The sequence below is a fragment of the Sander vitreus genome, chromosome 2 (assembly GCF_031162955.1).
Source record: "Sander vitreus isolate 19-12246 chromosome 2, sanVit1, whole genome shotgun sequence".
Classification (NCBI taxonomy): domain Eukaryota; kingdom Metazoa; phylum Chordata; class Actinopteri; order Perciformes; family Percidae; genus Sander; species Sander vitreus.
In genome coordinates this window covers 33,058,183-33,130,271 of record NC_135856.1, presented here as the reverse complement: position 1 = coordinate 33,130,271, position 72,089 = coordinate 33,058,183, and the positions used below count along the sequence as shown (strand labels likewise).

General features: G+C 42.1%; 1 protein-coding gene across 3 annotated transcripts; it reads left to right on the top strand.

Moving 5' to 3' along the window:
• The first annotated feature begins 23,383 nt into the window (after positions 1-23,383).
• On the top strand, positions 23,384-49,678 carry pcdh10a (protocadherin 10a). Of its 3 annotated transcripts, none has more exons than XM_078266615.1 (5): positions 23,384-26,530; positions 27,833-27,891; positions 28,854-28,960; positions 46,704-46,864; positions 49,088-49,678. In XM_078266615.1, the coding sequence occupies exons 1-5, from the start codon at positions 23,984-23,986 to the stop codon at positions 49,139-49,141; spliced, it is 2,928 nt and encodes a 975-aa protein (XP_078122741.1). In that variant the 5' UTR covers positions 23,384-23,983; the 3' UTR covers positions 49,142-49,678. The 3 variants fall into 3 exon arrangements, with proteins under 3 accessions (XP_078122741.1, XP_078122734.1, XP_078122726.1); XM_078266608.1 differs by having other exon boundaries at positions 46,704-47,090; XM_078266600.1 differs by lacking the exon at positions 49,088-49,678 and having other exon boundaries at positions 46,704-47,447.
• The last annotated feature ends 22,411 nt before the right edge of the window (positions 49,679-72,089 follow it).

Genomic DNA, 72,089 nt, shown 5'->3' with positions numbered 1-72,089 from the left:
GTAATGTGTAGACAGTATTGCAAATGCATTAAAATAAATGTAAGCGGAATGTAAAAGGAATGCAGTCATGTATATATGCATATTGAAAAATAATATAGGCCATATTGAGAGACAAATGATGTCGCCGTGCCAGTGATTACTGAGTACTCGAGTCCTGGACTCGGACTTGAGTCCGACTCAAGTTTCTATTCTCTGGACTCGAATCTGACTTGAGAATCTATTCTCTGGACTCGTGACTTGACTTGGACTCGCAGACTGATGACTTGTACTTGGACTCGGACTCGAGGATATATAAAATCGGACTTGAGCATTCAGACGTTGGATGAAGTTTCTGACTAAATAGGTTATAAAAACATTGATATTAGATGTTACACTTTTCCTGTTTCGGGCTCCAAGACCGGCCGGGAAGCAACTGGGGAGACGTTCCATCCAGGGCTGATGTTCTTTTGGGGGTAACACTCTTTACTTCAACGACAGTATTAACAAAAGATAAAGCCACCATGTCTTGAGAAGCTTCTTGTTTATTGTTAACTGTTAACTCGCTTTACATCGTCTTTGGGATCTCTTTTTTTCCTCTCGCTTTTTCCTCACAGCCACCAGTTGGACACCGCTACCGCTCACTCTCCTTGCTTGACAACACACTCACTGACGTCACTCACTTAACGCTGCATTCTCGCTCTTACTTTCACTACTCTCGTAACAAAGGAATTGATATTGATATATGCAACTGTAGTGCATGATTCGCGGGCTCCCTACTACATTTTCCCGTTCACATTTGGAAAATGCAGAGAGATGAAGTTCGCCTACACAGATTTTACTGCTGTTAGCAGTGCTAAATGTTGTGTAGAAGAAAAAAGTCAGTAAATAAACAATCGTTTATCGTGACAGTGGTTTCATTTTTGTTTAATGTAGACCCTCTTTTATTAGTATATCAGCTCTTTAAAGGTGCCAGAGTGGAGAAATGTAGGCAGTCTTGGAATTCAACACTTGATGACTCGACTCGGACTCGAACTCAGGTAATGGTGACTCGACTCGGACTCTTCTTTGGTGACTCGGACTTGGACTCGGACTCAAACACTGGGGACTCGAGTCTCGACTCGGACTTGACAGTTGGTGACTCGACTACAACACTGCGCCCTGCCAAGAGGGGCGTCAGATTAGAAGTTCTAAAAGTTTACAACCAACGAATGTGGTAACATAATTCTAAGGACTTATTGGAAAGAGTCATAATTTACACAGCCACTATCATTCCTTGTCATGGGAAATAAACATAGGTCATATTAGAAATTACAAACAACAACATATTGATGTTTTTCTTGCAACGACGGTCTCAACTCTTGCACACGCCTCTTTCAAACTCTTTGAACTGGACTGACATTTTGTCTCGGGCAGAGCCTCGGTGAACTACTCCTGAGAGCAGGAGAAAGTGAAAAAATCTGTTAATCTCACAGTTGGTGAGAAAAAAAAGATCAGGAGTTATCAAAACCATTGAAGTGTGTCTTTAACCAGGGAGATTACCAGGCTGAAATGACCTTTGTATAACACCTGATAACAGCAGGTTCTGTCATGTACCGCTGACCCGCGCACATACTCATCTAACCTTTCATGGCAGCAGATGATTGCACCAAACCTCTCATTTTGCCAATTTCAGTCTTTCACTGAGATTGTATCCAACTGTTACATTCTGCCGAGACTGTTTCATTTTTAAACAGCCGAGAAGGAGCTGGCGTTTTTAATCGTGTTCTTAGGGGTTGATTGCTTATCTGATGGTGCCTGTGTCCATGTTACAGTACGGTTTTCAAAGTCTCCATATCTGCAGTCCGAGCTGTGTCTGAAGAACACTGTGGCTTTGCACTCCCCAAATCTGTAACCTTCATCTTTTCCATTCCGCTTCACTCAAAATCTTTTGATTTTCACCTCCGTCTATTCAGACTACAAATCAGCAGTCCTGTGCCTCGGAATGTAACCACCAACTTGACATACCCTGAGCTCACCGTTTTTCATTTACGCTCCACCTACAGCTTCGCCTTTTACGCCACTTTCAGAAGTCAGTGCCACCCAGAGAATTACACCCACCCGAGGATGAACCCACGGAACAATCAAAAGAAGCCCATTGCTTTTGCAGCGACCGCCTTGGGCCATGTTGGGTAACCAGAGAAAAAAAAAAAAGTGATATTGGAATCAGAGTTAAGTGTGTTTCGTTGTGGAGGGGTTAAGCTTTGTTTTCGTGAAAGCCTTGGGGCTATGTGAAGGGAAGAAGGCAAGAAGGTATTTCACCACTGCAGGCCTAAAAGGGGTTAAGAAATTCACTCCACTGAGATATACAGTAGGTTTGATTTGCCTCAGTGAGCTGGTGTGAGTGTATGACTGGTGATGAGTGTGAGTGCCCGCTTTATGTGTATGCTTTTGGAGGAAAGAGAGATGAGGTGCGTGTGTGTGTGTGTGCGTGTGTGTGTCTGCAATAAATAGACAGGCACTTGGGCATCCCCCCCTGGCTCTTCTCGCTTTAGTGCATTTCAGACTAGCTAAGCCCCCTGGAGCCAAACATCTCACTGGATCAGTCAATATTGAAACAGATGAAACACACTTTCCCCCATACCCGTCGTTACAGAATATAATCCCTCATGTTAAAAAACTTCATGCTGAAATAAACCGCTTAAACCGACATGCATTCTTATTTCCCAATACGGACATATCAGGGACCTGGCCTAAACTGTCCAAGGTGTTCTCTCATGCAATACTTTCATTTGACACAGCACAGTGACATGTTGGCTTTCTTTCCATTTAAAACGGGGTTTTTTTAAACTGTGAGGTACGCTTCCCCCAGGGGGCTCAGAGAGAGAGACGTGAATAAAAGATACTGCATGAGGTGAGAGCGACAGGTGCATGTCGGTTTTGTAAAAACAACAGGGGTTTAGTTATTGTAGCATGGACTATTGACAGTTGTGACGGCCCTGAGTCTGTTGTCGTGCATGTGTACTGTTGTCTTGTCTTGTGAACTAGCAGGTTTGTGGCTGAGGCGATGCCGAGACTACTGGGAGCACTTGGCCAGTCCTCCCAGGCTATTTTACTCCGCCTGCCCCGAGACCAGGTTGCAGCATTCCCTTGCCCAAGCACCATGAGGATTTCATTCTGTTTAGTTTTCCTTTGTTAGCTACTGACAACATGCACCAGGTATTGTTCACTGCATCCATACACTCACATACATCACTGATCCTGACAACCACACCTCAATCGCCTTTCTGTTTGCACTGTTATTTAATAAATGCCACTTCATTATTATTATTATTAAGTTGGGGGCGGCTGTGGCTCAGGTGGTAAGAGCGGTCGTCTACCAATCGGAAGGTAGGTGGTTCAATCCCTGGCCCTGCAGTCCCCTGTTGAAGTGTCCTTGGAAAAGACACTGAAACCCGAATTGCTCCCGATGCTGCGCCATCGGAGTGTAAATCTGTGTAAATGTTGGCACCTTGTACGGCAGCCTTGGCTGTGTGTGAGTGGTGAATGGTTCCTGTACTATGTTAAAGCGCTTTGAGTAGTTGTTATAGTCTTTAGAAATGCGCTACATAAATACAGTCAATTTGACTGTGTATCTCTGTCTTTTGTTGTGGCCTGTGAGCCGGTCATAACACAGTCAGCAGTTGGAGAAGTGGCTGTGACACGGCTCATTGAGGCAATTAAGGTACAAAACCCTTATCACCCTGGATTGTTAGCCTGGAAATCCAGACCCAAATCCGAAAGATTAAGGGTCGGGCATTGAGTAATGAAAATGCCCTGGAGGGGCAGCATCAAGCATGCATTTGAAAATCTCACTGCACGCAATTGGATAACACTACGACCAATGACAACAATACACAGGGTGACTTATCCAGAGCCCCATACGCTTAGCTACCAGCTAAGTGGTAGATTAAACTGTCAAACTGAAAAATCAGTTTAGCTCGCTTCTGGCCCGCCTATATCAGATACACCGATGTGATTGGTGCAGCTCAGCTACAAGGGCATAGATAATGAGCATCATTATTCAATGCCAGAGTGACTCGCTGAGCAAATTAAAATTGTGCTCTCGTGAGAACTCTGGATTTCCAGGGTACTGGATTGTCACAATTAGCATCAAAGATCCAACTCCTTCTTGGAGTCATATAACTCTGGACACAGATACATGAAACACATATGTTTATATTTAGTGTGACTTGCACTTTCTGAAGATATCATTATCTCCAATGAGTGAACGTTCATGAATCTGCTTAGAAGTCATAGAAAAAAAGACACTCCTTATAACTACAGAACTTGCTTGAGACTTATCATGTTTTTTATGTTTTCTTCAGTATCAAAAGTAATCCAGTGATAACTGTCTGTACATCCATGGGTATATTGCAAACAGGAACTGCTAATAGCTAATTTGGCATGCTTTTATATGTTCCACATTGCCAAAATGTAAACAAATATAGGCTAAAAACAGGCCTCAAATTGATTGACTCCATGGTAACTTCATACTACTTGTTTCAATCCCGAAACCATTATTATTACCTCCACCAAGGAGGTTATGTTTTCGGTTTGGTTTGTTTGTGTATTTGTCAGCAGGATTACGGAAAAACAACGCACTCGATTTTCATAAAACTTGGTGGAAGGGTGTAGCATGGGACAAGGAAATACCCATTACATTTTGGAGCGGATCCGAATCACGAGGCAGGCACACTACATATTTTATAAACTTTAAATTACATTGCGAGATAGGGCATTTGGCCTTGGCGGAATATCAGACTTTGAAAAGCCCTGTTCTAAAACAAGCTTCATACTTACTCTAACGCTAGCTTACTCTACTCTAAGAAATTTTGGATTGAAAACCCTTCAAAACAGCCCAGGTGGCTTCTTTCACAACTGCACTCATGGAAAACAGACAGATCTGGTATTGGTTTAAATTATACCAATTTGAGCTGTCAGTACAGTACAACGCCTACACTTACAAAGGACTGACTGGCTGAATATTTTCATGTGTTTTTACTGGCTGAAATTTCAACAAATCATTGACAATTGTATGCAGTGGTGGAAGAAGTATTCAGATCGTTTACTTAAAGTGCTCATATTATGCTCAGTTTCAGGTTCATAATTGTATTTAGAGGTTGTACCAGAATAGGTAGGAACAGAGTGAGGCATCTCACTTCTGTACCATCTTTGTTGGGAGTCGCACATGCTCAGTAGCTAGGTAAGGACTACTAGCCAGTCAGAAGCAGAGTATGAGCGCCCATTCTAGCAGCTAGGCGAGCATTATAACGTGTGTTACAAAGTGACGCACGTTTGTCTCTGAAGTAAAAGCTGGACTACAATAGAGCTGTTTGGAGCAGTTTGTGAACAGTGTTTTCTGTTGGAGATGGTAAGTCCCTTTGGGGTGGACTTTGGGCTTTTTCACTTTGTAAACCTATAACATGCACAAAAAAGATATATAACACAATAAAGGAAAGGGGAAAAGCCAAAAAGCATAATATGAGCACAGTAAAAGTACTAATACCACACTGTAAGAATACCTTTTTACAAGTAAAAGTCCTGCATTGAAAATGTTACTTAAGTCAAAGTATGTAAGTATCATCAGAAACATGTACTAAAAGTATTAAAAATATAAGTACTCAGTGCAGAAAAATCCTCACATTTTGAAAACAGGAAAATATCAAACCCTTAGTTACATTTCACCACTGACTGTATGAACGTTTTTTTTAAACACAATTAATCCTGGAAAAAAAAATAATAATAAAACAAAATAAATAAAATTTAAAATTAACAATTAAAAAAAAATATATATATATATATATATATATATATATATATATATATATATATATATATATAATGCAGACGAACAAATGGTATCAGTATGTGCTGTGAATAATGAACTTTAACTTATTTTGCAAGAGGAGATAAAGTTACACAAAAACCCTCTAAAGTGGTCATGAAGTACACTTTACAACCAGAAGGTAGCTATCCCATTACAGCACTGTATACAGCGGGATGACATTTACTGTCTCTGTCTGTCCGTCAGAGCATTATCCAATCAGACAGTGACATATGGTGAGAAATAAGGCCTTTGTCTTGAGAGATCTAAAGATAAGAATCGTATTTCCATTAAATCAATGAGCTGGGCACTTTACCGTGATGAATAATGCATCACCCCTTCAAACCTGCTTCCCTCACTCCCAATTCTTCTCGCTCTCCACTCTTGCTCGGCCCCTGCGATGCTTGCTGTTGTACAGTGCCTCCAGTGTTTTCACACCTTTGCACTTCATAATAAAGTGAAGGTCTTAATCCCTCTTTGGCGCGCTTCATTTTCGCTTAACGATCTGCCCGGGTTGACTGATGAGGACGGCAGGGGCACGCACCGGGGAAGTGTCGACCAGACCTTTTGCCGAGCAGTGTTGTGCTCTTTTGTAATGACACACAGCCTGGGAACAAATGCTAAACAATAGGGGTGTGATGAGACACTCAGCTCATGAGAGGAGACACGACACTGGGTCCACGAGAACGAGACGAGACAAAATTTTAACACTATATTTAAGAAAACTGTAGTTAAGAAATATGACTAGAAAAATTGTCTTTCTCGGCGAACCAAGTTACAACGTAACCAAGCGTTTCATTGCAGCAGTAAACGAGGAAGTAGGCTGCTCTTGTACAAGGCATTGACTGCCATTCATTTTGGCGTCACTTTGACTTTACATCTGAAGCGTTTAAAGACTCTATTTGTCCATTGTTTATTTCTAAAGAAACACGACAATGTATGAAAGGCTCCATTACCTTGTACCTCACGTTATGGCTCCGTAGCAGGCGTTTTTGTAAAAATAGGCTAACGATTGTGTCATAACCACGGGACTTACTGTTGCATAGTAGAGGAATTACCGTATAGTACAGGAGAAGCTCTCAGGCAGTTTGGACTTACATTAGCTGTTTAAGTTTAATTACTAATGGTAACTTAGCAATAATTAGCCTGTGTCCATGTTATCTCCTTACATATACCTACGCTCTCTGTCTCTGGAAGATTGGGAATGATTGAGATTTCTCTTTGCACAGCTACCAGAATACTTCCAACTTCAGACAGGTTGCTCACGTCACATCTACGTCGGCAAGCTCAGTTGGAGGCTGCGCAGTAACGCTGGGCCCTCACCGGAAAAGTGCTTCTAATGGCCTTCACTGGTCTCCGTGAATGGCGTCGCTTTGTCCATTGATTTTACTATCTATGCTCTTGTATAGATTTATGACCATTGTAAGACAAGGGGAGAACATTTCTCTTAGTTGAATAGCATTAAAAGTAAAGTTAGGTTTTGCTTTCTGCTTCCGACTCATTTAAAAAAAGACAAAGAAGACGAGTGATCTGCGCGAGTCAGCGCCACGCTGAACAGCATGCTGCAGTCTGTGTGTGTGTGTGTGTGTGTGTGTGTGTGTGTCGGGCAAGAGTGAGTGTGAGAGAGAGAGAGAGAGAGAGAGAGAGAGAGAGAGCGGCAGTACCCTCTAACGTTCTAACGCTGGGTTTTACAGGCAGCTTTTTACAACTGCAACTCCACTACCGCTCTGCAAAAGTGAACTCAGAGTCAACTTTGGGGCAGGAGATCGTCTATGCTAATGTAAAGGTCCAACCCAGACTCATCTTTAAAGCCAGATGTATTATAAGACCAACCAGGTCAGACTCCCTTCTACTGGCTGCTCATCTGCACCTATGACCGATGTCGCGAGACAATTTTTACCTCGACGAGATCTCGTGGGATGAGATTGTGTCACACCACTACTAAACAACTATTTTATTTTTATTTTATTTTTTTTTACACTTTCTACACTAAATGTTGTGTAGGATTAAAAAAAAAACTAAAAAAGAAGAAGCAAGCATACTGTATGCTGGCAATGAAGTGAAATCCTAGCCACTCAGCCCAAAACAAACTGCCTGACTGCGTGTGTCACACTACATTAGCTAACCTCTTGTACCTCTCCTTCTCCTGTCTGTTTCCTCTTCAACACTCCCACCTTCCCAGATCCATTAGCTCTATTAAGACCCATTCACTATCTCCCCTACTGTGAACTTAAACCACGCCGACATTCTTTACGCCCGTTCACTCTGACAAGGCTGCTGGACACACAATAGGCCTGGTCCCACTTCCTTAATAACTCTCCGTATAGGAGTGTACAGGCGCGTGTAAAGCCCTATTGATCCCCTGTTGAGAGGAAAGGCTAGCAGTCCACTGTGGTGTGCAGCGTTGACCTTGTCTCCCTCCATGTAATTAATTAAAACTTCACAGCAGGACTGACATCTGATGGATTGCCCTCTTGTTGATTGTTACTGTTGTGGTAATCACACACACACACACACACACACACACACACACACACACACACACACATACACGCTCAGGCATGCGGAGGTGTGTCCACTCACACTGTGTTGAGAAGGAGCAGGGAGCACTGAATGGAAAAAAAAGTGATTGCTGTGGTCTGTTAGTGGCCACACCAGCGGTGCAGAATAGTGTGTGCGTGGTGTGGTAATTGAGTGTTTAATTAGAAACGATGCCTACTTGCGTCCTCGATACCATGCCTACCTCAGAGTGGTTATTATAGTCGCCGAGTGTGTGCGCTTTTGTGTTTACTTCCTTATCCTTCCTTCACATAATAGCGCTCTGTCTACCTGTGTTTTTGTACTCTATCCCTTACCCTGCCTTCATCCCACTCAGCCAACCAAAACTACAGTGTGTCAGCCCCGTTTCATCATTTTCTGCTCACCCTTTCAAAGTGAGATCCTTTTTTTTTTCTTTCTACATCCATCTCTCGCTCCCCTCTCTGAGCCCCACTGTAGCCATTTGCGCGAGCACTGGTCTGATATCAGCCTAGAAAGAAAATGTGGAGCCTTTGGGTTGATATTGCAGATGACACATTTAGCATTTAGTCTCCAGAAATCCTGTGCGACTGTAGCTATCCTAGAATAATGATTTTCAATATCAATTCACGAATCCCTCGATTTTCTTTTCTTTTCTCGCTGGCTCTCTTTATCAGATGCACCAAGAGAGAAGACTGGAGCATTCTTCGATCATACTTTCTCTTGCAGTGTTGTTTTGATAAGGAGAGAGCGTATCGAGATCAAAAAAGGAAAGCGGCTGGCAGTAAACAGAGCGACTTTGGATCCAAAAGCCATCTCTTGGCTTTATTCTGAAACAAAGTTTACTCACTAATTGGCTGTCTCTAATATAGACGTGAACAGAGAGATTATCAGAAAGACTGTTGTCAGTCTTCGCAAATGTATTAACTCTGAAATGCATCAAATGTGAAGTAGTATTAGTAACTGTTTTACAAGATATATGGTATAAAGAAGTAGGGTATATTGGATGTAACATTGCCACATTACGTTAAAATACATGTTTCTTAGCCATGCTAGTGGTGTGGCTGTATGGATGGTAATGCTACATGTCTGTCTGTTGGTTGGTCGGTCATTCCACCACTTTAGTCCAGACCCAAATATCTAAACAACCATTGGATGGATTGTTATGCAATTTGTTACAGACATTCCTGGTCCCCAGAAGAAGAATCCAATTGAATTTGGTGATCCCCGGATGTTTACCTCTAGTACCAACATCAGGTTGACATTTGTGGATTTGAGTGAAATGTCTCCACAACTACTGGATAGACGCCCCCCTCAGGTTGAATTGTAATAACTTTAGTGATCCCGTGACATTTCATCTAGCTCCAGGTCAAAGTTTTAATTGGTGACACACAAGACCTGCTAAACATTAGCATGCTAGCATTGTCATTGTAAGCATGATAGTGCAACGCATAGAGCTGCTAGCATGGCTGCTCATTCTAAGTTTTGTTGAATGGTCTCTGCCAATTTTTTCCAATTAATAACCCCTACAGTATTAGCATGGCAACTACAGTATGGTAAAGCCAAAGTCAAAGCCAAATCCAAATCCAAATCCAAGCAACTAGAATTGCTTGGTTAAGATTAAGGAAAGACTGTTTGCATTGTTAAATATACCAAAAGCTGAAATTGACCACACTAAGACAAGACAAACTTTGACCCCTGGCACCGATGGTGCCCATGCACAACCCCTATTCCAACCCACTTTCTTGTTGCTGTGCAATGTACATCAAACTGCTTTCTGCAGTGGCGCTGAATGTTGACATAGGACATAGCTGTGATCTGTGAGTCATCCATCCATGTGTGTGTTCATAGAAATGTGAGTAGACTCGTATAAATATGTATGGATATGTATATGTGTGCTAAGTTTATATTGACATTTATACAGGGCTCTCAAGTTTTGAAGACAGGCAAGAGTGACATTCTACCCCCCTGTCAGGGGGTCAAAGAGGGGGGGCGGGTTGGACGGATCGCGGGAATGGGGGTGTTTATTATTATTAGTGTTTTTGTTATTAATAATTGCTCAGACTTGCAGAAGAAAAGATTTGACACATGGCACTGACAATTCAACCAAATATAAAGTATTTATTCCATTTCTGCATGGTGACTAATGATACGGGGGGTCTGGGGTTCCTCCCCCAGAACATTTTGAGTATTAAACACTTCATTTCCTGCATTCTGGTGAATTTGTACGCACCTATTTACCTTTTTCTGAATCAATTTATGCTGGAAATATTTGTATGTAAAGAGAAACATAGATTATAATACAAATATAAAAACATAATGGAATGTATTTCAATAAGGCTCTCAGGCATTCTGTATTGCTTTCATCTATTTATTCTCCTGTAGATCGACTTTAATAATTCTACCTGAGTCAGCACACACGTCGCCTAGGCATCATTTACTCCTCCCTCTTTTTGCATCTTTTGTAAAATGTAATTTGTAAATGTGCATATGACAATTATTCACCTCAATGATACATTAATTCATTTGAATTTATTAATAAACCCCTGACTGTAATATTGTTAAGTTTGAGCAAGATTTCTGCTCATGTTTAAAACTTTGTGCACATTCAAAATATATCTGTGTTCTCTGAGATTTGGAGGAGTTGTGATATTTTGAGAAAAATAAAGTTATAATAGTCACTATATTTCAGAAAATAATCTACCTGCACCATAGTCTGCTGTGTGTTACGTGATTGCTCTGCTGATACGGTAGATCTCCGATCTCCTGACAGACACAGAGCCCCGTTTGGGTCTCTTAATGAGCGAACGTTTAGGGAAGTGTCTGTACACTGCTCTATGCTTTTTTTCATTGGTTGTTGCGTTAAATCTTACCCTCTTTTTTTTGATTGGCTGATAAGTGGCAGGCTCAACTAAGAACTCCAGGGGAGACGCGCTTGATTCCTGCCGGTTCCAGTGAGAGCGGCGCACCAGAGAAATTTTGGGCTCTGCGGCATATTAAATATATTATAGTTTTTCCGCGTGAGAAATACAATGTGTGGCGGGAGTGCGTGACAAAAGCCCGAAATGAGTGACTGTCACGCTCAATGTGTGACACTTGAGAGCCCTGTTTATATGTTCCAAGATGTTACATTAGCACAAAAGTCCGTTAGCGTAATACTGTATATGATTATTATTGGAGTGCTCACAATGGCTGTGTAACGTGGACCTGTGTTTGAGTTACTGTCTCTAAGTTTACAGCAGCAAGGAGGCTATTTCATTTAATATGGAGCTGTTGTGGATGTTATTTGGTTATAAGTGGCTAGCTAATTAAGTTGAAGTCACAGTGTATACTGTTAGCATGTCCTAGCATTACTATTCCCTGATTCCTTTTACAAAACATATTTATTTGAAGGTAGGCAATGCTTATTTTATAGAATTGGCTTATTTTAATTTATAATGGGAAATGAACTTGTGTACATTAAACAAATTTTAACGGTATCTATCACATTGAGTCGCATCTCATCAGTATCGCACCAAATCGTTTCAACATTGAATCGATTCGCACTGAATCGGGCTATATTAAAATGTATCGTCCCTGAACCGTATCGTAGCCCATGTACTGTATCTAGATACGTACTGAATCATCTTACAAGGGAGAGATGCACACCCCTAATATTTAATAGGTTGACATGACATAAGGTTATTTTTGCATTAACTACAACAAACAGAAGATCTTTCCTTCCATCCCACCACAGTGATACATCAGCAATACTTCATCTGTCCTGGCTGCAGTCATTCAAAGCAACACTGTATAACATTGGTATGATTTACCGATTTGGGACCCTTAAAGCTGTTTCATGCTCCTTGCGCTCAGCGCGGTTGGCGTGGAGTTGACGGTGGTATGACGCAAACGCGGCCTGGGCAACTATGTGCGGAGGGTCTGATCGCCGAGCACCTCCAAGATTTTGTAACAACGGACGAGTTGCAATGATTGGCTACAGAGAGAAGAAAGCCATTCTTTGAGCCACTCTGACAGGAATCAGTATGAAAGACCAGACGGTTTGCAGCGCCCCGACCGCGATGAACACAAGAAGCATGAAACAGGTTTTACAGTTCAGACTGCAATTCAATTATACACCGCAGTTGTTAATATGGACAGCTGTGAACGTGCATTTGTTACGATTAAAGTACTCATGATCAAAAACAAACAAGTTGACAACTTTGCTAACACAGCCAAACATCAAGAAAGTGCAACAACACAAGACAATGCAAGCTAGCTAATATTATTTACTAGTCCAACAGCAAGAAGGCCAGCACCCTGTCTGTCTTGCAGCCTTTGATTTTGTGAAGCTCTCCCCAATGACTATAAGCCAGTCCAAGATTAACTCTTGTCCGGCGGCCTTTTGTTCGGTTACTCTTTCAATCTCCCGGTCACTTTTCTCTTCTTGGCTTCCCTTTCAACATCCTCTTTGGTCTCTTTGCGACACCGGCGCCTCTCTCACCAGCATTGCTCCCCGACCCGGGGCTCAAAACATTGTAAACATCAACACTCCCCCGGTGTTTCGAAAGCCCAGTCCTGCACAGCTAACTCAGCTAACGGCAGCTATGGTTATTAACGGTTAGCGGTTAAAGCTTTCTGTCCATCAGGAAATGCTGTAAATCACTGAGCGTCGAGGCAGAGTAGCCGAAGGACATCAGAGGGAAAACCAGAAAAAAATTTCTCCATAAAATATGATCCAGTTTCACGGTAACACTTTACAATAAGGTACACAAAAAAGTAGGTAGTTAATGATTAACGAATGAGGAATGAATGAGTAACAAATGGTTAGTTAATGATTAGTTACTGATTGACTGTGATTCAAGCACTAATGATTAGTTACTGTTTTTCAGACTGGTAGTTACTTTTTTTGAATGAGTAACGAATGGTTAGTTAATGATTAGTTAATCAGACTGCGATTCAAGCACTGCTGAACCCTGCTGCGTCCTGCTGCGTCCAGTTATGCTCTGCTGTGCTACGCTACATCCTGTAATGCTCTGCAGTGCCCTGCTATGACAAGAACTAGTACAACTACCATTGTAGTCACTGTTCCATTATCTTTATTGTGACTATTATTGCCACTGTTCATCACATCCCCAACCGGCACCGTCAGACACCACCTACCAAGAGCCTGGGTCTGCCGAGGTTTCTTCCTAAAAGGGAGTTTTTCCTTGCCATTGTCGCACTAAATGCTTGCTCTTGGGGGAATTAGTGGAATTGTTGGAGCTTTGTAAACTATAGAGTTTGGTCTAGACCTACTCTATCTGTAAAGTGTCCCGAGATAACTCTTGTTATGATTTGATACTGTTTTTTGAATGAGTAACGAATGGTTAGTTGATGATTAGTTACTGATTGACTGTGATTCAAGCACTAATGATTAGTTACTCTAAAACAGACTGGTAGTTACTGGTCTTTGAATGAGGAACGAATGGTTAGTTAATGATTAGTTACTGATTGACTGTGATTCAAGCACTAATGATTAGTTACTGTTAAACAGACTAGTAGTTACTGTTTTTTGAATGAGTAACGAATGGTAAAGGCTGAAAAGCAATTGTATGCTGCTGCAGGGCATGCTTTAATCCTGCCACCCTGGGTTTCGTGCGCTGTTGAGCAGTAGTTAAAGACCAAAGAAGGATTGATCCTTAGTTAGCTGCTACTTATTAACAAATGATTACCTAACCATTATTTACCATTACTGAAGCACTGTGCGTACCTGCAAATAAAGTGATGCATCATACCGAGTGGTTAATCATTAACGATTGATGATTAAAGAACATTAATGATTAACCACCACTCAGTACTAATGATAGTGAATGCTTAACTAATCATTCGTTAATGACTAGTAGCATTCTGAATGCTTTACTAATCATTTGTTAATGATTAACCACCACTCAGTACCAATGATAGTGAATTCTTAACTAATCATTTGTTAAAGACTAACCACCACTCAGTACCAATGGTAGTGAATGCTTAACTAATCATTCGTTAATGATTAACCACTCAGTATGATATCTCACTTTATCTCCAGTAAGCAAAATGCTTAACTAATGGTAGTGAATGCTTAACTCATCATTTGTTAATGATTAACCACCACTCAGTACCAATGGTAGTGAATGCTTAACTAATCATTTGTTAATGATTAACCACTCAGTATGACGTATCACTTTATCTCCAGGTACGCACAATGCTTAACTAATGGTAGTGATTGCTTAACTAATCATTCGTTAATGATTAACCACTCAGTATGACGTATCACTTTATCTCCAGGTACGCACAATGCTTAACTAATGGTGGTGAATGCTTAACTTATCATTCGTTAATGATTAACCACTCAGTATGATGCATCACTTTATTTGCAGGTACGCACAATGCTTCAGTAATGGTAAATAATGTTTAGATAATCATTCGTTAATAAGTAGCAGCTACCGCTCAACAGCGCACGAAACCCAGGGTGGCAGGATTAAAGCTTCCCTGCAGCAGCATACAATTGCTTTTAAGCCTCCAACAATGTCAATGCTATAGTATATACCTTGTTTGTCAATGTAAATGTTTTGTGAATATCATTATTAAAACATATTATGAGAATCATCCTGTCTCATGTCTATGTCTAAATGTCCTAATGACTCATTAATACAGTAACACACACACACAGTGACTACAATGGTAGTTGTAGTAGTTCATGTCATGGCAGGGCACTGCAGCGCATTACAGGATGTAGCGTGGCACAGCAGAGCGTAGCTGGACGTAGCAGGACGCAGCAGGGTTCAGCAGTGCTTGAATTACAGTCAATCAGTAACTAATCATTAAATAACCATTCGTTACTCATTCAAAAAAAAGTAACTACCAGTCTGAAAAACAGTAACTAATCATTAGTGCTTGAATCACAGTAAATCAGTAACTAATCATTAACTAACCATTCATTACTCATTCAAATAACAGTAGCTACCAGTCTGAAAAACAGTAAATAATCATTAATGCTTGAATCACAGTCAATCAGTAACTAATCATTAACTAACCATTCGTTACTCATTCATTGCTCATTCGTTCCTCTTTCATTAATCATTAACTACCAACTTTTTTGTGTACCTTATTGTAAAGTGTTACCAGTTTCACCAAAATCAGTGGTAGTGGGAATGATAGATGCACCATTAAATAAATCATGTTTTTCTAACAGGAAAGTAGCTGTGTTAACCTAGTGTCTTTTAAGGAAACAAGGTTTCTCATTGACATAATGTCTAAGAAACCACTTCCCCTGTAGATATCCAACAATAGTCGGTATACTTAAACGCACTGACTGGGTTTATGAAGCCAGCACGGCAACTGACAGACCTTTCAATAAACCAATGACAGCTCCAGGAAATTCAAAGCTAAATTCGGGTCTTCTGTATTTACTGCTTCTTACAAATCCTGGAACAGATGAAGTGTGCCAGGAAACTATTGAATTTAAATTATCTCAAGATTTCCTCTGTCTCCAAAAAAGACATCCAATTCTCAACAGAACCAACATTCTCCACTTTTTCAGTTGAAGAAACGTTGAGGAGAGGATTATGCATTAAAGACTTAAGAGATTCCGCCTGGAAAGCCAGTGAAACTACAACAATACTTTGGTGTCTCCCTCTCCGTCTTGGGGGAGCTGAGTTGAGCTAATTAGCCATAATATCAGCAAGCAAACTCTTCTTGCTTCGTTGACACACACAAGGGCCCCTAATTGACTGCCAGGAGTTTTGAGGCTTTAATACAGCAAAGAAGCAAGCTGTACCTTGGTGATTATGAGGTTTGGGGATATACAGCATTACATATTGAACATTCTTGCAGAACCAATCCAATGTCACGAACTTCGAATGCAACACTGCTTGAATAAACAAAGATGTGCTCAAACATTCAAAAAAGCCCAAAGGAAAGTGAAAACATTCAGCACAGCGATTTGAAGCTAAAGGCATTTGTATTTTAGCGGATGCTCTGAATACTGAAAACACACCCAACAAAACCTACTGCTAACTTAAATGCCCTATCACTGCTTTAGTTTGCACATCCATTAGACCATGAATCCTTCAATTATCACAGCAGCAATAATATTAGGTTATAGTTATTGTTCTATGTTCTTGTCTTCCAGCTAAGATGGAGTGCTTAGCAGATATTATATGGAAAGCCTTGAGGCCTCATAGCCACACACACACACACACACACACACACACACACACTAGAGATCGATCATACGTTATTATGCCAACCACATAACAAAACAATTTCAGAATTGAATGAGGCTGGGGTGGGGGATGAGGATATTGAACATAAACATCTATTTTCTGATGGGGGGGTTTGGGATGGGGCAGATGGCCTCTTGAGTCATTTAGACGAATCATCCATTTTTTAAAAGGGATTTGATAGAGACCAATCCCCCAGTCTAAATCTTTCAAGCATTTCCCCTCACTCTGACAATGAGGGGGACCTCCCTGTCCCACTGTCAATCAATCCCAAGCAGCAGGCACGAGTCACTTTAAAGGCCGCATGTACAGTATACCTAGACGAATATCGACTAATATATTTGTCCGTGCCGTCTTCACTGGATTAAATCTTTCATTTTCTTATAGAGCGAGAAGCAGAGAGAGAGAGAGAGAGAGAGAGAGAGTGGGAGGAATATGATGATGGGGGCCTCACCTAACCTCCGGGGAAAGGCCAGTGCATTAGACAGAACCGATCAGTTCCAGCTAAGATGAATATGAGCACATAGATTGGTCTACTGTCTGGGGAGACTCAGAAATGCAGTTTTGTATACGCCGAAGCTTCGAGGCTCGGAGGCAGCGAGTGAGGAGGGCAGGGAAGGAGGCAATCACTGCATAACCAAAGAGACCCCGAGCGGAGCACATCAGAGCCAAGGGCCAAGCTGAGACAGATACAGATTGCTTATTGAGCTGTTTTTAGAGTGACGGTAAAAAAAGTGTTTTTCTCAGGATGTCTCATGCACTGTGGCTTCGACAGTCTATGGGATGTGTGGGTATGCCATAGGGGGATGGTGATTGTATACTAAATTGCATGGAGTTATATAATATTAATGATAATGTAATTGCATATTTCTTGTTGATTGCATTAGTGATGATCTTTACTCTCCTCCTTTTCTCTTCTCTGTTGTCATCATCAGTAGTTAAAGTATGTGGCACGTGAGGTGTTATGTCCGTTTATTCATGTTATCAAATGCTAATTAATCGTCGTCGTCATCGTCATCATCATCATCATCATCATGACCATCATCATCCTCAGGAAAACCATCACCTATGTTGGTGCTTTATTCCTTCTTTGTTAGACATCAGCTGCTCTGTTCATATGTAAAATGAAGCTTTTTACACTCAGTGCATCACAAATAAATGATCACTCTCGATCACACATTTAAAGCTGCAGTTATCAATACTTCTAAATTAACAATGGATCAAATAACTGTCTTTAACGTGAATGCAATTGCTTCACGTTCATTATGGCATTCTATCCCTGTGTTATTATTATTATTATTATTTTATTTCATTTTGTGACTGAATTGTCATAAACAATCGTATCTCACTGCTTGCACTTCTTTTATTGTTCATGCCATCTGTATTTGCCTGTTCATATAGTATAAGGTTTGTGTTCTGCATTGCTTTTCAATGTTTATTTAAATATGGTATAACAATAGCTTTAAATGACACCAGCTATGATACTGGACTGTTTTTTTTAAGTGTTTTTTTAGCATCGTGCCAAGATGCAAGAGTTGAAAATGATCTCACGGACAGTTACTGATGTATTTACAGAAATGGGGATGGATTCTCCCTGTGAAAATAAACCAATTACCTAAAGTAGCATCAGCTTCATCTTCCTCTCTTCCCCCTCTTCTTCCTCTTCCATTCCTTATCAGGGCCATTCACAGCTGTCAAGCCCAGATCCCAGATCGCCATCTCTCCACCCTTCTTTTTCTCCACCTCTCCTCATCTCACTTTAACACCTTTACCTCCAGAGGCCCCTGCTACTCCATCCATACTGGCGTTCCCTCACGCTCTCTTGCTCCTCCTGCCATAATCTACTGTCCACTGCCTCCTTTGAGCCCAATCTCTCCCTCCTTCCTTCCTACCACCCCTTGCTGTTTCTCCCCACCACTCCCTCCACTATCTATCCATCCATCAGACTGAGTAATGGCCATCAGGGCAGGGAGTCACCCTTCAGCTGTCTGGGACAGACACTGATCACACACACAGTCACTTTGGGCTGAGGGCATAGCCATCCATTTTGTACATGGTCTCTCGAACGCCTCACATCCCACTGTACTTGCAAGGCTGAAGCAATTACAGAAGCCCACATGGTACAGATGAGGCTGATACCACTCATTTGGGGTTAAAGGGTGAATACATTGTACTTTTATTGCACAACTGCATCCCCACTGTTTGCACATTTGTCTTTACAGCCCATTGAGATGGCTGAATCGAGCAGGAATGGGGTAGATATTAACAGCAAATTGCATTTGCTGTGTATTGATCTGTTTTCTTCTCAACTTTGATTATTGCAACAATAAGAGAGACTGACTCTGGTGTCCACATTTACATTGTTTGCTTATTGACCTATTTTGTTCCCTTTTACAGTTTCCCCAGCATTTACGACCCTGGGGCTTCAGTGAGCCAATGAGCTAACATCACAGAAATGAACAATGTTGTTTTCTTTCTGTACTGATCAACAAGAGTACATTTAAACCAGGCTTGGACTAATTTTCCTGAGCAGTGATTGTGTGCTTAAATTCAAACAACAAAGGACATGTTGACATATTAAGAGGGTCTATACCTCCCATTTACTAGTTTGTCATTGGGCCACAACTCAGATCTATTGCGGTCTCCAAAGTGCAGTTTGTAAGCAGCAGCTAGGTGCAGGCCTATCGAAGGGCACAGTAATTGGCTTGAGGTATAGCCTTTGGGTGCTAACCCTCTTAATGATATCTTAATTGCCTTTTTGTTCATATTATGAAATTTTAATGGCCTTCTGAGCTTTTACCTACAGACCAGCCTTAGTCTGTTAGCCCCTCACATCAAGGCCGGTTATGACATCATTTGTCAAACATTATGTCCCATTTGTCATTTGGGAGCTACTAAATTATAAATGCAGCAACAGTTAAAGGAGAATGACCACTGATGTTGCTCTTGCTCGTAAGAACAGAACCAGGAATGAAGTGGAGCCAAATGCAGCTAACCAAACCCTTTGTGTCAAATATATATTTCTTATGCTAACATCAATTTTGTACAACATGGGAAGTCGTAAGGCCCTTTAAAAGTCCCATATTATGCTCATTTTCAGGGTTGATACTTGTATTTTGGGCTTCTACTAGAACATGTTTACATGCTTTAATGTTAAAAAAAAACATTATTTTTCTCATACGGTCTGTCTGAATATACCTGTTTTCACCCTCTGTCTGAAACGCTCCGTTTTAGCACCTGTCTCTTTAAGCCCCCTGCCTGAAAAAGCCAAGTCTGCTCTTATTGGTCAGTGTTTCCGAGTCCACCGCATCTGCATTCTCTGAGACTCAGGCAGCCGGGGAATGACTGTACGGCACTGTAGCTGCACTTTCTACCTATATATAGTATAGTTGTGACATCACTACCATACAGAAGTACTGACGGCTCGTTTAAAGACACTGGTTCTGAATATGGGCTGTGTGCATTTCTCTGTAGATTAAGCCTTTTGACACTTTTACAGTTTTTATATAGCACCTTGACTTGCTTTATGAACAAAAAATACATGAAAATCTTAATTTTTACAATATGGGAATAGCTCAACATTTTTTTTGGGAAATACGCTTAACTGCTATCTCTGATATCTGTCTGTTAAATATGAATCTACAGCCAGCAGCCGGTTAGCGTAGCTTAGCATAAAGACTAAAAACAGGGGGACACAGTTTGGCACCTATAAAGCTCACTAATGGACCTTTTTTCACAGCAGCCATTTTTTTTTGTCATAGCAATAAAAGCACAGGTGTACTTGTTGGTTTTAAAAGACGGCTGCATTCCATTTAGGTGAACTAGTTCCAGGGACACTGTCAGAGCTTCCTGGGAAAAGTCAAAATGCCTGCTGTGAAAAAGGTCTATTTTCATGTGTTGGTAGGCAGATTGTTTCCTCCCAATTCCTTAATGCTAATTACACTAATCTAACTGGCTCCTGGCTGTAGCTTCATTTTTATTGAGGACGAGGGTGGTATCAATTTTCTCACCTAACGCTCAGCAAGTAAGCATATATGTGTATTTTGTAACATTTCAATGGATTTCTGTGTTTCAGGTATAAATAATGGTGGTTATTTGCTAATATAAGTGTCTGTTTCAGTGATGATCTGTTAACAAATCTTTTTTATTTAATTTTTTTACATACTGAGAGAAACTGGAAGTCTTAAAAGCACTGCACAGCCGTGGTACACCCACACAGATGTTTCCACATATTTCCGTTGATTAGATGTCCTCTCAGGACTGTGTACAGACTGCTGTTGATTGACATGTCCGTCACTCTACCTGGGAAATATGACACCTTTATTATTCTTATAGGCCTTTTTTTTCACAAAAGCCTTTTTGACATGTCACATTAGGAATAGCACAGGTGTAGGTAATAGAATTAACAATGAATTCCATTAACTTGCTTCATATTTCACAGTGCCGGATCCCTGCCACACTGTCAGCGAGACATTGTTAATGTTATTAGCAACACCGGTGCTTCTACTATTCAACTCAACATGTCTGCTGGGGAAAAAAGGCTGTTTTTACAAAGAGCTTGGTGACATAATTCCCAGCGTAGTTCCCCCCCAAGATCAATCTGAGCAGGCCAGTGATTGAGAACACTTGTAGGCTAGTGCAGGCCATTGGTTTTAACAATATATGTACACTGTGCAAAAAATGGATTTCCACAAAACAAGTACAACTACAGTTTAGGAGTAGCAAGTACAAATGCTTTAGCTAATACCTGTCACAGTGTGGAGGCTTAATTGTTTGCCACAGTCCTACCATTGACACTAATTAGCTTGTAATTAGTGTCAGAGGTTGTGCACACAGACCGAAATTAAACAGCTGACAACAATGTCAACACAGAAATAAAATAATTTAAATCTATAAAATAAAAATAAAAATGTATATGAATGCAAATTAAAAGTATAAACAGAATAAGAATATATGTACACATATGAGATGTATATATCTTATATATAAGACATGTATTGAAATAAATACATATGTACCTACAACTCATGTAACCATGCAATAAAAGTGATATTTGTTTTAACAATTATAATAATAATTATATAATTGCATTTTATTTCTGTTGTTAAAATAGGATTGTGTCTCTTTTAATATGTCATGCTTGTCTAAGTACAGTGGTGGAAGAAGTATTCAGAAGCAACTTAATGCATAGATGGACAAAAAGTACCGAAACAAATACTAAAATGCAGTTCACCTATTACATATGATGTGTTTTTCAGCTATTTCTACCTATGGAATAAGCTCATGCCCTGGTAAGTGGCAACCAGTATCCAGGTGCCAGTGGTCCCTCTAGATATCCAGGTATTTGAGTGAAAGAAAATGAGAAAGCGGGCAGACGCGAGGGGGCGACGTTGGTCTCTGCAACACCATGACAGAGAGAGAGAGAGAGAGAGAGAGAGAGAGAGAGAGAGAGAGAGAGAGAGGGGGGGGGGGCGCTCTGCTCTGAGATCCGACTTCAGTGTCAACTCGATTCAGTCACACAGCTCCGGCTCAGACATGGCTGCAAATGCATCTAACGTCTCCTCTTTTGTTTCTTCTGACTTGTATGGCGAGATCAAGAATCGCGAGTCGCTCGCCGTTTAATCCACTGCACAATGGGCACGTCGCTTTGCATTACGGCCGCACACTGTTGCGCTCTGTCTATTACAGCTGGAATTAGAGACATGTGCTAATTAGCTTCAATTACACTCGTTTTCATCTTTTTGTCATCATCCTCCGAAATGGAAGTGCAAGGAGTTAGACCCCCAACTATTTGTGTCTCCCTTTACATCTATTTCCATTTGCATATTTAATTTATGCTTTATGAATTAAATTAGCGCATGATGCAACTGCACTACAGTTAAGGCCAGCATTCGAGGGGGTTAATGATACGAATGGGAAGATAGGGGAACTAATAGACTCCAGGCTATTAGCAACACGGTAGGACTGGAAGGATGACGCTTCATTACACTGAATTAAAGTAAGTCATGTGTGATCCTGCGCTGATGGAACCTTGGATCAAACTGATGCTCACTTCCAAACAACACGGGAGATATTACTTGCTTTTAAATGCCCCCCCACACTCCCCATTGTGCCTATGTGTTCAGAGAGAGAGAGAGAGAGAGGGGATGGCCATGGCACAGTGGGTTAATGCGTCACAAGCTATCTTTACTTGCGCAGGCTCTTTGCACGGTGGTCTTTGGCTGTGGGCATCCCTGCAACATTCTGACTCATGCATTGGTATCAGAGCTACGATTTAATACCAAACTGTTGAAATAATTGCGTCAAGGGCAACCTTATAAAGGGTCGTGGCTCTATTTAGCAAAGTGAGAGCCATTATGTCACAACATTTGGGGGAAAGAAAAGTTAAAAAAAAATAATAATAATGATATGATTAGATGATGATTACATGATTATAATGAATAAAGGCAGTTTTTACCCAATTAAAACATTTCAGTAATGCCAGCACTCCCGTGGCAGCTGCAATCTTATCTGCACAGAGCCCAGCCGATGCCAACTGTCACCCACTATTATTCGACTTTCTTAATTCACTGGATGTGTAAAACGTTCAATTTCCCTGCTACAAGTGAGGCTGGGCCTGGAGGAGAGAGGGGAGAAGAGGAGAAGAGAGAGGATCGCAGCGGCACTTAACTGGTTTTGTTATGAGGGCCCGATGTGAGCTCTGGCTGGCGTCGCGAAGCCCCAATCAGGTGCCATTACACCCGCTGTTTGAGAATATCATTGGCTGGTGGGAAAGGAGCTGTGCGCAAAACCAACCCCGCCGCTCGCACTCGCCTAACAGAAGCCGAGCTGAAAGCATCATCCGCTTTGAGCGCTTAGGCGCAGTGATTACATCCTCCCACAGAGAGATAGAGAGAGAGAGAAAGTCCTGTTATTCGCCAGTCCTTTTTTTTATTATTTAGTAGAAGTTGCATTTGTTGTAGATTCCGGCGGTGCGTAAATAGGACTTTTTTTGTTTTCTTCTTTTTTCCTTCTCGTGTGGAATTCCTTGTTGTTTTGTGACTTTGTGTGAAGAAAGGAACTGTCTGTTCTGTGCACAGGGAGTGTTGGCTATGCGTCCTGGCTCCAGCCTGCTATGTTTTGCGCTGACGCCAAAACTGACATACCGGTGCAGAATTGATTAAAAAACAGAGAAGCTCGGATCAAATGGCTGTGCTTCTCACAGCTGAAACAACACAATGTTCCACTGACCCGAGGCAGAGGAGAGGCATTTCACAATCGGGCAGCCTTGTTGCTGTTTATTTCACTGCCTTTTTACGGACAGAGGCAATGGGAAATGCTCATTTCTTGTAAGGAAAGGGAATAATACTTCTTTTTTCTCCCCCCCCCCCCCCCCCCTCCCCAATCCCCGTCTTGAAGTGCACTTTTGTGAGAGGGAGAGGAGATGATTTGGTTCATTTTCTTGCTCTCCATCCTGGATGGAGCTGTCTCTCAGCTACACTACTCCGTGCCAGAGGAGCAGGAACCTGGCTCCGTGGTTGGGAATATCGCAGAGGATTTGGGGCTGGACATTACCAAACTTTCCGCTCGCCGCTTCCAGACGGTGCCTAGTTCACGGACACCGTATCTGGAGGTGAACTTAGAGAACGGCGCGCTCGTGGTGAAGGAGAAAATCGACCGGGAAGAAATCTGCAAGCAGAGCACCCCGTGCCTATTGCACCTGGAGGTGTTTTTGGAAAACCCGCTGGAGCTCTTTCGGGTGGAGATAGAAGTGATGGATATCAACGACAATCCGCCCAGCTTTCCCGAGACGGACATTTCCGTGGAGATATCGGAGAGCGCCATCCCCGGGACCCGTTTCCCGGTGGAGAACGCCTTCGACCCGGACGTGGGCACGAACGCGCTCAGCACATACGCCATAACGAATAATAACTACTTCTACCTTGACGTGCAGACGCAGAGCGACGGGAACAAGTTCGCGGAGCTGGTGCTGGAGAAGCCGCTGGACAGGGAGCAGCAGGCGGTGCACCGCTACGTGTTGACGGCTGTGGACGGGGGCATCCCGCAGCGCACCGGGACGGCTCTCCTGGTCGTTAAAGTTCTGGACTCGAACGACAACGCGCCCACCTTTGACCAGTCCGTGTACTCTGTCAGCCTGCGGGAAAACTCTCCCGTGGGCACTCTGGTCATCCAGCTCAACGCCACGGACGTTGACGAGGGACAAAACGGGGAAATAGTTTATTCGTTCAGCAGCCACAACGCCCCGCGGATAAAGGACTTATTCAACATCGATGCCCGGACAGGTAGGATAGAGGTGGCGGGGGAGGTGGACTACGAGGAGAGCAACACGCATCAGATTTACGTCCAGGCTAAAGATCTGGGGGCTAACGCGGTTCCAGCGCACTGCAAAGTGCTGGTCAAACTCACAGACGTGAACGACAACACGCCGGAGATCGGTTTCAGCACTGTGACCGAGTCCGTGAGCGAGCAGGACGCCCCGGGCACCGTGATCGCACTTTTCAGCGTCTCGGACCGGGACGCTGGCGACAATGGACACATGAGCTGCGAGATATTAGGAGACGTCCCTTTCAAGCTCAAGTCCTCGTTTAAAAACTACTACACCATCGTGACGGACGGCCCGCTGGACAGGGAGAACACGGACTCTTACACGGTCACCGTGGTGGCCAAAGATAAGGGCCAGCCGTCGCTCGCCACCAGCAAGTCCATCAAAGTGCACGTGTCCGACGAGAACGACAACGCGCCGCGCTTTACGCAGGCTGTTTATGATGTGTATGTGACTGAGAATAACGTGCCCGGCGCGTTCATTCACGCTGTAAGCGCTCTGGACCCTGACATGGGACAAAACGCTCTTATTACCTACTCCATATTGGAGTGCGACATACAGGGCATGTCTGTGGACACCTATGTGTCCATAAACCAGGACACAGGCTACCTTTACGCGCTGCGCTCTTTTGATTACGAGCAGCTGAAGGAGTTCAGCTTCATGGTCCAGGCTAAAGACTCTGGCGCCGCCGAGCTCTTCTCCAACGCCACCGTAAATGTCATCATAGTGGACCAAAACGACAACGCCCCCGCCGTGATAGCCCCAATCGGTAAGAACGGCACAGCCAAAGAGCACCTGCCGCGCTCCGCGGAGCCCGGGTACCTGGTGACGCGCATCGTAGCCATGGACGCGGACGACGGCGAGAACGCACGGCTCTCGTACAGCATCCTGCGGGGCAACGAGATGGGGATGTTCCGCATGGACTGGCGCACGGGGGAGCTGAGGACAGCCCGCAGGATCTCTCCCAAACGGGACCCGCAGGGTTACTATGACCTGCTGATCGAGGTGCGAGACCACGGGCAGCCCCCACTCTCCTCCTCCGCGAGCGTGAGCGTGGTGTTGGTGGACAGCGTGGTGGAAGGCCGCAGCGGGGACCGCGGCTCGGCCTCCAAGGCCAAGGAGACCTCCCTGGACCTGACCCTGATCCTCATCATCGCCCTGGGCTCCGTGTCCTTCGTCTTCCTGCTGGCCATGATCGTGCTGGCCGTGCGCTGCCAGAAGGACAAGAAGCTCAACCTGTACACGTGCCTGATGGCCGGCGACTGCTGCCTGTGCTGCAGCGCGTGCTGCAGCCGGCAGGCCCGCGGGCGCAAGCAGAAGAAGCTGAGCAAGTCCGACATCATGTTGGTTCAGAGCACCAACGTGACGTCAGGGGTCGGGCCCGTGGGCCAGGTGCCCGTGGAGGAGTCCGGGGTGGGCGGCGTGGGAGGGGGGTTCGGCTCCCACCACCACCAGAACCAGAACTCCTACTGCTACCAGGTGTGTCTGACGCCGGAGTCCGCCAAGACGGATCTGATGTTCCTGAAGCCGTGCAGCCCCTCCCGCGGAACGGACACGGATCACGCCAACCCCTGCGGCGCCATAGTCACGGGTTACAGTGACCAACAACCGGACATCATATCCAACGGCAGTATTCTTTCTAATGAGGTAAGAGAAGCCTGGGTGAGCTGTTGTCGCCTTGGGGGCTCCACTTCAGTTGTATTACAAAGTGCACAAAAGCGTGATTTAAAAAAACGAGTTTAACCTCATTTGGAAAAGATCCCCCCCCCCCCAGATATCAACAGCTGTGTCTGCCTCATGTCAAAATATGTTATCCACTCAGATGGAAGCGGTATCGGCTTTATTGGCTTGGCTGGTTCTGCTCAGTGGCCTTTGTTCATTGTCAAGGTGTATGGTGATTGGACATGTCAATTGTTAAATCTCATGTGGCCTTTTAGTTTCATTCGCAGTGGAGTGCTATCAGATCACAGGCTGCAGACCAACCTTTAGATTGCGCGCAACAGACAGAGATTTAGACTTTGGGCATGACTGCTTATCATTTTTAAGTCATACCACAAATTTGGAAGAGTTTTATTTTTATAACGTGTTTGGTGCTATCGCATTTCACCTGACCCATAGGCCTATTTTAAGATATTCACATGCACGCATGCAGTTTTTGTTAAGAATTGATTTCCAAAATTAGCAGGGTTTTAAAAGTTTGGGTTGCCTGCAAAATAAGGTGTGGCTCTTATCAAATAATTTACTTTTATAACTGCAGTGAAGGGAAAACATAAGGAATACAGAATTGTATCAGACATTTTGAAGAAAAATCCCACTAAGAGAGCATCTCTGTTTGTGGAAGATAGTTAGGTTTACATCAGCAATTTTCAGTAACTGGCCCTCCTTAAGCACAGGCATTTGTATAATTTATATATATCCGTATTGGGTTATATAGTTTGGGTGGCAAATATGACCGAAAAAAAAGTAGAAGACGAGTGGCTCCACGGCCCTGTTTTAGTTCAGCATGTTCATTCTGCGCGAGGGGGGAAAAGCTGTGGAGTTTGTGGCTTTTTGTTGATTGCGGTGTGGCTGGAGTGGAGCCAGACAGCTAGTCACAGCCTTGCCTTTGCTGTGAGTTAAGTATTCTGTGCACGACCCAGCACGGCAGCACCGTGAACAAAGGTTGTTCAGTTTCAGCATCGGGCGGCTCAATCATTTACGCATTCAATCGCCTCCCTAACCCACTCTCCCCTGCTCCTGTCTCCTCTCGCCTCACTCACTCACTCACTCACTCACTCACTCACTCACAGTCGGTTAGCTTCTTCTATCACAGTTACATGTCAACAACCAATGTATGAATATGTGATCACTTATGTTCCTATCATCTAGAATAAAGTTCCTTATGTTATTTTGAATGTGTCTATTTAGCGTTAAACGTGATCAAATGTGTTTTTCTGTGGGCTTTTCTAGACAAAACACCAACGAGCAGAACTCAGCTATCTGGTGGACAGACCCAGACGTGTCAACAGGTAGAGTCAAACGCACACACACGCACACGCACACACACACCAGTGTTGTAGTACTGAAGATCGGCCTTGGTCTCGGAATCAACCACATTTTAACTCGGCCTCTTCTCGGTCTCGGATGAAGAGGACTCAGGATTTTATTTCAAGACCGGTCAAGACCACGACTGTAGGGATTTCACTAAATTGTCTGTGCGTTGTCTGATTTATGCCTATGTGTTCAAACTTGCAAATGCAACCGATAACTTGACTTATATCTAATTTAAAATCAGTTAACCCCCCCCCCTGCTCTGGCTGTCTAACACAAGTCTGGTCTTGGTCTTGACTTAGTCTCAAACCCTCAAAGTATTGGTCTTGTCTCGGTACACTGGTCTGGGTGATGACTTGGTCTCGGCTTATGTGGTCTCGACTACAACACACACACACACACACACACACACACACACACACACACACACACACCATATTATTACCAATGTGCAAAACCTAGTGAGCCACATACCATTCACCGAGGCGATTCACATATCTATAAAATTGAAGATTACATCCATCAGTGTGGATCCCGGACATTCCGCAACGTTAATTGTGGCTTTGAGAGGCTACATGGTTCCCAATGTATCCATAACGTTCATCTTCAATTTGGCTCCCGTCCCATAACTGACAGAGCAGCGCCTATTACAGCTCTAATGCTGGATTTCATTACATGCCATGTGTGACATCCAATTTAGCCTCTTGACAGCCACCGTGACTGTATTAACGCAGTGTTGATTTCTGATTCTCCTTCTCTTTCTTTCTGTCTGCCCCCTCATTTAATCCTCCTCCTCTCCTCTTCGTCTACTTTCTTAATGTTGTATCTCTTCTTCCCTCTATCTCTCTCTCGCTCTCGCTGACCCCTATATATTTTTTTTGTCTTTTCTCTGACACGGCTGTCTGCAATCTCCCTCTCACGTCCTCCGCCTTTTTCACAGTTCGGCTTTCCAAGAGGCCGACATCGTCAGCTCCAAAGACAGTGGTCATGGCGACAGCGAACAGGGCGACAGTGACCATGATGCCACTAACCGGGGTCATTCGGCCGGTGAGTCCTCGACCCCCCCAACACCTCATCACATAATTACACTGTAATTTCAGTGCTCACACACACACACAAACCTCTGTTTCCATACTGTGTGTTTGCGATAGTGAATGGGATAATGCAGAATTGTTGGTGCGGACCAGTGACTTTTAATTTCCTTAATTTGAAAGAGTGTGTGAAGGCCCAAGCTCTGGCTGGCTGGCTGGCATGAGCCGTCCCCCAGAGGTTCTGATTGTATTTCACACCCGGGTGAAAGGGAGGAATATTTGGGTAAATCTCTCTTCTTTCTCCGCCTCTTGCGGCTCTCCGTCTCTCTTTCCAACACCGAGTAGTGCTGAAAGGACTGCGACTCGCAGCGAGGCAGTTCGAGGCCTTTAGTGCTTCAGTGGCACAAATCAATAGGTTCACTCAAGTGAAAGGATAAGGCATGGGGGCTAAATTAATATAATGAGATGCATTTCAATCAGCCTCGCAGTCGGCGTATTGCACTGCCTTTGTTGGATGTAGATTCAGCTGATCGGGGGCATTAGCAGCTTTTGCATTCTTAGGTTTTTTTTTGCTGGCCTACTTGTAGCTTTGGCATAAGTCAAGGCAAACAAAATGTTGGACTTAGGGAACATTTCCCTTCACACTGTCTCTCTATCTCTCTCTCTCTCGCTCTCTCTCTCCTACATTCTCCAGTAGCTTTTTAAGATAAGGCTTTAGGTCTTATCATAAGCCTCCCCTTGTTCTCTCTAAAGTTCTATTAGGTAAGTACCTGTTTATTGATCATAGTGGAGTCAGGTAGAAAGTGGAGCAATAGAAAATCTCATTTCATATTGAATTGCCCTTTCCTTCTGAGGGATTGTTCCACACGGCTTGTGTGAGACCCCTGTCTAGACCGGAGCCTGCCAAATATCATACCAGTGCTGGGAATACAAATAGAGCAGATCAGATAGGTGTTGTAGGATAGACAATGGTCCTCGTCATGCGCCACAGTGTTTGACATTATTAATGAACTGAGCCCAAATAGATAGCCAATATGCAGCATTGGCAGGGCCGCCGCCTGGCCCTCGCTGATGAAACGGGCGGGGAAGGTCAGTCTGTGCGAGACTGAAATGCAGAAGGCTCACTTCGTCTTTTTTTCAGTCAAGACTAAAAATGATAATTAATAATCATTAGGGCTGTCAATCGACTCAAGTATTTAATCACGATTAATCGCATGATTGTCCACTGCTGTAGTGTATGTTGTGTTTTAATCATATGCTAGTCAAGCACATTTTCAGAAACTAGAAGTATTTAGGTTTCAAGTGAAGCCTCATACATGCATTTTGGCCTTGCAGTTCTTCTGTTATAAGCTTTTCCCTTTGGGAAAGGGAAATAGACAAAAACCAAGCAAAAGAGGTGGATTAATCGCAAAATAATTTAATTTTTTTAATCTTTTCTAAATGCACTTTAAAAGGGATTTTTTTAAAAAGTTTTTATTGCCCATATGGTATTTAAGACTGGACATACTCCAGTGGTAACGCAACGATTCACATGGACAGTACACGCAAACAACTTTAGTCTTGTGGAGAGAACCATCTGGAAGGGCTTTGAGACTCAACTTGCCATTCAAAAGTTGTGGGATGCGGATGGTGGTCTTGAGCTGCTTTGTAATGATCATTGATTTAGTTCAAATGTAGGTAATGAAGCCTGTTACTCAGAACGGGAAGTCTCTCTTTAGATGAAGTGTGTGGCTCTTCAAAGAGCCTTTTATTTGTGATTCAGGATTAGGTTTAACCTCTGAAGCCGTACAGGGTGCGGCCCTGCCTCTTCCGAGCGTACACTGCACCCATGGTGGTCACCATCTTCCTCTTGGCATGCCCGGTGTTAGGAACACCTTCAGCACAACGCGGGTCTCCTCGTAGATCAGACTGAATATGTGCTTGGGTTTGGTGATCCCCTGGATGTTATCACGGAGCACTTTACGCTTTCTCCGAGTCATCCACAACGTTACTGCTGCATCGCTTATCCAAACTACGGAGCGGATTGAGGCCCGAATCAAAGAACATGCGTCACGACACGACACGTCAACATTTTTTTGTGCCGTTTAACGCCTGGGTAGCTCACATGGTAGAGCGCGCGCCCATATACAGAGGCTCAGTGCTCGACGCAGCGGCAGCGGGTTCGGTTCCAACCTGCGGCCCTTTGCTGCATGTCATTCGCCCTCTCCTCTTTCATGTCTGAAGCTTTCCTATAAAAAATAAAGGCCTAAGAGACTCAAGAGACCAGCGATAGAGACACAGAAGAAGATAGCAAGGAACATATGTTGTATGAAAATGCAAAAATGCATCTTAACCTACAGTATCCATCTGCAGCATGGTACTTCCTTCAGTAAGGAATCAGCCCTGACATGATGTTCTGGCCTGTGACTGTACTTCAAAACGCATTCCTATGTTGAGTATTGCCTTGAAATTCCTTCTTGCTGGTTTGCCAGGATCCCATTTACAGTATAAACCAATAACACGTTTCCTCAGCTTAATTTGACTCCGAGCATGCTCAGTTGGCACTGGCCTGGGAGTGTACCCAGTTGGTTCCGTCCTCCGTACACTCTACGAGGAAACCAACATTTGTTCCTCATGTTGGATTTAGAAGGGAACAGTTTACCACTCGATGGGAGGTTATATCACATGGTAGTTGGAAAGAGGGACACTTCACAGACTTTTGTAAACGACAAAACCAGATGGAGTGTACTTGTGTGTGTGTGTGTGTGTGTGTGTGTGTGTGTGTGTGTGTGTGTAGAGGTATACAATTGTCTGATTTAATATGTAGGCGGATGCACGATACCTGTGCGCAATCTGCTCTTGTGTGCTTTGCGTAGGAGAAAAAAAGGCTAGGTGATGATGTCTGTATTGAAAAGGAGTTTTCCTTTCGAGGCGGTGCTCTGGGAAGCTTAAATGAGATTCCGTTTTAAAAGAGAGAGCGGTAGGTAGTGCTTGGCACTCTGCCAGCTGTATGTTGCCTCTATATAGGCATACCCGTTGCTCATTTCTCTCTATGTACTGTATACGTGAGACATCTTTTATCATAGGGATGTGAATATTATTTATTGTCTCATGTGGGTCGCATGCTTTGTTTGTGTATGTTATTGTGCGCCTATACCAGTTCTATGCTGAGTGCATGTTCTTCACTTCTGCATGAAGATGGTCAGAGAGCCAAACTGAATAAGCCCGAGCCAGGACTATGTATAGCCCACGTGTGTTATACATTTCTGCAGCGTGTGTGTGCATAAGCAAATCCGTTTGTATGCACACACACGCACACACACACACACACACACACACACACACACACACACACACACACACACACACACACACACACACACACACACACACACACACACACACACACATTCTCTTCCAGGGTTTTGTGGCAGAGTCTCATCCTTCATTCTGTCTCCCCCACACGTTGGCTCTCCGCAACACTCGGCTGATCAGTAATTCATTTCCAGAACCTTTGCATAGCAATTATCAAAGGAGGGTTAGAGGCAAGGTTTCCTCACGGGACCGCGTGGCACACACTCTCCCTTTTGGTGCACCGGGAATATTTCAAATCAAGGGAAAACCATTTCCAGTTGGCATATCATCAACTTCACCTGCCGCAGCTTCCCGCTCGGCCGCTCGTCTGACACTTTAGAAAATAAGTCTCCTGACGTGGTTTTAAATCAAAAGGGACACGGCCTGTGAGGCTGGGACATCACCGGATACCTTTAAAAAGTGGCAAATGTTTTTTTTATCTGAAAGCAACGTGTCTGGAGTGAGGCACAACCGTGTCAGAAGCCAAAGCACTATTGATTAACTACCACACCTCCCCACAAATCTTTTTTTTTTTTTTTTAAAGTTGTTTGATGCACGATACCTAATAAGACACTCTTCTCTTCATTATTTCCCTCATTATCCTAATAGGAGATGGCGGCAAGAGTGAGCGAGCGGAAAGAATAGAAAAAAAGGTGACAGATAAAAGGGGATTAAATATTCATCAGTGAAAAAATTTGGCATCTCAGAAACATTCGATCAGCTGTGGAAGGCTGCGTGACGGGCGGGAGACTGGAAATGATCATTATCGTGACGTTTGTTTTGGTGAGAACAACAGCCGTGACAAATGGGACAATTAAATCACTGTGGCAACGGTGTATTAGATGGCTGATTATGAATTAGTGGCGGGCACCGTGTTGCAGTTTCCCATGTCACTGAGCTGTCAGAGGAATTTAGCACACAGGGTTTTGAAACGCCCTCCTCTCAGGCTCCAGATACTGACAGAACCGGAGGCTGTGATCCCCGTTGTCTATGATCCATGAGACCCGACAATAATGTCTGAGGTTTATTTCAAAAGCTCACATAATGGAAAAAAAAAAATACAGAGTCCTTGCTCATCTAGAAGAACAAGTAGTTGAAAAAAGACTGAAGGCTTGCAAAAGACAACGTTGCTTACATAGGTTATACAAAGATCACTTATTAGAACACCTTTCAGTCAAGAAAAGATCTTCAGTTCTGTTGTGAAAAGAATTTTGTCAGACTCAGGCTGCAACTAGCGCTTGTTTTCATCATTTTATTCGTGTGCAGATTATTTTCTCCATCAATCGTTCCACCTGCTGTATCCGAAAATAGTTCCTAGAAATGAAATGCTTCCTAGAGTTGAAAGTAATGTGTCAACATTGCTTGTGTTGTCCGACCAACAGTTCCAAAACCAAATATATTCAGTTAACTAGCATATAAGAGACAGAGGAGCAGCGGATCCTTGCATTTGAGTAGTAGGAACCAGCAAATGTTCAGAAATGAACTTAAAGAATGATGCCATTATTCATTAAAAGTGCTGTAGGTAGGATTGTGAAGATCCAGGACTTAGCCAAAAAATTTGAACATCTACAACTTCTCAACTTCTGCTAAAGCCCAAACGGTCTCCTAAGCTCCTCCCCCCACAAGGGAGAATGAATGAGCGTGCATGAGCAGTGATTGACACACAGTTAGACACTCCCCTGGCCCTGATTGATGCATCTGTAGGCCAGAGGAGTTGATTATTTTAATTTTTTTATTACCAGCTATATATATACTAACCATATAGTTCTACTGTAACATAGGGTATATATAATATGACAGAAAGTCTTACCTACTTACTGCATCTTTAAGGAGTAATGAAACCAGAACACATAAAATGTTCAACCTCTAAAGGGGGTGAGATGTTAAAAAGCAGAGAAAAGTACATATTCATGAAGCCTTCAAAAGCCCACCAGCAGAGAGTAACACAAAGAAGAGGGAAGCATTTCAATGTGACACAAAAAAGTACAAATCTATTACAGCAAATAGGATAAAAACATTGCCTCGTTAAAAAACAATTTAGCCTGTATCAGGTGGAGATGTCACCACTGCTTCGAAGCTGACTGGCTTTGGTGAATATCAATACAAGTCGTAGCAGAGAAAGGAAGAAAATCAATCAGTTTGATTAACCAATTGACTGGCCTGACAAATTATCTTTCTTATCTCAAACTAAGCATGTAAAAAAATCTCCCGTGACCCTTTTACACAATTAAGGTTGATGGAGGAGTGGATTCACTTCGACTTACTGAGTTCATTGTGCAAACGAATGAAAACCCAAAGAAGAAGTTGTAATGCAATGATTACCAATATAGTGAAACATCATGTCGAGTGGCTTGATGCATGTGTTCTTGGTGTGAATAAGCTGTGCTTTCTGAGGGAACTCAATGGCAAATTAAGGGATCCCAACCCTGAAATGAAATAATTAATAATGAAAATAATTAGGACACAAGCCTTCTTGGCTGCGACTCAAATCTGCTGAAAACATACGTTAAGATCAAAAATGGAAAAAGATGTATTTTCATTGTGTCAGACAGGGGCCTTGGATATTCAGTTGCACATGAGGCGGTAAGCCTCATGTTCAACTGTAAGTAAATCTCAGTGATGGGATGCTTTGGCCATGAGTAATACACATGTCATCCTTTCTGCCCAGACAACAGTGAACATCTGCTCCAGCAAGGCTGTGATGCTAAACTTCCTACAGAAAAACACAATGTAAGAGGTGAAGATATAGGGCCCCATCTTGCACCCAGCGCAGCGCAAAAGTGTATTTGCTAGTTTATTTTTTTAGTTTTTAGTTTAATTTCCCGTTCAGCAAATGCACCTGCGCCCATCTTTGCCCCCATGGTTGTGCTGGTCTCTCAAGGAGGTGTGTTCATGTGCATTTGCGCCCATTGACCAACAAAAACCTGGTCTAAAGTCAATAGCGCAGCATTTCATTGTTATTTTAACAGCAAATTGATCAAGGCTTATGCACAGCGCGCACACGCTATGCTTGTTACACACACAGGGACGCGCAGCAGCACACAAACATGCAAAAGATTACAAATAAAAATATTACGGTGCAAACCCGCAATCATAATAGCAATGCGCCGACGTACAAACGTGCCTGGCTTTTAAAGGGAATGGGAGATGACACTCTGATTGGTTTATTGCATGTTACGCCCAATACACACCTATGATTAATTAAGACACTAAGTACAACCCTTTTGAACCATGCACCTGGCGCACGGACCCTCTTTTCCGCCATCAAACTAGCAAAAGTGGATTCGTACACGCCCTGAACGCATCTGCGCCAGGCGCTTCACACCGTGTGCTTAGATCGTTAAAATAGGGCCTTTTTTTGCCTCGTCTGACTTAGTTCTACTGGAGTAATGTCACTGTGCTCAAACTGAAGCCTTTAGTTAGCGATTAATTCACACATCAATATAATTTTTCAAACTGTTGTTTTTATGAGTACTGTCACAGAGAAAGCAAATATTACACCGCTAAAAGCGGCCAAACTATTTTCAAAACAAGGCTGAATTTTCGTGGCTTTTGCACCACCATTAAAGGCATCAGCCAATCACGTCGCATCTGTACTTTTGGAACAACAACCAAAGCGGCAATCTTTCAACCTTGACAAAGCCAGCACATACCAAATCCACTCCTTCTGTTCCTAACCTTTCACAATGAAAGTCTTAGACATATACACTGCGTGTCCGTTTACCGGAATGATTAGTGATTAGTTATGATGATGTTCTGATACCGATACAGTATTGGAAAAGCATTTGATACAGCCTTAAATGCTGTTATCAGTATTGGCAAGTACTGGAGTTTATGCACCGATCCGATACCAAGCATTTTAGCCCAGAATAAAATCTACTTTAAAGTAGTTTAAAGTATGTTCTTTGTTCGTTATGACTGACTGTCAGAATGAATAATACAATGAATTGCATGGCATTTTTTGATTGTTTTTGTTCATGTTTTAAACAGAGTTTAACCTGAGCCAGACCACACAACAATCATATTACAGCCATACAGGGATAGTAATATACAACTGTTAAAACATCAAAAAAAATATGCATTTTTTATTGGATGCCAAATATTTGTAGGCGAGCATTTCACATTTTTGTGTCATTTATCCGTCAAGCCCCCAGAGTGTAAAAACCTTTACACTGTTGAGTACAATGTTATATTAACTGACAAATATGATGGCCAAATTATATCCGAGTTCTAGAAAACTAGAATTACCCTTGAATGGTGAAGTCAGGGCGTGTCAGTGAACGTCTAAGCCAAAGTCCGGTCAAAACTAAGTGATGAAACGCATACAAACCAGAGACCAATAATCAGTGGTCATCTTGAACCTTTGCTCTAACAATATAAAGGGCATTATTAATCAAACAGACACTGTTAGGGCAAGCAGCCATCTTGGCTCTCCCTCCCAGTCCAGTTGCGTGCAACAAACATGGAAAATGGTAGCTGCCTCTCGTCTCTTTTCTGTCAATACTGGATATGGTGGGAGCTATCTTGCTCTGTTCTGGCCCTGGGAAGTCTCTGGTTTACTCATCACATCCTCAGCGGCCAACCTGTGTGAGGAAGCACTGCTACTCCCCTGCCGTCATGAACTGCTGTCCAAATGTTGACGTTTTGTGTCTGTATTCTCTCTACAATGGAGGACAAGATGAAAAACATAGTTATAGATAGAAGACACCCTCTACCTGGGGGATTAGGAGAGTTTTTTGTATAAAGAGAGAAGAAGAAACAGGCAGAGAGGGTGAAATAACAAGAGACAGAGACACAGAGAGAAGGAAAAAGACAGAGCGAGTGTTCGACAGACCTGCATGCAGCAAATATATACCCACCAAGTGATTTCAAACATGGGGCTTGTGTTTTCCCAGGATTTGTTTTCCTTCACTTCCCCACTCCCTGTTGCTGGATGTATGTCAGGCAACGCAATTAGTCAAATCACGACGTGGGACTTCGGAAACACTCAGATATGTAATGGAGAAAAAAAAGGTGCTGATTGCTTATTAGCAAGTGGATTGTATTTGCATTGTGTAGCGTCGTATACATCCCCCTCTGTGTGTGTGTGTGTGTGTGTGTGTGTGTGTATGTGCGTGAGTGCGTGTGTGTGCATGTGTGTGTATGTATGTGTGCATGTGTGTGTATGTGTGCGTGTGTATGTGTGCATGTGTGTGTGTGCGTGTGCGTGTGTGTGTGTGTGTGTATGCAATTGTGTGTGTGTGTGTGTGTGTGTGTACTCGTGTGTGTGTTCTTCCTGCCTGATGAGGTCACGATGAGAGATAGGGCTGCTGGCAGGACCTGTCATTGCCAGTCACTGTTTTGGTTGTTGTTTTGCTTTCTGCCCGAGGAAGAAAAGGTGCTTCACGGGAATCAACAGCCACTGGGTGTCATGTGTGCATGGCCTGTCTGTCTGTTTACTGGTACATTTACATATCTCCGCGTTAAGAAGAGTATTTTTAAGCGCGTGTGTTTGCAAACATATGTGTTGGTGTCGCTGTTTTCTTGCTGTTCTGAGTGAGCCGTCAGGCAAAAAAACAACGAGTAGTTTGGAAGCTAGTGACAAGAGTTTCTCCGAGCCTGATATACGGTAAACAGTGACTGCTGCAGACTATATTTATACATCATCTCCAGAGAACAATACGCCCTTATGCCTGCTTCATAATACACTGAGATATGAGAAATGGGGAACAAACTGAGCGTTCCCTTAATCCTTCATCATTAACTATCTTCATCAGTATGTGTTCGTTTGCTTTTGCACCTGTGCATTTAGAAGTGTATGCATTGTGGCAACCAAGCTCTTTATCTGCAGCACAGAGATGATTGGAAGGCCTGAGGTCAACATTCTCATGTGTCTGAGGAGGAAATTAATTTGCCAGAAGTCCATTAAGAGGCTAAAGACTAAAGGCTAACTGTAAGGTGGGCATTAAGAGAAATGCTGTGATTTATATGCCCCCCAAACTTTAAAGACAGATATAAATATTAGGGCTGTCAATCGATTAAAACATTTAATCTAATTAATTACATACTCTGTGATTAATTAATCGAAATTAATCGCATACATAATTAACGATGCCTGAACCGATACTTTTTAAGAAAGTAAAACAAGAAAAGAAAAAAAAAGGGTACTAAACAACAGTTGGTGACATTAAAGAACGGCTTGTTTATTGCTAAGGCCATATGGTCAAAATTAAATGATTTAATAATAATGTATAACAATAACAATAACTTATTTCGCTAGTAAATTGCTGTTGAACGACAACAACCAGATAGGAAAAGGACATTTACAATAACTTCAAATGCACCACGAGGCTGTAGTTTACCAGTTTCATTGAATGCACCGTCTGTGTTGTTTCTCCAACGGCAGCTGCAGATTGTTACATCATGGTGTTGAATCCTCTACAGTAAAACACAGTCAAACTTTACACCAATATGGAATGGATTAATCTGCGTTAATTTTTTTAACGCGTTATTTTTTGTCAGATTAATTAATCGAAATGAACATGTTATTTTGACAGCCCTAATAAATATACATTAGTTTCCAGGGGTCAATCCAAGTGTATATGCAAGTTAACGCCACTCAAAATCTGAATTAGCAATTACACAGATGTCCAGGAGCAGTTATCCTGCACTGTTCTAGTTAAATGGAATCTAGATATTTTTTTGCTTTTGTTTTCAACCTGATCACAGTCTCAGTACAGAGCTAGGGCTGCGCAATTAATCCAAATTTGAATCAGGCTCCTAGTGTTCACAAGAACAGACTCATCGGAAAACGATTATTTTGCACATTACGTTTTGCAAGTAAACTCTTATTTTTTGTCTTGTGTTCTGAATCAAACGGCAAAAGTATGAAGGGCAACTTCACAGTTCAAGTTGTTTCCACTGTTGATTTATTGTTTTCTTTATGTTCAATAATTGCAACATCTTTCCAAAAGACAATGAGTGATCATGTTAGATAATCGCGATTTCAATATCGACCAAGATAATCATGATTATGATTTTTTTTTCACAATCGAGCAGCCCTGTACAGAGCTACAATTGACCCACAACCTGCACAGTGCTAGGTGGTGATAAAAACAAAAAACCTTTGGCAGCCAAAGCTCTGACTGCTGCTGATTCTGTGGGCCAGGCAGACAAGACACAGGCTAACAGAGCAAACAGACATATTTAAAACTTGCTGAATCAAACACAATTATGTGAAATCAAATAAGAAGAAAGTAGCTGTCAGCCCTTATATCCAGCTGTTTTCCCTCAAACCCTGTTTGTCTGCAGTTTCACTCAAGTAAATAACCCAGAACAGTTTAAAAGCAGGCTGTATGGGCTCTATTGATCCCACAGGGAAATCAGACGGCTGATATAATTAACTCTATCAAAGTTTAAGGATAGTATTACATTTTTCTTACATTCTCTACATTTTTTCGTATTCATTATTGAACCAGGATAGCCTCAATCCCCACATGGCCCTCAATAGTTAAATAACTATTATTAGGGCTGTCAATTGATTAAAACATTTAGTCGCAATTAATCACATGATTGTCCATAGTTAACGTGAATAATTGCAAACTAATCACACATATTTTCATCTGTTCTAAATGTACTTTAAAAGGGATATTTTAAGTTATAAGTTTTATAAGTTTTTAAAGCTGAGGTGGTATCTGAGACTGGACGTACTCCAGTGATAACTCAGTTCACATGGACAGTAGCCTGACATGGTCATACTCAGATTCTAGTCAGAATATGAGTCTGATACTGCTCCATTGGGCTGTGATTATGGGGCGTGTTTCAACTGAACCAGGCAAGAAAATGCCTCTGCACTCAATTGGATAGACCTACAACCAATCAATGCAAAGGAGTATGAACGTATGTTGAGCCAGCTGATAAATTTAACTTTTGCCGAATCCCGTAGGAAGGACGGCAAAAACATCTTTCCGATCGACAAATGCCTTGTCTCTGTTCCTCTTTTAAAATGAACGCGCTCGATATCTTCTACAACAGACACGATGGCGGAATCTACACATCTCAATTCTCCAGCGGCAGCTATCTTTGTTTCAACCCAAGCGCTCTTTGGTGACGTGGTTGGTTACGTTACCGTTGATCATCTGTCCATCATCGTATAAAGCCCGCCCTGACAATTTGATTGGTCCAAACAGCTCTGGTTGGAGCATAGTTGCTCCACAATGGATCAAGTCCAGACCCAACTTCCCGACCTCAAATGTTGTGGGCGGGGCTAAGTTCGGCTGGCATCCAGGCTATATGGACAGTACATATAAACAACTTTAGTCTTGTGGAGAGAACCATGTGGAAGGGCTTTGAAACGTAACTTGCCATTCAAGAGACCCTTTTCTTTATCCATTTCTGATCCATTTCTCTATCCGCCCTGAACCCTAAAACTCTCAAGGAGGCCCGAGGCCCAAATCACAGAACACGCGTGCGTTAATCACGTTTATTAGTGGTGGTGAAAGAAATTTCCATTAGCTTGTTATTATTGCGTTAGTCTATATCGACGACGTTTCATTTCCGGGATTGTTCCGGGACAGAAATTCTGTCAGATGTCCCTCATATTTGGCCGGATGTCCGATACCTTCCTCTTTCTTTGTGTTGGCGTTCTAAACTCCGGTGGATTTCTGAGGACTATGGTTAACTGCTCCTCAGATCTCTGCAGGGTAAATCCAGACAGCTAGCTAGACTATCTGTCCAATCTGAGTTTTCTGTTGCACGACTAAAACAATCTTTGAATGTACACGTTCCACCAAAAGAAGTTCCTTCCTGAGGCTATTTTGCAGAGGTGCCGTTGCGCCGTCTGGCGCTTAGCACCGCCCATGATGATTGTGATTGGTTTAAAGAAACACCAATAAACCAGAGCACGTTTTCCTCCCATCCCGGAATGTTGTGTGGACTCGCCAGACCCTCCTCCGCTGTGCTGTGGAGGAAGGTCTGGCAATGTAAGACTATTATCGCGTTAATTTTGACAGCCCTACTTATTATATTTCCATGTGATGGGGTTAAAGTACATGACAGCTAATGTTTGTTTTGTGGAGATTTTTCATTTTCAGTACTTGAAGCCCTCTCCCTCTCTGCCCACCTCTATCTAACCCCTCACCCGTCCCCATCTGCGAGGCCCGGGTCTCACCCTGTCTTTTCTGGCCATTGCTCTTTCCATCTGCAATTGCCCGGGTCTCCCCTCTGCTTCCTTATGGTTCCTGCGATCTTGCTGCCTGCTGTCTCCATCTGTGAAATCTGTGACTCCCCCCGTCTGTCTGGCCCTGGCTGTCCCTTGTCTGTGAGCATGGTGTCTCCTCTGGCTCTCTGGCCACTGCACAGTCTTTGATGCCTGTCTCGCTCCCCGTGAGGCCTGCATTTGCAACCCGGTTAGATCCACACAATGCACACAAAACCAAAACTATTGACTCAGCCACAGACAATGTGTTGACAGTGCTGTTGTTAATAATGTATGGTTTTTACATGAGCACTGGGTGACATTAGCCAGTATAACTTGTAATATTATAGTAAATTAAGTCAAAGCTATGATGTGTTTTTTTTTTGTGTTGTGGCTGTTCTGGTACTGAACTATATTTAGAAGACCTTTCCAAATTTTTTTTTGTTTTAGATGAGTTGAACACAACACTCTCACCTTGACATTTTCTTTCCTTTCAGTCTTCGAAGTCTAGTTTCAAGGGTCCATCTTTGGTTTCACAATTTAGGGGCACAACAAGTAAAAAAATACCAGAAAAACCCAAGACAAAAATACGTATACACTTAAATACTTCCTCTTTCTCTGATGTTTTACAGATAAAAAATAATCAGAATTGAACACCTATCTTTATGTTACAGTTACAACGCAGTTCTCCAGTTACAGAATTACATAATCAATGATGATACTATTGCTTATTGCACTCGATAATAATTAAAGGAAATATAAAAAATATATAAAACTAGAAAAACTAAACATTCTGTCATTTTTCTGATGTACTGTTAGTGTTAATACACTAATCCTACTTAGACCGTTTAGTTTCCTTGATTGAGACGGTAGATAGCTGTATTTGCATCTGTACTACGAGGAGCACTGTGTATTACTACCTTATTTTTGACTGAAGCCTCCATTAAGGAGAATATTAACTGGGACTAAAAATACACATACCATTTCATATTTTGTTTTATTCAAAAACATGCGGAGCAGGTTAAGTTCCAGGGTAAAAAAACAGTTGGCTGCCCCAGCTTATTGCTCATTGCATTAAGTGCTGTACTGTACTGTATGAGCATATCAACATGTATGCCCCCCTCCTCCAATCCACATGTGTACTGTACATGACACAGTCATAACACATGAACCCTAACCCTAACCCTAACTCTAACTCTAACCATAACTTGTCATGACAAAAACCGAATGACACTTACTGACAGAAGCATTATGTCATAAACGTTTATGACTTCTTTATAATGTTTATGACACATTCATGACAGTGTCATGTCACTCTTATGTAGATACCTTCAAGTAAAGTGTAACCGATTTTTGTTTGTTTTTAAAGCCTTGTTAAGTTGGCGTCATATTGTAGGAATGTGTCTGAAATACACAGACCAGTAGAGCATGAGCATCCAATCTGACAGAACAACCAAAACTAAAGTGAAAAAAAATCTGACTCCAATCTTTTTATGACCAGTGACACTTTTGTATGTACTCACCTCTTTCACTTCATGTAAAAAATAATCCATAATGCGGGACAGGCTGACATTTGTACATAATAGTCTTAATATGCTGGGGGTAGAATGTGGACCGGACATGGAAATTTTGTTTTTTTATTTCCTTAAAGTTGCATGTAGATACAGCATATGTAGCATATGGTACATAATATTAAGTAATCATATTACTTAATTGGGGTGTTGTTTTGTATTCATTGTCTCTGTGTGTGTGTGTGTATATATATATATATATATAAAATCTATCTTTCTCTGTGGCCTAATATCTAGTGATATTTATATGCTTGCCTCACATTGTTTGTGCGCACGCCTGCTTTTAGTAATAGACGAACAGTGGCACTATCAGTGCAGAGGATCAGTAGAATAGATTTGTGTAAGTGGAGCCTTTGATCTGAAGCCCTTCTCAGCCTTCAGGGAATTACAGATTGTCTGCTTTCTGTGTTTGGGCCTCTCTTTGCTGATGTATCGCTCTCCTCCTCTCACCCTAAACTGCCCGTCTTGGCTTCCTTGGAAAACTGGGAAAAAAACTACAAATCCAATCTGCACACGCACATCTAGACTAGCTGCAGAGTCTCATTACAGAGATGACTCTGTTCATGTCTCTTGTTCCTTACTCTTCCCTTTTATAATCTCTCTCCTACTCCCCCCTCCCGTCCTCCTCTCTTTATTCTTTCTAAAGAGGGAAAGTAATTAACATAACTGGTACCTCTTTCATGCCGTGTGTTTGCGTGACTGTGTGTTATTCTATTATATCATTTTAGATGTTAATTTAATCTTCTTTTTTTTACGTTGTTTGGTTGGCAGCAGCTCTGTGTCAGTTACACACTGTGTCAGTCTGTATAGGGATGATTGACATTAGAGTGTGATAAAGCAGCCAGTGAATGTTTTGTGTGGAGCATTTCGTAAGATAATTTCTTCTGTGTGTGTGTGTGTGTGTGTGTGTGTGTGTGTGTGTGTGTGTGTGTGTGTGTGTATGTGTGTGCGTGTGTAACGACGATAGGATATGGATACACATTTTGTTTGTTGGTGTTTGGGAATCAATTGGGAGTCTGAGGATATTGATGTGGAGAGGGGAGGTGGGGGGGGGGATGTTTTCACAGCACCCACATCACTTTGATTGCACTTTTCATTCGAAATGAATGAGGTGAGGAGGAAAACAAACAATCCGCTTCATCAATGTTGGCCTTGTCTCTTTGATGAATAGCTTTTTGCTGCACTTTTTCTGCCCGCGACATGCGGCAAGCGATCGCTAACTTGTGTTCTCTCTTCCCGTCTCTTTCTCTCATCTCCTCCTCCATCTCGTCTTTCCACTCCAAATATCCGCACCGCTGCTCCTTTCTTCTCTTTTTTCATCCCCTCTCGCTTATCATCACTTACATCTCTCTAATCTTCCATTCACATTTCCATCTTTCCATACGTCATCCTGCTTTCTTCCATCCCCTAATCTCTTTTAGCTCTTTGATGCTGCCCTTCTTAAAATAATTGTTACTGCACTGTAACTTTTATTCTTGTATTTTATCCCTGTCTTATTATATTTTAGCTTATATTTCCAACTGTTTTTAACTGCTATGGCTGCACAATATGAGGAAAATATGCAATAACATTGTTGAATATGGCGAAAACAATAACACTTGCGATACATAAACAGATATTAAAGTGCACTAAAGTTCTGCTGCTTTCGGTATTCTGTTAAGACAATACCTTGCTTGTTGAATTTAAAACAAATGAAAGGAAATCCTTTCCAACATTCTTTTATTGAACAAATTGAACATTGCATTGAATATAATAGTTAGCACTAAAACAAGAGAGACAGTTACATTTTTTTTTCAGTGCAGTTTTCTGCTGATATTTTCATTCAACTTACAAAAAACTGGTTGCGATGTATTTATTCCACAAACTGATATCTCGATGACGGTAAAAGAAAATGATAAATTGTGCAGTCCTACTCCTAATTAATGTTTTATGTCAGAGATCTTCAACAGGGGGTCTGGGACCCCCTAGTGGGTCCTCAGAATTGCTGTGGGGGAGCCAAATTATATACAATTATATATACACTACCGGTCAAAAGTTTGGGGTCACTTAGAAATTTCCATTCCACTTCATTACAGACATTACATTTTTTTAATCAGGGCAGCAGTGTTTAGATGACATTATGTACTTACATAATTGCAAAAGGGTTCTCGACTGTTGTAGAAAGAAGTGGCTGATCTTTAATGTAATATCTACATTACCCATTATCAGCAACCATTCATCCAATGTTCCAAAGGCACATTCTGTTTACTAATCTGATATCATTTTAAAAGGCTAACTGAGAAAACATCGGAGAACACTTTTGCAATTATGTAAACACATAATGTAGTCTGAAAACTGCTGCCCTGGTTAAAAAAACAATGCAACTGATCTCAGCTGATATTCTGTCTGGAATGGAGGGGAATGGAAATTTACAATCAATGAGTAACAAAATAAGTGACCCTAAACTTTTGACCGGTAGTGTATATACAGTATATGTCTGAAAATATACATCAACATGAATCCAACATATTATTAGTAAAGGTAAAATATGTTTCTTTAATGTACTTTAATGTACACGACATTGATGATAGGCTTACTGGCCTATAGGTAAGGTAGCCATAAGGTCATCCACAGATACCCTTAAGCTTAAGGATTCACTGTGCCACATTTTAATATTAAAAGATGATGTAAAAATATATGAATATGCCAAACAAAAAATATTTTAAGAGCTTTGTATTGTATACACCATAAAAAGGTATGCATAAAGGCTTTAGGCCCGCCATACACTTTGTTGTAGGCCCAGCTTAATATGCAACTACATTTTATACAATATATATAGTAAGGGGTCCCTGCTCTGTTTATTTTTAGCTAAGGGGTCCTTGGCCTAAAAAACGCTGAAGGCTCCTGTTTTATGTAAAGCATTTGTTGCTGAAATGTGCTATATATTTGTGTCTATCCTACTGTCTACTTTATTCCCTTATAATGCCCATATTTAATGCTATCTTTTTTTTAAACTTGCTTGTTAATGCTATAGTTTTTATATTACTATGTTTTGCACTACCACCATGACACACACTCTCATACAGCACCTTACTTTTTATTTAGTAGCTTTTCTTTTATTGTCCATATTATTCTTGTGGATTTATTATTTATCATCGTGTTTAGGATGAATGTGTATGTTGTGTGTGATGTCTTTAAACTACTAGGACCTTGAATTTCCCCTTGGGGATCAATAAAGTACCTACCTATCTATCTATCTATCTATCTAGCTACCTGTCTATATTAGGGGTGCACGATTCAGAAAATGTCTCAATATCGATTTTTAGGCTCAAGATTCGATTCAAAATCAAATTTCGATTCAAAAACGATTCTCGATTAAAAAAACGATTCACAGAATGTAAATGGAGTTACTTTTCCCATGTGATTGCAGTAGACACACAATTAAAAAAAACAAAAAAAATATGAATCGATTTTGAATCAGTAGAGCTTGAATCGCGATTTGAATGTGAATCGAATTTTTTGCACACACCTACTATCTATCTATTTATCTATCTATCTATCTATCTATCTATCTATCTATCTATCTATCTATCTATCTATCTATCTATCTATCTATCTATCTATCTATCTATCTATCTATCTATCTATCTACAAATAAAGCTGCCTTGCCTTGCCTTATCTTATCTGTATCCTGTCTGCAGGCGCTGACCTGTTCTCTAACTGCACGGAGGAGTGCAAAGCCCTGGGCCACTCGGACCGCTGCTGGATGCCATCCTTTGTCCCGTCCGACGGGCGCCAGGGGCCGGACTACCGCAGCAACCTGCACGTCCCCGGCATGGACGCCACGCTGCCCGACACTGAGGTACCCTCCTCCGTCAACCTGTCTGACCAACTCAGCATGACCGCGTCCACCGCCTCGGCCAACGATAGGTCATTCTCCACCTTTGGCAAGGAGGGTCAAAGGTCACAGTCACACCACAGCCTTCACCATCACCTCCATCAGCAGCAACAGCAGCAGTACAGCTCCAGCACGCTAGAGAGGAAAGAGTATGATAGGGGGACCCTACCGTACAAAGCCACCTTTCTCTGTGAGTATCAGTATGAAAGTTCCCTGGGACCCTACGACTTCGGTCTGGTCCAGTACAGGTACTAGAGGTGGGGAGGATGAATCTGATCTGGACTTTTTATGTTCTTCATCAACTTTTTCTTCTTCTATTTTTTTAAGGAGTTTAAAAAAAAACAAAAAAACGGCTTTATGTTTGTTTTTGTTTTTTTGTGTGTGGAAATTATGATTTATTTTGTCGAATGTAAAATGTACGCTATTATTGCTAACTCCCCCTTTTTCAAAACCCACTTTGAAAAAAAATCTATCTAACCCCTTCCTAACCGTCAGTACTGTCTGTAATGATGTGACTCATTATAAAATAAACACAATTTAAATTGGACCCATGTTAAACTGCTGTGGCCCTTTTTCTTTTTCTTTTTTTTTTTATTACCTTTCTCTAAATTTCCCCTCCAAATCCTCTCCAATCAGCCTTTTTATATCTGATGCTCATATAAGTAAAGGTCACAGACACAAGCACACTTCACATTTGCATGCCTGCCGTCTTCACACACACCCACATTTGAATGCCGTTCACGGTTTAAAACATGATTCCAGTGTATAGAGAGGAAATGGAAGCTAGATCATCTCATGCTGTAAAGGACATCTTTGTGTTTCCCCATTTGCTCAACAACAGAGTTTAGCTCGAGCATGATGACTTCCCTATTGAATAGCTCCTAAGGTGAAACACACAGCGCACGCTTCTTCTCTTTCACGAGGATTGATGTCCGGTTTTGTGCTAAAAAAAGAAGTGTCGAGTATCTATACTCGCCTGCTTGTGGATCAATACCTGACATAAAGAAGGGTGGGTGGGTGAGGTGGGGTGTCAACACACGGGTCAAGATTCTACAGTTGGAGGAGACATGACAAACAGGTTTGTGTGACAGAAAGGAGGGAAACTGTTACTATATGAGCTCTCATTTAGCAAATGAAATATTTTCCAGCTTGCGTTTTCTAAAGGAGCATGATTTGGAAATGATGGCTGGACACTTCTTGCACATGTCAATTGCTTTCCCAGCACCCACATTACATGAATATTCTATTAGCTCTAAGAGTAGAGAATGGATTCGATATACACGTTCAGTAGAGAAGTCATTTCCAGTCAAGTCACCGCCATGTTAACCACCATCCTCCATCATACTGCATGCAGACTGTGGGCTGTCTGTCAGGTAAACGATCAGCAGTATAACCTGCTCTTTTTCTTGTTTTTTTCCATTCCTTGTTTGCGACTTAGCAAACCTAGCCAAGCAATCTTCCTCTTGTGCATCAGGTCCGCGTGAAAGATAATTTGGATTTAGCCTGCAGGTGCTAGAGCCTGCTTCGCTCCAAATATAGCTGCCTGCGCGTCTGCTCATCTCGTCTGCCTCGCAGGGTCGGGATAAAGGCACTCCATATTCGCTCTGACCACAACATTAATATATTTCATTTGACTTTTTTTTCTGATTGATGATTTCAGCCGTATTTTCCCTGCTCTTTTAAAAATAAATTGACGCCAGGTTGCCACGGCAAAAAGTTCTGCTGTTCATCAGTCGGTAAAAAAAAAGATGAATACAGTCCCAGAGGATGAGGCTGTATTAACCAATTGGCAGCATGTTCTACTTTTAGAAATAGCACCGTATGCTACTACTGGCTATGGCAATGCTCTGATCACCACGGCTTGCCTTGATAAAGCGTTTATAAATGTTTAATGATCCATTTATAGATAATTAATGAAGCAATTAGCGCTCTGTGTATTTGCTGTGAATGCATTATGTAGCCACTGAATTGTGAACATTTATCTTCACTGATGGACATGTTTTTTACCCAATTCCCAAATTAGTTGTACCATTATACTGCGAGGAGCAGCAGCTTTTAGGGTGTATAAATAACTTCACAGAGAGTCCTTTGTGGCATGTATCCTTCAAGAGATGAGCGTTCCGAGCCAGATTGTCTCGAGGGATAGGGTGCCATTCGTCATAACGAGTGTGTTCTCTGTCGTTTCAGCCCGCAAAAGGATTTGCTAGCTCGTTCCATGTGGACCTGTCGGAGACAGCGTGAGTTTCTGTGCTTAGACCACCAACACTGATGCTGGAGACGGCGACATTAAACGACACAAACAGCAACCCGGACAGCAGCAACCTTGGTTAAGCTTCATTATCTTGTGTGGCGAACTGTAACAAAGCCTTGGCAGTGGTCGCCGAGGGGAGGAGAGGAGAACTAAATATTGAGTAGCTGTAAACCACTAGATATCTGAGGAGCAATCCAAGGCCTTATTCCTCTCAGCAGGACTGAGACCGGGGCCCAAAAAAAACACTTGACATGTGAACATTATAAAGTCATCAGCAGACGGATGAGAGGAAGCGAAATGGACAGAGGAGTACAAAACAAGAAGAAGAGGGAGCGATTGACTCACAGAGGTGGGTTGTGTTTCTTTTTCTGGACTGAGGAGTTAGCCTCTAGAGATCTGTGTGTGCCTGTTTACATGAAGAAAAAAAAAACTAATGTTTCTGTACAAACTTCAACCAATGTCACACGGAACCCTTTAGCTATTTCTATGGTCACCACTTAGCCAGCTGTACAGAGACTGTGTGTGTGGGGGGGGGGATGGTGGGGGGAGGGAGGGGGTGGAGACTGACAGCCAGAGAGACTGGGCGAGAGACAGACTATTAGACAGAGAGATGGAGCAGGTGTTGTACAGGTATAAAATGACACAGAAAAAAAAAAATAAAATAAAAAAGGAAAAGGGGACGAGCAGAGATGATGTGCAGTACTATAAAATTCTGTATCTCCGGTTTTTTGACTTGACTGTCTTTATATAACTTCTCTTTTTTGTTTCTGATGTTCTATCTGTGTGGTTAAAGTGTGCAGACTCTAAAGTATTCCAACTTACCAACCGTTAGACAGGAAACACGCTGTCGGAACATGGAGCCAGGTTCAGTACTCTTTCAAGTTTAGCCACTTCAGGAAGGAGATTTTAGCAAAGTACACTGCGTAGAAAAAGGAGAGAAAACAATCCTCGTGTTCAGTTTATTAATACAATATTACAAATGAATGTTCTCATTTCTAAACTAGTGACTAACAGCTCTAAAGTTCCTTCCTGAGCTGACTGCAGAGAAAGTGAAATGTCCCTTTACCAGGATATGGTTCCTGCGATTGGCCTATACATAAACAATCAGACACAGTCAGTGGTTTTTATCATGTGTGCAAAGTGTTTACCGTGCTATTTTAAAACGCTTATAAATGAATATAAATCTATATATAACTATATATATATATATATATATATACAATATACTTTTTTCTGAAAACTGTGTAACCATTGGTTAGTTTCTACACCTCATAATGTCATTCAATCTAATAATACCAAGTGCTACAAAATCAAGACTTGTATGAATTAAAAGGAGGAGGTATGCTTCAGCCTACAAAGCAAACCCCTTCACACCAACCAAGGATTAAGTTGATGTTCTTATTTGATTGTTACTTTTTACCGTTAACAGATGCTGGGCCTTGTTGTGTGTAGCGAAGACACCAGTTGTTTTGGCCTGTTGTGTATTTTTACTAGCAGAATATGTGTTCATGTACAGGAAGGGGGACTATCACAATTGAGCTAGATATCAAAGGTTTTACAATCATACAAGAGAGGCATAAACAGATAAATGTGGACATAAACACACAATACATTGTGAGGTGCAAACTATTGCGCACACATACACACACACACACACACACACACACACACACACACACACACACACACAGGTCAAGTGGTGATAAATAAACTGTCATTGAAGTTCTCTAATGTGTGTTTTGTCTTAGTTTTTATGCTAGTAGGTCTGTGAGGCTATACTCAGGCACATGTGCACTTTGAGCCAAATGCTAATGTTAGCCTGCCAACAAACTCACAAGGACAATGCTAACATGTTATTACTAAGCAGGTGTAATTGTTTACCAGTTCATCTTAGTTCAGCACGTTAGCACGTAACATTGGCGAGTTAGCACTAAACACAAAGTACAGCTGAGACTGATGGGTATATATATATATATATATATATATATATATATATATATATATATATATATATATATATAGATAGATATAAGGTATTGGATAGATCAAACATTGAACTGATGGTGGCACTAGATGAAAAGTTAGGGATCAAAAAAACAATTACAATTCATCCTAAGTACGAAATGCCATGGCTATCATAAAATGTGAACCTCATGGTAGTGCCAGATGAAAAGTCAGAGGACCACCAAAGTCTTCGACTTCATCATTTGGGAACCATAAATGTCTGTACAAATGTATTGTGCCAATTCATCAAGTTAATGTTGAGATATTTCACAGGATACGTAAAAGGTTTGGCCTGCTGGTGCAACAGGAAAAGGCAGGGTTCACCAAACTTACCAGGATTCAACCTCTGTGGACCAGTAATGTATTCACCAAATGTCATGGCAATCCATTCAATAGTTGTTGAGACATTTCACTTGAAGGCAAAAAAATGTCAACCTGTTGGTGGAACTAGAGAGAAAAAGACTCAGCAAAGTCATTAGGATTCATCCTCTGGGGATCATGAATGTTCAAAAATGTATACACTTTTATGGCAGTCCATCTCATAGGTAAAAAAAATGTCAGTTTCGCCCCTGATACACCATTATTGCCCATTACTAGAGCTATGCTAGTAGCATGGGTAAAAATATTGTTGTAAATTTGGAATAAAGTGGCTCCTTTGTTACAGTCAGAGAAGACGTGCTGTGCAAAGGTTCACAGCCACAACCTGTGGACCAATTGTCCAATCAAAGCAAGACACTGCTTATTGCTTGAAATCCTCATGGAGCATGACCGCAGATTTCACTGTGGTTTTTAGCACATGCATTTTCATGAAAAGATATTCATCTATCCCAAAAGAATCCCATGGTCTTTCAAGATGTAATCACCATGGTGTTGCTCTACTTTCCTCATTCCCTGACCTCAATAGCTCACCAAAAAACTTTTCTGGTGCCTGTCACTCTAGCTTTCAGTCATTTTCCTTCAAAAAAAATCACTAATAACCATCCCCCCAACATCCCAATCCCTGCCCTTCATTCCAGTGTGATCTTCACATGGCCTGGCACAAGTTCATAGACACAAGAAGAAGAAGAACGCTGGAGTCTGGATCTACTGCAGCAAAAGTCCAGGGTCAAAGGGGAGAGACGGCATTCCCCCGCCACTTGACAGCCTAGAAACAGAGACGATCTGTTTGTGTCTATCACAAGATAGCCTTCTTTTACCAGCAGGGCTACACATCACCAGCGCATGTGACTGATCTGGTGGTTGCCTTCGTGACTGAATGGCCTTCGGGGGTTCTGATTAAAATCTCACTCAGAAACAAGACAGTGTATGTTTATGTATGAGACTGGAAAATGGGGGATAAAAAAAAAGAAAGAAAAAGTAAGAGGTCACAGCTTGGTTAAGCTGTCATATCTTGGTAACAACAGGGTCATACTGTGGTATTCCTCGACTAGTTCTTTTTTCATGGAAACATTGCCTCAATAGTGTCAGAGTTATGACTATAGTAAGACTTTACGGCATTATCACCTCCTTTTTATGGACATGATTAACCTGACATAACCTGAATATTGTGAGCAGATGATCTGATCGTTACCATGCTATTCTTATGTTGTTAGTGTGATCTTCGGTCCTTACCTTTCCCCAGTTTTAAAGAGGGGCATGATGCAATAATTGTTCAAATGGGGACAATTGTGGTATTTTCAGACCGCATTCATATTGTTGCACTTGTTTGTACATTCGGACATTGATAGCTGTGTGAGGAATAAGACAAGAGAGCAGGAGGGATACATTCAAACCCTGCCTACTTTCCCACCTCTGCACATATGGCCACTTGCTGTGTGAAGTGGGTATGCATGTTGGATCATCGGTTTCGGAAAGAAAAAAAACTATATCCTAATATTTTCAAGATATACATATTGTTATTACCAAGAAAGACTGGCAACGAGCACCCTATTGATATCAGGACAGCTTAAAGTCTACACATCATCAGGCTAAAAACACATCTCTTTCGTCTGCACCTTGGCTAAGAAGATGAAAGTTATGAAAAAATAAATAAATTACTACTTATATATATAATAATAATAAGTACTTCTTCTATGTGATTCATGCTGTTCCGAGTTAGTACCTTCATGGTTGAATGCACTTATTGGAAGTCGCTTTGAATAAAAGCATCAGCTAAATGAAATTTAGTGTAATGTAATGTATAATTACCATAGTACTACCCCGGTAATACCCTTGCTACCATACGAGCTGGAATGTAATGGCTGCCTATTGCATGGTTTCACAATTTCTATATGGATGCCAGTACAATATCTAAGCTTCTGCACCAAAAAAATCTGATATTTTAGTAGAGGAATACAGCATAAACCTATTTTTCTTTGAATATGCCAACTGCAAAATGCATCACTGATATAGTACTTTGTTTACTGATTAACTACTACTTTGCCAAAAGAAAATACAGTTTGAAATTAGAAATGTTTCCTGATTTAGCTGAGGATATATCGGCTCAAATAACAAGCGAACAAGTCAAGGAATTTGCCCAATCATTTAATGTGAAGGTGTACAGATAATTCACAGTTCACGATGCTACGGACACGTTTCAGTCAGTACTGGGAAATCTGTGATGATGAAATATTCTAAACTCAAGGTTCACTTACCAGCTTTATTTGGAGTGAGATGCGGTTATGGACCAAGGGATATGCTTGAACAACCAAGAATGAATCTCCATACTTGAAATGTTAGAGATTTTGAGGTTTGAAAACGTTGCTACTAAGAAAGAGAGAAAGTATAGGCAAACATGTTGACTGTGCAGGGCAAGCCAGACAACCTACAGGTGGAGACATTCTCTCAATGGCTCTGAGTTTACCTGATCTGTTTGTAGACAGAGAGAATAAGAGTCATTACAATTGAATCATCTTGTCCATCTCTCCTCTTCTCTCCATACAAGGTTGAGTGAGGTGACCTAGCTGTCTGTCTGAGCCTCCCGAGCCTGTCCCTCATATTCTTCCCCTGGCAGACGCACTTCATTACTCTGGCTAAATAGACTTTCAAGAGACCCCATCAGCCATCGTTTACACAGGCCGGCCCCCATCACCTTTCACCACAGCCACATCATCAGACATCCGCACCCGGCCATTTACACATGCACTACATGCAGACACACAAACTGGATGCACATGCTGCTCTCCTTCCTTTGCCTTCTTATCCCTCGCCACCCTATCAGCCAACGCTCATGCACGCACGCACGTGCACACACACACTCATATGCTCACACACACAGGCATCCTTGGGCTCTTTTCCCCAGCTACCTCATCAGGCCAGAGCAGACAGCTATTACAGTCTGCGCTCAGATGCCCATTTCTCCTCCCATCTCTTTCCTTATCTGCTGGCCGGCTAGGTCTGGAACAACCTATTGACCCGAGACCTCGCCGCCCCGTTGACCTGGATGTACTCTGTGTGCATTTAACAGAATGCCTGTTATCTTCCCACCCGCCAAAGTCCATCCAACAACTGTTCGTTTCATTCATTTCACCTAAGCGAAGGCAGGTTCGACATTGTGTTTGCCACCTGGGCCAAATGGTCGTCTGAATGATGTCAGGAAACTAACGATAAGTAACGACGTGTCAGCATGAATCAGGTTCACTTCACTGAAATCATTTTCTGCCAAACAGTAATAAAAGCATATAATCACACCTTAAAATATACAACCTTCAAAATAAGTATTGGTCGCTAAACAGCTATTTCAGTGCGTAATGTGGCATCGTAGGTCCAACGATTATTTTTTAATTATATCACTTCTGGAAATGACTCCTCGAAATGTGAATGTTTTCAAAGTCAGAATAAAACATATTTAATTATGGTTGAGATTAAACTCAACATGGTTAATTAACTTGTGGTTTGACACAAAAGAAAGTGAAGAATGTCAAAGACAGACACTGCACTTTCATTCATGTTGTCTCTAGTTTTTCACAGGTCTTATTAAAGATGCTGTCGACAGCATCTTTTAGTCTGATAACTCCACAACAGACAGTGGACAGACTGTACCAGAAAGCCATGCAGGCCAAAATTACCCTCATCTGCGCTTTTCTTATCTGTTCCCAGGAATGAATAGGAGGCAGGTACTTTTTCTTTCAGTTTCCTAAGATGACCTTCTCCAAACTACTTAGGCCACAGCTACATCTGTCTTAATATATTTGTTCCAAAGCTGTCTGGTACTAAGACCAAGGTTGTTCTGCCAGTGTACTGGAAGGCCGGGCCTTTGCATCAGGAAATTGTTGTTTGTATTGTTTTTTAAATGTATTTTAATAGATGTTTTCAAACAAAAATGGGTTCAAGGAAAACTCCTTCAAGGAATAACACTGTGCGTCAGTTAGTGTAACTTTAGTGTGTATGTAACGTAACGTATGTGATCGTGAGAGAAAGAGACAGAGTGTGTGTGACGATGAGTACGACGTTAGCAGTAACGTTATAGCTCAACTTAGCAGTGCAGTTCTGTACAGTTTATCTGTCAATGAATAAATGCTACAACTCCTCAAGACCCAAGCCAAGTCCCCGTGTCTTGCTCGCCAACTCCTGATGAAAGTGAAGGGGGTTAGCCCTGAAGTTAACAACAACTTCGGCCCAGGCTCACTTAAAGTGTAAACTCTCGCAAAAATGCAACCTAGGGTCTTTTTGTGAATGCATCCGAGTCAAACTTTCGTTTAAAAGCATAATTAGGACGGAAACGCCACTTTTAAGACTGACCGTATTTTCATGTTGTGTCGAGCCTTCGACATGTTGTGTCGAAGGCTCGACACAACATGAAACTTTGCTCGAAGTATCGCCAGGGGCTCTACACATGAACTCGATCTCTGAATGCAATGTAACAGGAAGGAGAGTAAAGATAGAAAGCTCCAAAAGCTTAGTTCCATATAAATGCACGGATAATTCATTGTTTTGTCGTTAGTGAAAAACAATATTGACCTTGTAGTTGAAAAAGGAGCCTCATAAAAGAATGACATTTCCTCCTATGGAGTCCGCTCATTCGCATTCGGAGATCGACACTTGTAGACTGGCTAGATGGCGGATAGCGTAACCAACAACTGCTAACGTGAGTTGTTCAAAACCTCTCTTTTTAATAAAGTCTGTGTACACAAACAATGTTCTCAATGCTGAGTTCATGTGTAGAGTAGTACCCTGGTGATACGTGGAGCAAAGTTTCATGTTGTGTCGAGCCTTCTTAGTGTTTTAAAAATAGCGATTTTGATGCGATCATAGTAGTGTCCCTAGCACTCCCATTCAAAAGGCCATTTGACTGAAAACAAGAATACGGTTAATCTTAAAAGTGGCGTTTCCGTCCTAATTATGCTTTTGAATGAAAGTTTGACTCAGGTAGATTCACAAAAAGACCCTAGGTTGCATTTTGGCGAGAGTTACACTTTAAGGTGGACTGACCTTTAAGGTTGACAAGCTATTCTCATTTTAGCTTTTAAATGTAAATGGACTGTATTAATACAGCGTTTTTCTAGTCTTAACAACTACTCAAAGCGCTTTACACAGTGCAGGCACCATTCACCATTCATACACTGTGGCAGATCCTGCCGTCAGATAAACATTCACATAATGATCGCCGCATCGGGAGCAATTTGGGGTTCAGTGTCTTGCCTAAGGACACGTCGACATGGGACTGCAGGGCCAGGGATCAAACCACTAACCTTACAATTAGTAGACCACCACTCTACCACCTGAGCCACAGCCACCGCAAGCATGCATGCTGTCTGTCTGTCCGCAGCTAATGTTGCATAGCTAATTTTGCAGCGTGTCTACTGGATATGTAAAGTGTGAAAATGAAATTGTTTGCTAACATAACTTAGTATCCAAAGTGTCCAAAAATATAAAATATTACAGACTTAAGACTAATTCCTGATTTAGATATCCAAGGCCAATACAATAATATGCTGTCACAACGAAAAATATCTTTTGTTTTGAATAGAGGACAAATGCCAGTGGCCAGTACGATCGGATACTGTATGTAAAATGACAATTCTGAGTATAAAGACTGGATATGTCCCTCCTTTGGGCTCGGTCAAACCGGGGCAAAAAACCAACAATGTTCAGCCTAGATCACAATTACTCTGCTTATTCAATAATACCACACACACACACACACACACACACACACACACACACACACACACACACACACACACACACACACACAGGGCCTGAAACGTCTTGCCCTCAGCCACCATCCACTCTCATTCTATATTCTGGACAGGAAGTAGTGAGTTGGTAACCTGGGGTGATGGAATCAGGCCTCTGACTCACGCCCTGACCTCAAGGGGGGAACAACCCAGTGGAGGACAGACCTCAGCCTGCAGCGGTACGTTAACGCAACATGGCTGACAGAGACAAACAAGCTAACTGCAGGATGACTGCTACAAAAGAACAAACATCACTGAGAGCAATAGCTGCCTGCACGCAAATAAAAAAAAAAAAACATAAGGGCTGGGTTAATGCTGGTATGCTAGTGGAACAACGGGGGGTCTGCCGAACACAACGCTGCTTAATAAAACAAAACCAACAGAAAGTGTGCAAGCGTAGGTAAATACAGGCCAAAAAACAAAACAATGGAGAATGTCTGCCTCGTTACAAGCTGTCATCGAAACAGCTAAAAACAGTAACAGAAAATACCTGACCAGCTGGGGAAAAAAAGACAAATAGTTCAGTCTGAGGAAAGAGAAACACTTGAGTTGCTGACTCAAAGCCTGGCATTCATTTTCAAGGGGATGTGTCAGGGTGAGGGAGAGGGTGTGGGTGGGGGCATAGAGGTCTGCTGTAGGGTGGTGTAACAACAAAACTAGTAGCCTCTAGAGACCAACCTTATCTGATGCCTTGTCTCTGCCCCCTCCTCACCTCCCAATCCAGATGCAGGTGCACAGATGCCAAGTGAAACAACACACATTTTTTTTTCTCTCTTTCCAGTCAGAAAGAGAACACCTGGTCCCCAAAGAGGGGAAGATGTGGAGAGGGGACGATCTAGCAATAGCCACTCCCTCTGTATATCTACCTCTTTGGCCTCTCTCTCGTTCCACCCACCTCTCAAATTCAAGCCCTGCCTCTCCTCTTCCTCCCACCCTGCCTCCCTCTCCCCACGCTCCCTCCTTGCCCTCTCTTCCGTTCCGCTGTCTAGCTCTCAGCTGTCAGACTGAGAAATGGCAGGCGAGACAGGGGTCTTCTGCCTGGGGAGATGGGCAAGAGAGGACAGAGGCCTCCAGACACACACACACACACACGCACACACACACACACACACACACACACACACACACACACACACACACACACACACACAAACGCACATATAAATGTGTGCACCAGTTCGCACCTGCCAACCTGTGCACATGTTGTGTAACACCTCCATGTTTTGACATTACACACGATGGCATGAGTTTTCACCTTAATAGGCCCAAAAAGGAGTTCAAGTCCTGGAAATGCAGAAATAAATGTTTTCTGTGACACCACATGGAAATGTCTTAGTAACCGCCCATGCAAATCCGAATGTAGGAAATATTCCTCAGAATGGACTACTTCCTCTATAAATGTAATTAAAAGTATGGTATCTCATATTGTCAGGTAGGACATCTCTATCAGAATGCCCTACTTTCTACATAAATGTAATTAAAAGTAGGTTAGCTCCGTTTGTCAGGTAGGAAACATCTATCAGAATCGGACTACTTCCTCTATAAATCATTATTCATTAGACAAAAGAAAGAGCTAAGAGAGCTTGTGGAAAGTAGCAAACTTGCGTGGCTTACACAGCCGGTGAAGAAAACGACACTGATGCTATATGACGTTAATAGTAACTTTGTTTTCATAAAGTATGGGAGGGGTTATGTTAAGAATGACTCCAGTGCATCACTGAACCACGATTTCAGTTTTACAGTCTAACGCCACACAGTTTACATGTTTTCAACAAGTAACTGCTAATGCGTTTAAAAAGAAATCACTGATTTTGCTTTACCCAGACATTAAATTAAACTGAGAATTGTAGCTGAGATGAGTGACACTGTGAATTTCACAGCAAATCAGCACTCATGATTTTGATGTATGCCTGCTCCTAAAAGTGTCCCCACATTTACATTTATACAAATTTATATATATATATATGAAAACATTATAAAAACAAACTTCCTACAGAGTTATTTTATGTTGATTGCAATCAAAACTGGATGATGAGGTTGAAACATTAGAGGAAAGTTTGCGAGCCAAGGTTTTTAAATTGTGCTGCATGACAAGCTCCTTCTTATTATGGCAAAATGAAAAAGATGAAAAATCAGTTCAAAATATGCAGTTAACACTTTATGTTAGTTAAATATAACAGATATAAAAATGCATGTTTAGATGTATTTTTACGGAAATCTTATTTCATTCGTGGTGACAGGTAGATTATAAGATCAACACCATTCTTATCTCTGTCCTTTAAGTATAAAGATTGGAAGCAGGGGTGATAGTCTAGCTCTGTTCAAATGTAAACAATCTGCCTACCAGCACCTACAGTATGTATTTTGGTTTTAGACACTGGAACTATTTCTTTGCTGGGTGCAGTGACTTCCTGGACTGTCACTGCGAGGTTATAAGCAAGAATTTCCAGTTTGTAACTACCTGTATTTCTTTTAATTTCGGACAGAGCCAGGCAGTTTCCCACTGCTTTCGGTCTTTATGCTAAGCTATGCTTATCACCTGCTGACTCTTGATTCATATTTTGGCTTGTAATTGTTGCTCTTTGAACCGGAACCAGAAGGTAACACAGTGTGAGAGTGTGGAGGGAGAGAAGACAGACGGAGGAAAACAGTATTATTTTGAGAAAAATGTTGTACTAGTTGCTTAGTTTTTGGTTTCTTATTAGCCCCCTGGTAGCCTTTAGTCTCTAGAAAGAGCCAGCATCTACGCAAATCTATGTACCTGTGCGTGGAGGACCGCACATTTTCTATGAGTAGTAAACATTAGCTTCAGGCTAACGCCAGCTCCATGGCTACCTCCACACCTGGCGAGTCCCCATTTCCCCACAGGATTTCCCCGTTGCTTGAAAATGCAAACAAAGAAATCTCTGACCTTAGAGAAGAAGTTCGTCGGCTCTCAGAAGACTTAAAAACCAAAGATGCCTTGTTAACAGCCTACCTGGACGTTGCTCAAAATCAGTCGCTCCAAATCACAACTCACTGCCCACAAATCACTGCCCACATCCATCTTCTTGCTCGAGACCGACCATCAGGCCATCCTGGACTAAAGTGGTTTGCGGCCGAAAGAGAGCCTCGTGTAGGGCTCCATCGCCTCCTGCCCTCAGCCTCTCCAGTCGCTTCGATGCCCTGTCGAAGCCGAATGTTCCCCCGGTAACGGCCAATGTGGTTACCCAGGCTCTCCCCACTTCAAAGCTGACTGACCAGCTGTCGTCACGGGAGAGGACCGCTGCCTCGAGGCGAAAACTTCTGAGGGATGCGGTAGTCAGACAGTCAGATGGCCTCCCTTGCCTGAACCGGCCAAATGACAACGTTCCTCAAAAACAATCTCCCCCACCGAACGGTAAGCAATATTCCTCTTCTTTTCCTTGTCCATCTGAAACCGATACTGGCTGTTTTGTTCCTGCCACCGGCCATTCACGTCCCCCCACTCCTCGTCCGCTCTTCCCCCCAACCACAATAATTATTGGTTACTCCATCAACCGGGATATACGTTTTTTGAATGCTGTCACATACTGCTTTTCTGGAGCCAAAGTTGCAGACATCCTGGCTAAAGCTGTGGACCTGATACCCTCTCTCCCGACCTCTATTAAACGCATCGTGGTCCATTGTGGAGATAATGTCCTATCAGCAGAGTGAGCGCACAAAGAAAGACTTTGGTACTCTCATTGAAGCTTTAAAAATCACTGGGAAGAAGATTTTTATTTCGGGGCCACTTCCATCTCGAGGTCGCGGAGTATGCCTTTTTAGCAGACTACTCACCCTCAACACCTGGCTCCAGCATACATGCAACATCCACAAGATAGGTTTTATTGACAATTTTAATCTGTTTTGGGAACGTGGCTCCCTGTTCAGCAGGGATGGGATTCATCCCAATAGACGCGGCAACCAGATGCTATGTGAGAATCTGCGGCACGCCGTACAGACCAAGACCTTTGATTGACTGTTTGCACCCCGTAAACACACGCACAAGCGCACTTCCCAGTGTCACTCTCCCATTAGCTCTCCCTCCTTTACAAATAACTCTGCTAACCCACAGACCAGCTAGATAATTCCAGTAAGAATCAATAATATCAGTAATCACAGGTACAGCGCTACACGCTCCTCTGTGCTTCCTTTGGAGCAGCCACCCATTCATAATCCCATAACTACGGTGTCTGTCCCCCCGACTAAGATCGGTAAAATCAAACGTAAACCAACGAGGTGCTATACTTAACAACCTAATTGGAATTAAAATAACCACTGCAACGATAGAACAGAATAGGATAATCAAATGTGGACTATTAAATATTAGATCTCTGTCTTCTAAAGCAACATTGGTAAACAATTTGATATCAGATAATCAAATTGATCTATTCTGTCTTACTGAAACATGGCTGGGACATGAAGAATATGTTAGTCTAAATGAAGCCACTCCTCCCAGTCATATTAATACTCAAATTCCTAGAGGCTCAGGCCGAGGAGGGGGAGTTGCAGCCATATTTGACTCAAACCTGTTAATCAATCCTAAACCTAAACTTAATTATAACTAGTTTGAAAGTCTTGTTCTTAATTTTCAACATCCGATACAGAAAACATTACAGCCAATTATATTTGTTGTTGTTTACCAAGCGCCAGGCCTGTATTCTGAATGTGTATCTGAATTCTCAGAGTTTTTGTCATGTGTAGTCCTAAAATCAGATAAAATAATTATTGTAGGTGATTTTAATATTCATGTGGACGTTGACAGCAATAGCCTTAGTACTGCCTTCAACTCACTACTAGATTCAGTTGGTTTCAGTCAGTGTGCATAAAGCCACTCACTGTTTTAACCACACACTCAACCTCGTGCTGTCATATGGCATCAAAATTGAAGATTTAACAGTATTTCCACAGAATTCCTTATTATCAGACCATTTTTTTAATAACTTTAGAATTCTTACTACCCGACTATACTGAAATTAAATAAAACCTTCTTCACTAGATGCCTATCTGACAGTGCTATAGCTAAATTTAAGGAAAATATTCCAACAGCATTATTTCCATGTCGTGCTTTAATATAACAGAGGAGCTTTATGTTAACTTTAGACCCTCCCAAATTGATAATTTCGTAGACGGTGCTACGGCCTGCCTACGGACGACTTTAGACTCTGTTGCTCCCCTCAAAAAGAAGATGATGAAGCAAAGGAAACTAGCACCTTGGTATAACTCCCAAACTCGCAAATTAAAACAAATCTCATGAAAACTTGAAAGTAAATGGCTTTCCACCAAATTGGAAGAATCTCATTTAGATTGGCAAGACAGTTTGAAAACATATAGGAAGGCCCTCAGAAATGCCAGATCAGACTATTACTCATCATTGATAGAAGAAAATATGAACAACCCAAGGTTTCCTTTCAGCACTGTAGCCAGGCTGACTGACAGCCACAGCTCTACTGAGCCATCTATTCCCCAGCACTGAGTAGTGACGACTTCATGAGTTTCTTTAATGATAAAAATTATAACAATTAGGGATGGAATTCATCACCTTTTGCCCTTAACTTCTAACGGTTCACCTTTGAATGCAGGAGTGCTAGAAAGAACGACAGGACCTGACATATACTTAGACTGCTTTTTTCCTATAGACCTTCAATAATTAATGCTAAAGGTCTCTTCAGCAAGGCCATCTACCTGTCTATTAGACCCCATCCCAACGAGGCTACTTAAAGAAGCGTTATCTGCATGGGCGTAAATCTGATCTAACAGGACAATAAACATAAAATTTACAGGGCACAAATAATACAGCCAATTATACTTGTAGAGGACATGTGTACATAGAGGAAAGCCTTAATACATCATAAGTGTAGCATGGAGACTGTAGCATTATCCTTCTTTTCAGCGTTTCTCTTGATTCGATAAAAAAGCGGACTAAATTGAACAAAATATTCTTCTTTAAAATCATGTATTTATTTTTAAGTTGTTTATAATCAAGCCACAAAAAATACCTTAAAACATAATGACTTATTTTGAAAAAAGTGTCCCCATATAAAAGAAATACAATGCTTTTGTACACTTGTTAAATTAGCTGATCATAATGTAAATTAGTGAGCTACTGGTGAAAGCTCATCTGCTCACCCTGACAGCCACACACCTCCAAAAAATATGAACTAAGCTCAACACACTTACCTGAGACTCAACACCTAACAGTCCCTGGTCTCCCTGAGACTCTCCACCTGACTGTCCCTGGTCTCCCTGAGACTCTCCACCTGACTGTCCCTGGTCTCCCTGAGACTCTACATCTAACTGTCCCTGGTCTCCCTGTTCCTCAGTTCTTTCTGTCTCCTTTGCCTGTGACATAGTGACGTTAGTATTTCCATAAGCACCCATTCTTATAAAGATGTTACCAAATTGTCTTGATATGAGGACTTATTGTACTTACTTGGCGTTTTGGTGTAGGCCTACTGAAAAAGGATCTTATGTCTGTTTTTCTTTTCTCTGTCATTTTTAACAACAACACAAATCTTTAACGTCAGATGTCTAAATATGAGTTAGGTTCATAGGTGCGTCCTCCACATAAATATTAGGTTTCGTCTGGGACAGAGGATATATATTTAACTGATCAGCAACTTAACTTCATATTGAGCAAAACACAACTGTAGATCTTCAATATTAACCCTAATATCAGTTCACACACATAACGTTAGGCTTATCGCCGTGGTAACGTTAGTTGTAGTGGGTGCATTTCTATCCAACAAGCTATAAGCTAGGTAACGTTACATTATATTAAACTAACATAGCAAACTTTTTTGTCATGACTAATTCATTAATTACTCAGCATCATTTCTATTTGAGAAAAGAAAAACGTAATCCGATGTTTAATGTGAATAAAATAGCCTTGAACCTCCTACTTACTACACTCCTGTCACTACCCGATGTGACTGAGTCTAGCGCAGATCCTACAGCATGCAGTGGACCAAACCACTGTGAGGCAAGGGAAGGGGGGACTCAAAATGTTTCTAAACTTAAAAAGCATTTTTGGGGGTTTGTATTGTTTTTCTGCTTACACAGATATTTTAAGTATACATCATTATGTTATTTACAATACACAGCATTGTTTTAATGATATTTCTAGGGGGGGACAACCCTTAGATGGGGGTGGTCCTGACACCCCCGACCCACCTGGGATTTACGCCCTTGGTTATCTGTGGATAACACTTCATTACTAGATATGATCAATATGTCTTTATTAACAGGTTATGTACCGCAGTCATTTAAAGTAGCTGTGATAAAACCTCTTCTGAAAAAACCCACCCTCGATCCTGAGGTCTTAGTCAACTATAGACCTATAGCTAACCTTCCCTTTCTCTCCAAGATCCTTGAGAAAGTAGTCGCTAATCAGTTATGTGACTTTTGACATAGGAATAGTCTATTTGAGGACTTTCAGTCAGGATTTAGAAAGCATCATAGCACAGAGACGTCACTGGTGAAAATTACTAACGACCTTCTAATTGCTGCTGACAAAGCTGACACTATTGACCATACCATTCTTTTACAGAGACTGGAACATTTAGTTGGCATTAAAGGAATCGCACTAAGCTGGTTTAAGTCCTATTTCTCTGATCGATCTCAATTTGTCAATATCAAAGATAAATCCTCCAAGTACACTAAAGTTAGCCATGGCGTTCCTCAAGGCTCAGTGCTTGGACCAATTCTTTTCTCCTTGTATATGCTTCCTCTAGGCAATATTATTACGAAACACTCAATTAACATTCACTGTTATGCGGATGACACCCAATTATACTTATCAATCAAGCCAGACGAAACCAGTCAGTTAGCTAAACTTCAAGTATGCATTAGAGATATCAAATCATGGATGACCTACAATTTCCTGATGTAAAACTCAAACAAAACTGAAGTTATTGTTCTGGGCCCTAAACACCTCCGAACATCATTATCCCAAGATATAATTACACTAGATGACATTGCCATGGCCTCCAGCACTACTGTCAGAAATCTAGGAGTTATTTTTGATCAGGATATATCCTTTACCGCCAACTTAAAACAAACCTCTAGAACAGCCTTTTTTCACCTTCGTAACATTGCCAAAATTAGGAACATCCTGTCTCAAAACGATGCTGAAAAACTAGTCCATTCATTTGTTACTTCCAGGCTGGACTATTGTAATTCCCTATTATCAGGATGCTCAAATAAAACTCTTAGGACTCTCCAGCTGACCCAGAATGCTGCAGCGCATGTTCTGACAAGAACTAAGAAAAGAGATCATATTTCTCCTGTATTAGCTTCTCTGCATTGGCTTCCTGTAAAATCCAGGATTGAATTTAAAATCCTTCTCCTGACCTGCAAAGCTCTAAATGGTCAAGCACCATCATATCTTGAAGAGCTCATAGTACCTTATTGTCCCACTAGAGCACTGCGCTCCCAGAATGCAGAGTTACTTGTGGTTCCTAGAGTCTCTAAAAGTAGAATGGGAGCCAGAGCATTTAGCTATCAGGCTCCTCTCCTGTGGAACCAGCTCCCAGTCTGGGTTTGGGAGGCAGACACCGTCACCACCTTTAAGAGTAAACTTAAAACTCTCCTCTTCGATAATGCTTATAGTTAGGGAGTGACGAGTTGCAGCGTTTGCCTAGACTGGCGGGGAAGGTGTGTAGCCACAGTCATGACGCACCGCCTCCCTATCTCGGCTTCTCTTCATAGAAAGCTTACTATATTTAGGGTATGAGGAGTTGCAGCGTTCGCCTAGACCGGCAGGGGTGGGTGTGTAGCCACAGTCATGGCGCACCCCCACCCTATCTCTGCTTCTCCCCGTAGAAAGCTTACTTATACTTAGGGAGTAATGAGTCGCAGCGTTAGCCTAGACCGACAGGGGAAGGTGTGTAGCCACAATCACGGAACACAGCCTCCCTATCTCCCCTTCTCTGCAGCTCTTAGTTATGCGGTTATAGTTCTAGACTACTGGGGTACCTCCTTGGACACACTGAGCTTCTCTCTCCTCTCTCTTTCCATCTGTGTGTATTTGTGTCACAGAAATGCTTGTTACTAACATAGCTCCGGGGAGCTTATTCCCCGGAGTCCTTATGTTCTTTTTGCCCCCAGCATCATCATCTTGGATCATGATGGCACCTACATCATGGTGGTAGCTGTCGCCGTGGTCCTGCCCTACGCCCTGCAGTGCCCTATTACACCCTGCTACGCACTGCAATGCATGCTTCGACTTGTTTTGTCCGGCCAACACCTTGTTACGCCCTACTGTGCTCTACGACATCATGAACTATTATAACTATTACAATATCTTTATTGTGACTATTATTGCCATTGTTCATAATACCCCCAACGGGCACCGCCAGACACCGCCTACCAAGAGCCTGGGTCTGTCCAAGGTTTCTTCCTAAAAGGGAGTTTTTCCTTGCCACTGTCGCACTTACGCATTCATGCATGCTCTTGAGGGAATCACTGGAATTGTTGGGTCCTTGTAAATTATAGAGTGTAGTCTAGACCTACTCTATCTGTAAAGTGTCCTGAGATAATTCCTGTTATGATTTGACACTATAAATAAAATTGAATTGAATTGAAATATTTATTGTACGGACCAACCCGTTCTCACTCCTAACTCGTAAAATACTGACGCTTGGTCAGTGGCTCTCCATGACGGATACCGACGCAAAAATCACCCTTTACCATCTGTAAGGATTGCACCGTGCATAGCAGCAGCTTGACCGCGGCGCTGTAAGATAATGTAGTATTAAGAGCGACAACGGTAGCGAGTAGTATGAAAGGCAGAAAATTCGCGTAAGGAGGTTAGTTGGGGTGGTGGATGGGTTAATCAACACAGGACTTTCACCGAAGAGACCGGGGTTTGGTGTCCTGTTCTTGTCCCGCTGTCTGACATGTCACTGAATCGTACATTTTGTAACCCCACCCACAATCTTTTCCTAAACCTATCTGGCCCGTTCTTGTGCCGTATCTCAGTTAAACGTACGTCCCGACCCAGAGCTTCAAAAAGTGACCCCAAGAGTACTGACCAAGCGCGCCTAAATATGATGCCAAAGGGCTAGACGTGAGTCCTGAGAGCGTCAAATAGTGATGCAAACGGTCCCGACCCAGAGCGTCAAAAAATTATGCCAAGAGTCTCGATAAATATGATGCTACAGGACACTTTTTGCGTGAATAACAAATGTCAGAACAAAAGTCAGAATAACATCACTTTTTGACGCGATGGTAGTTAGAATGTGTTGTACAGACATGAGGGTGGTATCAAAATTATATTGTCATCTAACTCTAGGCAAGAAAGCAAATAAGTGTATCTCCCACAATGTTGAACTCCTCCTCCAATTATCTACAAAAAATACACAGTAATACAATGATACCATGCATGAACTAGCCGTGACACTGTTGTTTTTCCTTTAATTGATGGGACTCATCAGATCAAATGGGAATATCTAACCAGAGGGCACAGAGCCCTTCATTATCAGCGTTGATGTGCTGGCAAGATCAAAGACAACGCACGCACTGAGTCTGAACTTTGTTCTGAAACTTTTTTCATAGTCGGTGTGGAAAGTTCAGTCAGTGTGCGTTAGCCAGACTAATCCCTCATCAAAAACAGACTTGTGCTATTAATGATATGGCCCTGTCAAAACTGATGTAACCCAAAACCAAAATATAATGCCTCACAGCTGATCAAAGTCTTTATATGAACACCTAACACAATCTACTGTATTACTGACACTGCTTAACAATAAAACAACTGTAAGGCTGAGTTATTTCATGTTCACTTATACTGGCTGCTAATTTGACTGTCATATCCTTTCACATTTTACAAATCATGTCATATTTTAGGCATGGTCACATAGGGCTGGGTACCGAATTCAATACTTTTTAGGCACTGACCGAATTGCCTCTAAAGTATTGAGTATCATAAAATGCCTTGTCATTAAATATCCAATTTCAATAATAAGGAGTAAATCTCATCAGCATCCTTGGTGAACATTTTGTGTTTGTTTGACCCATCCATCCACCCCGACCTCTTCCCTATGTGGACGTTGAGACACGGCTGCGTTAAACCAGGAGATACCCGCGTCCACAACAACAAAGGATCCTTATTGAATTTCCATTGGCATTGTTTCCGTTGTCCCGGCACGTCATTTTGACGCGTAACGTGCCAGCACCACGTAATGCGGTGTTAAGAGGTTGTGGTCATTTCACATAGCAAACGAGAAATAACATGTTACTCAGTGGTTTTGGTAGCCGTATCTCTGAACTTTGGACAGAGACAGCTTAGCTGTAAACAGGAGTGTATATATATGTCCCCTGGGTTCTATGCTATTCTATATTAATATCCTCTTTAATATGACACATTAAGGAGAACTTTGAAGGGTTTTATGTTCTCAGCAATGTTTTTGCCCTAGGTCAAATGTTTAATGTATTTTTCCCTGGTTCAATATATTTTGAAATCACCCACCTGCAGCTTATAGCCTACTGATGTTATACTCTTTGAAAACTATTCCCTCAAATTTCCCGGCCAGATAGTTTTCTTGACTATAAACATTGATATCTTCACAGTGGTTGGATTTTGACCATCCAAACGGCATTTCATTTCCAACTTTCTTTCAATCTGAACTATCCAAAAATAGCCCTTACTAATCTTTCAAAGCTCAACACAAGGCTAGACTAGTCCCTAGGACCCTGGGAACATAGGGATGACCCTGCTGTTTACAGTCTTTTTGCTAAGCTAAGCTAATCAGCTCCTGGCTCCAGCTCCATACCTCACGCACAGACATGAGAGGGGTATCAATCGTCTCATCTAACTCGAGGCAAGAAAGCGAATAAGCGTATTTCCCAAAATGTCAAACTGTTCGGTTAGCCTCACCTCTGTGCTCTTCAGAAGCACCAGTGTGGTAATTCAGTAAATACTGTTACAATTCAATCTTTCCATAAATGTAGAAATCCTTTTTGTGTAATGACTTTTGATTCTTTGCAATTATTTCAGCAAATATGTTACACACACAGTAAAATGAAAGACATCTAACATATTGGCATATCGTTTCTTTCTTATGTCACAGTCATTCTCTGTTGTAAATAGCATCCCACAGTATGTTAAATCCAAAGACTGTGCAACAGTAATGAGCAATTCCTTGTGGACTCCTAGGATTTTGGCTCCGAGCTATTTCTTTCCTTCCCAAGGTGTCGTCAGCGGGCCTTTGATGGAAAAGCACTTGCAGAAGGGTAATAGAGAGGGAGAAAAACAAGCATGTTATTTTTTTATTTTATTTCCGATGAGCATTGTAATGTTCACAAATGCCAATGGGAGATCAAAGCTGAGGCTTTGTTCAGTGAAACATTCGTTCAGGTCTTGTTTACTTAGCGATTATGTTGGGGAGGAAATACATTTGTCTTTGACAACTGACTGAAAAAAGTGGGATATTTGTATACAGAGGCAATGTACATGTACGGGAAATGTTTATATGAGAGAAGAGTGAGACAGTGCCAGTGGAGGGAGGAATTGAAATCTAACACTGTCCGTCACAATGGGAAACCCCTTGTGTGACAACAGTGTGACACTTTCATCCAACATTGCATGTGGAGGCAAGTGGAAACAAGCCGCATCTGCCCTCAGAGAGAAAAGGCAGGGCTGGTCCTCAGTTGATGAGCAAGTGATGCTGTTCATATGACACAGGAAACAAACATGCTTGTGGAAAAAAAGAGTGCATACAACAATCTGTTGCAAACTATTTCATCATTGTCTATAATCTGAAATGGATTTGCAAAAAAAAGTAGAACTGGAGTTCCCTGCTGCTGGGCGCTGTGATTGGCAGGTTTGGGCATATGCAGCAGTGCCCATATTATGAAAAAAACACTTTTTCTGGGATTTGGGGTGTTCTTTTGTGTCTCTGGTGCTTCCACACACATACAAACTTTGAAAAAAAAAACATCCATGCTGTTTTGAGTGAGATACGGTTTCTGAATGTGTCCTACCTTCAGTCTCCAGGTGAGCTGTTCAAAATCTGCACGGCTTTCTACTAGCCGAAACAAGGGGCCTAGGGGGCTAACCGTTAGCATGCTAGCTCGTTCTCAATGGCAAAACACTGCTACAACACACACGAATTCACCCTAATCTACAAAATAAATTGTATAGAACTACGTCCCTGTTCTGCCGGTATTCCACGCAAAGTTGGAAGTGCGCCCTCGTTTAAAAGAAGTCTCCCGGCTAATCCTGCCTTGTACAGGCCGAAGTTGGAGAAACAGCTAGCTAGCTCATGTAATCCTTACCTAGCTACTGAGCATGTGTGACTGCCAACAAAGACGTTACATAAGTTGAGATGTCTCACTCTGTAGCTAAAACAGAGACCTGAACACAGGGTGAGAAGAGGCACTGCAGCAATGTGCAGTACAACAAAAATATGGTGTTTTTTGAAAATTAAACCATGTAAACCTATTCTGGTACAATCTCAAATTACAATTATGAACCTGAAAATGAGCATAATATGGCCACTTTAAAATACTCATTCTACCTCATCCACACACATGCACAAATCCTGTTTTACCAATGGGGTAGTCTCCCATTGCCAGACCTATCTTCAAAGCGCTGTGGCGTAAGGTCTGGCTACAACACACATACATTCTGGGATGTTTGCATTTCTTTAAACCAATCACAATCATCTCAAAAGAAAACGCTGCATACAATGTTAACTGAAGGTAACTGTTCACACAATACAGTACACGTTGTGGTAGATTGCAGGGAGAGGTGAGGGGAGTGGTAATTGAAGGAAAGTATCTTGTGGCCCAGTTGGCACCACCCCCAAGCCTCATATGGACTTCCTGCCCCAATAAGGAGAGGCTGGGATTAATTCTGTGATTAGGTTTGGAGGGAAAGGGAAGCAAGCGGTTTGACGGGGTACAAAGAGAGCCAGGGAATAAAAGAGACTGAGTGGTGAAAAGTAGTGAGAATAATACTGAACTAAACTGTGTGACTAACTGGTGTGACCTGGACTGGCTGACTACCCCCCTGTGTACTGAACTGTTTTGGATGAGGACCCGCTTGTGGATTACCCGTGGATAGAAGACAACTAGAACGGATTGTGGACGGTGAAGCAGTGGACGGTGAAGTAGTGTTAAAAATCCCCCTCTTACGCCATAAGCATGCAGCATGCTTCTACCAAGATCTAATAATGTCTATTATATATTATTATATAATAGAGACAGGCAGGAAACACTCTACGTTACACACAGAGACGGGGCTCACATAGTAGGAGCTGAAAACAAAGTCATGGTATTGGTATCGAACATGTTTGAAGGATACCCAGCCCTAGTACTGATACAGAGTTAAATGTAATTTGCTCTTGAAGACCAGTCTTTAGCCGTGTGTATGTTCTCCATAACAAATCCCCACCAGCAGGCCTGCCTTACTGCACGATCCAAATTTTCTTAAAAACGTGCCATGTGTGGCGGCCTCTAGCTCACCCAGTAAGAGCGTGAGCCCCATGTAGGCTGAGTCCTTTACAGCGGCCCTGGTTCAAATCCGACCTACGGCCCTTTGCTGCGTGTCATCCCCTCTCTTTCTCTCCCCCTTTCCGGTCTATCCCCAAAAGCCTCAAAAAAGAAAAAACTTGCCATGTTCCGCGTGTAGCTTGCTAGCTCGAAGTTTGTTGTTGTTTCACAAAGCGAACTGAGTTTGAGAACGGCAACACACAGAGAGCGGAAGGTGAGGGACATCAGGCAGTTATCCTGGAAATGTACTACCATTGAACCAGACTATTAATGGGGTGAC

What these genes read in the sequence shown, in the direction of transcription:
- pcdh10a (XM_078266600.1), top strand. Translation starts at nt 23,984, where the DNA reads ATGATTTGGTTCATTTTCTTGCTCTCCATCCTGGATGGAGCTGTCTCT. An exon ending in GCAGTATTCTTTCTAATGAG is followed by an intron (nt 26,531 to 27,832) that starts GTAAGAGAAGCC and finishes GGGCTTTTCTAG; the next exon opens with ACAAAACACCAACGAGCAGA. An exon ending in TAACCGGGGTCATTCGGCCG is followed by an intron (nt 28,961 to 46,703) that starts GTGAGTCCTCGA and finishes TCCTGTCTGCAG; the next exon opens with GCGCTGACCTGTTCTCTAAC.